At 38.7% G+C, this 60,948-nt stretch overlaps 1 long non-coding RNA gene across 1 annotated transcript; it reads left to right on the top strand.

Annotated features, from left to right (window-relative positions):
- The first annotated feature begins 1,286 nt into the window (after positions 1–1,286).
- Positions 1,287–33,664, top strand: LOC119507890. The gene is made up of 3 exons (XR_005211356.1): positions 1,287–1,324; positions 1,503–1,718; positions 33,611–33,664. It is a non-coding gene; the product is annotated as an uncharacterized LOC119507890 (long non-coding RNA).
- The last annotated feature ends 27,284 nt before the right edge of the window (positions 33,665–60,948 follow it).

The following is a 60,948-nucleotide window of genomic DNA, read 5'->3' as shown; positions in this document are numbered from 1 at the left end:
CTCCCTACCATGTGATTTGGCTCAGATAGAAGGCAGGGCGTTTAGGACTTTTGGCCCAGTGGCAAGAGGCAGTAGAAATGGCCTGTAAAGCCAAAGACTGAAAAGGCCTGTTCACAGTAGAATATAGGTGCCATGTCACTGGGTAGAATGCACTCTCAATTCAGTACTGGGGTGCTAGCAAGGGAAAAAAGGCATGCTTCTACAGAAATCTATGAAACTATGTCTGTCTAGACTAGCATACACTCTTTATGATTATCTGATTCTGAGTCTATGGTAGTTCTTTTACACCTCTGTAAGTTGAAACTGAGAGCAATGCAAAATAATTCTCATCCATAGACTTCCCGTTATAGATTTAATTGTGTCCCCAAAAAGTTACGTTCAAGTTCTAACCCCATGTCTTGCAAATGTGATCCTATTTGGAAATAGGATCTTTGAAGATGTGATTAGTATTAAGATGAGCCAAACTGGATTAGGGTGGGCCTTAATCCATTATGACTGGTGCCCTGTGAAGAGAGGAAATTTGGACACATTCCTTGTGACTGAGGCAAGGACTGAGTTATGCCACAAGTCAAAGAATGCTATGGATGCCAACAAGCCACTGCCAGAACCCTACAGACTTCAGCGGAAATATGACTCTGCTGACACTCTGATTTGAGCTTCTACCTTCCAGAATTGTGAGACAATAAGTTTCTGTTGTTTTTAAGTCACCCAGTTTGTTGTACTTCGTTACGGCAATCCTAGCAAACTACGACACATAAAAATGAATTTAATCCATTGAAGGGACAACCCTCATCCACCCTGTAGAAAAGTCAGTTTTGCTTCCATTTGCACATTCTTTTCAACATTGCTTACTCCACAAACTTTGTGCTTCTCTGACTTCTCCTTTGAACCAGTTGCCTCATTCTCTCATTTCATTTGAGTTAAATAAAATCTTTACTCTATATTTATTTTATATTATGATTTTACTTCTTTTGAAAATACCCTTTAACAGGTGACTCAAGGGGGAAATGTAAATTTAGAGGTTTTGAATATACTTGCTGGGAAAAAAAAGGCCCCTCAAATAAGACTGGAGTCCATCATGTCACATTTCTGCTTTACTAAAAGCCAGAATATCTTAAATGCCCATCTCTGAGAGGAGACAGTATGCATAGCTGGATTTCTCTCCTAATCTGGAAAATTCGTAGCTCCTAAAAATAATCTCTTTCCAAGAGATATTTCCCAATTGATTTTGAATTCACAGGTCATGGACTCTGGACAACCGGCACGGACTCTGGCATACTGGTTCACCTCATACCCAGAAGGCATCCTCCTTTTCTCAGTACCTGTGAGTTTCTGCTATGGTCTTTGCCAACTCTTTTTGGTTTAGACTAAGTACTGTGTTCTGGGAATATATTTTTTTCCTGGGTTAACTGCTCTAGGGATTGGGGATGGAGTTATTTTCTAAATTCCAAATATGTGAGCTAATACTACTCATTTGTATGTCTTATTAATTAATTCTTTAGATATTTTCCAAGGGCAGTTTCTGAAAGACTTGGCATTAAATAATACCACTTCTTAAGAACTACACTAATTTCAGTAAAACACCACCTGATCTATAACTGCTGAAAGAATCACAACTTTATTAAAAATGGAGGATCTTTCTACCAAAACGGAACAAGATAAGAAACTGGGAAGGGTGAATTTTGGACTTTAATGTCTTCAAAATTTAACACTGAAAGGTAAGGAAAATTCATTCTGGACTTTTAATTTGTGCATCTCAGCTGCTCTTCATGAACTGTATAATGGATGGGAGTTTATATTTCTATGTTGACAATTTTCTGTTGAACTATCTTAATGTCATTTATTTGCATTTTGAACCTCTAATAAGCTATGCTGTACAATAAGGCTGCCCAAAATTTGTGATGGGAAACAGAATAGGAAGTAAATTTTTGGAATTGGTTACAGAGTGGCCCAAGACTTATATTTATCTACTGTACTTTTCTGCCCTTTTTAAGAGCCTTCTGGGGGCAAAATCAAACTGCTCATCAGTATTTCCAGGATGATATTCAAGGAGAAGAGGTTGATAACAGGAAGTATCCATGAAGGGGGAGCACAGTACTATATTGACAAACTGCTGGTATTTTCCCCCAAGGGAAAGGCCAATTCTCTGGGTTAAAGGTTAAGAGAATAAAAAACTAGATAAAACTTTTGGTAAATCTCCTGATATTTCATGTGGAGGACATTTATTGGGTAACACTTCTGGAATTCCTCTCCCTCAATTAGCAATCCCATGAGTCTGGAAGGAGAATATGAGCATGCAGAGCATGGATTCTTCATTTTCCCTTCCTTTTGAGAATAAGCTGTCCCTCCTCCCTTGGAGAGGACACCCTTGCCCAGCACAGCTTGCGGAGGGGTCTCTCTAATTCTGGTTCTAATATCAGGAAGCTTCTTTTCCACAGATATAAGTCCCATTTTCCCAAGTCAGTTTTATCAGCAATAAAGGTGAAATGTGGTCTCCTGTGTGTCCTTTTGTTTGACATTATTTCACAACACAAGGAGAAGAGGAGTTTCATTTTTGGGCTTTCCTGATATCCCAACATTGTACCCTACCAATTTTACTGGTAAAAAATATTTTATTTGAAATTATTTCTTGGTTGTTCAAAATAAATCAATCACATTCCAAATCAGTTTCATTTATCTATAATTAATCCCAGAAACAGCATTTTTACATGTACACACACACACACACACACACACACACACACAATACACAACACTACATTTTAAATATGTGAATGAGAGCTAATTTACCTAGGGAGACATCTTAATAATTTATTCAAGAAAGATAAGAGCTTTGTAGACAAATAAACTCAGTCTCCCCAGCATAAAGTTTAAACAAGATAGTGATTTAAACAAAATTAATCTAAATTATAACAATTTTTTTTTTAGCTTCTCAGTCTCCAGAGACATCATTTACCAAATAATTTCCCCAATAAGTGGAATACGAAAATTGAACATGGACATACAATCACACAAGCACATTATGAAAAAATTCACAGTGACAGATTCAGAACATTCTAACCAGTTTTTCAGACCATGTTATTTTGATAATTTCTGCTTCTTTCAACTATTTGCTCTACCTTTTATCTTCCTATCTTTCCCCACATCCCTAAAGGGAATATACATTTTATATATGTATATATAATGTATATGTTTATATGTACAATTTGTCTGTTTATTTTTGCATAATTAATACTCTGATTATGCTTTTATAATAGGAAGCTATAGATCTATTCCTTTTATTATTGGGAAAAAATTTATGTGTAAAGCCCCCAAATGTTACCCATGTATAAAACAGTAGCATAAAAGTAGGATCCACTTAATAATGCACAATAAAAGTGGCCTCATTGCATCTCAGGTCTCATCAGTCTGGGGCCACCATGAAGGTACCACATGATTTCACAGACCCTGGCTTCTACTCATGATTGTGGGATTTCTAGCCCTTCCGAAGTCCCTGAGGTGCCTATAGTGGCTACCATCTAATGTATGTTCATGAGAACTCTACTCTCTAGGGCTCTGGCAGAGATTTACTGATAGGACTGTGATGTGGAAGAGTGTAGGAAGAGAGAGAGGAAATATTAAGAACTACAGTTCTCAGAAATGACTCCTTTCTCATTCAGTCATCACTGTCCTGGGCCCTTCTCTTGTAATTGTAAGTGCTCCTTTTCCTTATGTGGAGTTCCTTCCCAAGGAGCCCCATTGCCCCTCTCCATTGGCCTTCTGGTTATGCTTACATAATTCTGAGTCCTAGGGTAGGTCCATCTTGGATTCAAGCAAGGGCTCCCATTTCATTTCCTGAGCGGCTGAGTTTCAAATAGTTAAACATTTATCTGTTGAAAATCAAAGCAAAAAATCATTTTGGATAGAAATGCAACATACCCTGAAACTGAATTTAACTTTCCTTAATGGCTCAGAGTCAACATTATGAACATGATTGCTGGCACTGTTCTATATTAGAACTATTTCTTGTCTATTGAGGAGTGAAACTATTTGCCCCCACTCAACTGCTATAACTTTGGGGGTTCTATATCTTCTATCCAAGGTTATAGTGCCTCTCCAGCTGCTTCTATCAATTGTCATGTCTTCTTTGTCAACATCCTTGTGAGTTAGAGAACATAAAAACAATCTTGTTAGATTTGTCTAAAATAAGAGCTAATAGGTTCTTCTAAAACAGTAGGAGTTTTTCCCATAAATAAATTGCATGACTTGAGTGAACAGATTTTTCCATTTTCATTTTGACTGCTTTGATGCCCCAGTGATTTAGGTCTTGGGTCACAGCTGAATCCCCTATCTGTGACAAAGCATCCTGACTTATCCATGACAGTCTTGATTTTACACCTGATGTCTGGAATAATATATTAATGGTGCCCTCTTTCTCTTGCAAAAGTGTTCCAGATTGGATATTAGATTATATGGTCACAGTACAGATGAATGATGGCATCAGGATGATTAAAACTGTACTAATTTCTTCTCCAAGTGGAGATCATTATACTCACATTTAGAAAAAATTAAAGAGAAAACATTAAAATGTGTAGCAAAATTCCATTCTAAAGATTTCCAGATTTGTCTTCCAAACAGAAAACTGAGACAAAAGGAGGAAAACTAATATTAAGTACCTACTGTTTATTTTGTTCTATGATAGACAACATTCACATTTATGAAACTTGTTTAATTCTCAGGGTAGGCATAACCCATTTCATGTATAAAAGGAAGCTGAGTCTCCAGAATTAGGTCACAAACCTCAGGGATGACATAGAGAATAGAGATGGTTTTGTACCACATCTATCTATGTCAGAGTCTTTCTCCCCATTTCCAACGACAATGTATGTTGGTATCACACAGCCAGCTGGATAACTTTTTCTTGTTGAGATTATAATATTGTCCTTACACTTGGTTAAGGGACAGGGTAAGGTGAAAAGAAGTGCCTACTTTAGTTCTGAAATACTTGTATAGTCTTAATTTGGAGGAAGGAAGTGCCGAATATTATATTATAACTTTAGTTGATTGTGACCTTACCTGACCAACTACTGCTCCAGTTTCTAAGGTCTGTGGCTTTGAAGGATGATTTCAAGCATATAATGAGTCAAGGGAATGGAAAACCATGGGGAGAAATGTAGCTAACCATTTTGGGTGTGTTACATACATTGAGAGCCTTATTAGACAGTGTCATTATTTTGCTTTAATTGTAAAAATAATTTAGAAAACTCAAGAGGAGAAGAAAAGTCTATTGTATTTACCCATATTTTTTCCTCTTACTGTATTATTTCATTCTTCTTGATGTTCCAAGATTCTTAATTTTCTCATTTTCTTTCTGTTTAGAGAACTTCATTTAGCCATTCTTGTTGGGTAGTTCTGCTGGTGACAAATTCTCTTAGTTTTCCTTCATCTGAGAAAGTCTTGATTTCCCTTTCATTCCTGAAGGATATTATCATTAGATACAGAAAGGTACATTGAAAGTTCTCTCTTTCAACACTTGAAAAAATTGTGCCACTGATTTCTTTCCTCCTTGGTTTCTCATTGTTTTCATTCAAATTTTTTTGCTCTTATTGGTAAGGTGTCATTTCTCTCTGGCTATTTTCAAAATGCTTTTTTTGTCTTTAGTTTTCAGAAGTTTGATTATAATGCGTCTTGATGTAGATTTCTTTGGATTTATCTTGTTTGGAGTTTTTTCACCTTCTTAAATCTATAGTTTTATGTCTCTTGCCAAATTTGGGGATTTTCAGTCATTCAAATAGTTTTTCAGCCTCACCTTCTTTCTCGTTTCTTGGGACTCTGATGATATGCATGTGTTATGGTTTCACAGGTCCCTAAGGTGCCATTCATTTTTTTTTTCCAGTCTGTTTTCTCTCTGTATCTCAGATTGGGTAATTCCTATTTTGCTGTTTTCAAGTTCGCTGATTCTTTCCTCTATCCTCTCCTTTCTGCTGTTAATTTGAGTTTTTATTTGGTTATTATATTTTTCAGTTGCAAAATTTTCATTTGGTTCTTCTTTATAGCTCCTTTTTCTTCTCTGAGTCTTTCTATTTTTTCATTTGTTTCAGGTCTGTTTGTAATTGCTTATTGAAGCATTTTTAATAATGGCTGTTTTAAAATTCAAGGAATTTACCAATATATCATTCCTTAGGACCTAAAGTCCCTAATCTCCTCTCTACGTTTCAGAGTCTCCTTATGTAAGTTTTATGTATAATGTCCAGGGGTTTTAAATATACCAACTGGAAAGAATAAGGAGAAGTATGTCTATTCCCTCTTTTGTCATAATCTTTTAAACCTTTTGATATACCCTCAGTGTCCAAATATTTTGATTTAACCCTCAGCTATATATGGCTCTATATCCAAGATGGATATATGGATTCCTGTGTCAAGTAGTTCCAACAATCATTCACATAAATTTGAATTTTCATCCTTGGTGGAGATATTAATTTAGGAGAAAATTTATACTGACTGACTTACCTTGGTCTAATTTGCTTTTATTAAAATTGTGTTTTGTCAGATTAGCTTTGATCAAATTTATTTCTTTCTCCCAATCATATGCAACACTTCAGGTTAAGTCCCTAGACCTTAAGCCTCCTTAATGAGTGTTCACCTTTTTCCTATTTGGTGAAACAGTTTCAGAAAATTTGCTTTGGTTTTAGAAGTGAAAATGCTTCTGCTAATCTCAAAAGTCATTTCATGTACGGACTTCACTCATGGAGTTTACCGGTGAGGTGCAGCTGATGAGTAAATTTTCGGGGTATCATAAGTTCCTTTTGAAGGGATCATAAGTCTTACTATCACTTATCACTGTGGTGGGTCCTGGGATAAGGAAGCTCCAATGAGAACCTAGAATGTGTTTTCTGGATGGGACCTCCAGTTGTGGCATTGGTGAAGAGAGGGGAAAACTCCAGGTAATGAGGTAGCTAAGGGATACCAATGCAAGGACACAATGGAGTTGGGATGTGCTATAAGGGGTGGGAGAGATGAGTGATGTGGCTGAAGTCCCAAAGACTATCTAAAGGAGGTCATCAAAGAAGGCATACTGATAAACCAGCCAAAATGACTGACTCAGCCAACCAGGGTTATGTGTCATTACATCCATATAAACTGTGACAGGAATTGCAAACTCAGATGCCTACAGGGGTTAGGATCATGACATAGTTCCAAAAATCATTTCCCTTTCTTCTTAGCCTGACTATAAGAAAATCAATAACTCTGGCATGATTTAATTAACAAAACCCTTCAGTAGCTTCTGTGTATAATGAAAAATTGGCTGGTCTCTGTGCCAAGTTCCTGGGAGGTAACCTCTACATCTTTGGAGTTTCTGTGGATAGGAGCATCTTTTGTTATTCAGGGTACATCTGGGACCATGCCAGACAGGTCATATGCTAATGCCGTGATGGAGTGAGGATAGCCACACCTGTAGTCTTAGGGTGAGGGCTGGCCACCCTGGAAAGACCAAACATGGATTAGCTGGTTGAAGCTTTGAGTCACAGCATGTCAGTCTGATCTGATTGGGGCTGCAGATTGAGTTCAACAACGTGGGTATACATTCCACCAATCATGGCTATGTAATGAGAGCCCATATAAACTTGGGACACTCAAAGTTCCAGTGAGCATCTATGATTGAAACAAATCCATCACTATGCTGGGAGGTGATTCATTCTAAGCCCATGTGGAGAGGACATGGAAGCTTACATTTGAGAACCTTCAAGACCTCACCCTATGTGCCTCTTCTTTTTACATCTTTTTATTTATATCCTTCTACTATAATAAATCTACAGTCTTAAGCATAGCATTTTCTGTGAGTTCTGGAGTTATTCTAGGGAATTATGGAAACCAGGGAACCCCTGAATTAGTAGTAGATCGGTCAGAAGTGCAGGTGGCCTGGACCCCTGAACTTGTGACTGGTTTCTGAAGGGCAATCTTATAGAGGATTATCCTAAACATATGGAGTCTGTCCTAACTCCAGGTAGTTAGAATCAGAATTGAATTGAAGTGAGTTAATGCAATCTTTGCAGATGCTGATCAAACTTTTATACTTTTATACTGGTGTCAGAAGCTATTGTGTAAGTTGATTGAGTTTTTGATACCCACATAGCTTTCCATTTCATTCAGTAAATGGCAAACTCCTTTCAGTAGTCTACAATCGTCTACACCATCTCTACCCTGTTCTCTCCCTTATCTCATCTCTTATTACTCTGCTCCAAGCCTTACTAGCTTGGAATCTTTGCATGAGTTGTTGCCTCTGTCAGAATGCTTGTCCCTGGGGTATGTGCATGGCTCACTCCCTTACCTCCTTCAGGTTTTTGCTCAAAAGTCACCTCTCAGTAAGGACTTTTCTGGCCCTATAACTGACATTTTAGCCTTGACACAGTCTATACTCCTTGCTGACTTAATTTTTTCCCTTAGCACTTGTCTCCACCTAACATACTATATATTTTACTTATTAACTTGGTTAATGTTTATCTTTCTTCCCAGGCTCCACTAAAATGGAAACTTTACAAGGTTTGGCATTTTTGGCTCTTTATTCACTGCTGTATCTTTAAGGCCTAGAATGAGACATGTCATTTATTAGGTTCTCAATAAATATGTTTTAAATGAAAAACAACAAACATGTGATGAGTGTTGGGTTAACAATAAGGAGTGCAACCCTCACCCCTATGTGGGACATGACTCCTAGAGGTGAAAGTCTCTTTGGCAATGTGGGACATGACTCCCAGAGATGAACCTGGCCCTGGCATTGTAGGATTGAGAATGTCTTCTTGACCAAAGGGTGGAAAGGAAATGAAACAAAATAAAGTTTCAGTGGCTAGGCGATTTCAATTAGAGCCAAGAGGTCATTCTGGAGGTTGAACTGCCAACCTCTATTTGATTTCAGATAGAGTCAAGAGATCATCTTGAAGCTGTTGTAAGACTAAGAAGGATGACAAAAATGAGTATGGTGATAGAATATAATGTCAGATAGATAGAGAGATATGTCAGTAGAGAGATGGATAGGATTATATAGATATTGTTCAATAAATGGATGTTTTTGGAGAGAAATAAAAGGAAGATCAAAAAATATATATGCTTTAAATCTAACCAAGGATGTAAAAGACTTGTACACAGAAAACTACAAAATATTGCTGAAAGACATCAAAGAAGACCTACATAAATGGAAGGACATTCCATGCTCATAGATTGTGAGACTAAATATTAAGATGTCAATTCTACCCAAAGCAATTTACAGATTTAATGCAATCCCAATCAAAATTCAAACAGCCTACTATGCAGAAAAAGAAAAGCCTATCACCAGTTTATATGGAAGAGTAAGGGGCCCTGAGTAGTCAAAGCCATTTTGAAAAAAAGAATGAAATTGGAGGATTCATACTTCCTGATCTTGAAACTTCTTACAAAGCCACAGTAATCAAAACAGCATGGTACTGGCACAAAGACAGACATACAGACCAACAGAATTGAACTGAGAGTTCAGGAAACAGCACTCATATCTGTGGGCAACTGATTTTTGACAAAGTGGCAAAGACCACTCAGTTGGAAAGAATAGTCTCCTAAATAAGTGATTCTGGGAAAACTGAACCTCCACAAGCAAAGTAATGAAGGTGGACCCCTACCTCACACCATATACAAAAATCAACTCAAAATTGCTCAAAGACCTAAATTTAAGAGCCAGAACTATAAAACTCCTAGAAGAAAATATAGGGAGGCATTTTTTGACCTTGTGTTAGGCAATAGTTTCTTAGATTTTACATCCAAAACAAGAGCAACAAAAGAAAAAAATAGATAAATGGAAAGTCATCAAAAAGTAAAACCTTGTGTGCATGAAAGGACTTTATAATGAAAGTATAAAGACAACCTACAAAATTGGAGAAAATATTTGGAAACCACATATCTGATATGGATTTAATATCAAGAATATAAAAAGAAATCCTACAACTGAATACCAAAAGACAAACAACCCAATTAAAAACTGGGCAAAAGACTTGAATAGATATTTCTCCAAAGAAGATATATAAATGGCCAAAAGGCACATGAAAAGATGCTCAAAATCCTTAGCCATAGTGAAATGCAAATCAAAACCACACTCCATTTCACACTCACTAGAATGGCTATTAAAAAAAACAACAGAAAATTACAAGTGTTGGAGAGGATATGGAGAAATAGGAACACTCCTTCATTGCTGTTAGGAATGTAAAATGGGACAGCCACTTTGGAATACAGTTTGGCAGTTCCTTAGAAAGCTAAATATAGAATTACCATATGATTTGGCAATCCCTCTACTAGGTATATACCCAAAAGAATTGAAAACAGGGACTCAAACAGATATTTTCATACCAACGTTCATAGCAGCATTAGTCACAATTGCCAGAAGACGGAAACAACCCAAGTGTCAATCAACCAGTGAATGGGTAAACAAAATGTAGTATATACCCACACTGGAATACTATTCAGCTATAAAAAAGAATTTAATTCTGATACGTGCAACAGCGTGGATGAAACTTTAAGACATCATGTTGAGTGAAATAAGCAAGACCCCAAAGGTAAATATTTTATGATCTCATGGATATGAAATAAGCATAATCAACCTCATAGAGTGAGGATCTAGAATATAGGTGGGGGTAGGGAATAGGGAGTTAAGGCTTAAAATGTACAGAGTTTCTTTTTGGGATTGTGGAAAAGTTTTAGTAATAGATGGTGGTGATAGTAGCACAACATTGTGAATGTAATTAATAGGATTGAATTATATATTTGAATATTAGGTTAAAGGGGAAATTTTAGATTGTATATACATTACTAGAATAAAAATTAAAACCAACAACAACATAGGAATGCATAACAAAAACAGGGAATCCTAATATAAATGATGGGCTATGGTTAATAGTACAATTATAATGATATTCTTTCATCAGTTATAATACATATACCATATAATGCAAAGTGTTAATAATAGGAGGGGTATATGGGAACTCTTTATATATTTAGATGCTAGGGTATTAGAATAGCTAGAAGGAAATAACTGAACTGGTGGAACTGTAACCCATAACATTCTTTGAAGTTTACTCTATAGCTACTCATTAAATTGTACTTTGAAAGTTATCACCTTTCTGTATATATCACATATTTCACAATAAGGAAATAATTGAAACTATGAAACTATAACCTATAACATTCTTTGCAATCACCTGTATAACTACTTGTTAAATTGTACTTTGCAAGTTGTCACTTTTCTGTATATATGTTATATATCACAATAAGGAAATAACTGAAATTGTGGAACTGTAACCCATGACATTCTTTGAAATTTGCTCTCTAACTACTTGTTAAATTGTACTTTGAAAGTTATCACTGTTCTGTACATATGTTAAATTTCACAATAAAATGTATTAAAAATAATTTGCAGAAGGAAAACAGGTAAGTAGCCTCAGAAAAAGTAGAATAATTCATTGTCCATTGTTATAATTTCAGGGGAACTGGAAAGACACTCTTACTCAAAGATATTTCCCCAGTGATTAATTTTTTTTCATGTCAGCTTGCTTTATTGCATCTTAAATAACAATTTTAAATGATATGTCTCTCACATGTGGCTTCCTTAGAGTGGAAGTTTAAAAATGAATGAAAAAGGATACAAGGTACAGAGGACTCAGAAGAGTTGCCTTAAGAGAAACTAATGCTGAGTTCAGGTCTAGTACATAGTTAGAACATATGTCTATTCAGGATAACATAAGAAAACGATTTAAAGGCACCCCTACCATTGCAATTGAGTTGCACCTTGGACGTGACAAGAAGGGATGAAAGTTAGTACAATTTTCAGGCCAGATGCTGTTGCTTAATGTTTGGTCCTCAAAAGAAAACCACAAAAACTTTTATTACAAAAATGATTGACGTCCTTTGCAAAATTTGCTTAAGAGGAGAAACACATCATAAGAATTTATAAAGGGGACACATTCTTTCTTCCCTTTGCCTTCTTTACCTTCCACTCTTAAAAATCAAAGCAATCTTTTTTACCAGGGCCTGTTTTTAAAAAGATGAAAAAGTTTCTTTTTTTCTTCTTATTATTCCATATTTTGATAGAGTGGAGGCTGAAGTGTGGGAGAGAAAGATTATGGGAACTGTGTCTTGAGCAGTAGATGGGAGACACTACAAAAAGTGTAGGAAAAGCAAAGAAAAGAAAGATTTTGCACGCCAAGGAAAAATTTCTCCTGTCTCACTAATTTTCTTAAGGTCAGCCCAAAGTAAAGTAAAGTTTCACGATAAATATGAATTTAGTATTCAAGCTATGTGAATGAGACAAACTTGTTTTAAAAATTATTCTAACTTTTTATCCATAGTTTAAATTTTTACTAACATGAAAGTTCAATATCCCGTTTGGTGTTAAGATTGAAAATATACTTGTCCCTCCTATTTTTTTCCCCTGAAAATGTTGTGAAATAAAACAGAGACATATATACTTTGAGGATTTGGCAGGTTTGGAGGATTTTTAATCAAGTGCAAATGTAGTAAATTAAGGGAAATACACTCAGAATTTTACATGGGAACTTTTCAAACACTCAGGCCACCTTTGCTTCAAAGTCACAGCATTCCCAGCTATTTTTATTTTACAACAAAACCAGTTTGATGCAATTTCAATCATGAGATTTTTACATAAGTTGAAATTGAGAAATCTTAACTTTGTCTCACCTTCTTGACTTGAGTTTAAAATATTTTCATATTTTAGGCAAATAGTTGCAGAAACTAGAATCCAAAGCATGGACTGTATGTGATCGGTGCTATGGCAACCCACCTTTCTGTCTTTGTTGGGAATGCTGCTTCTGTCACCACTTTACAGAAACCTCTTTGCTGGTGCTCTGTGTGTCACCACAGACCTCTCCCTTAGAGGAGTTTCAGTGAACGATATGGGTATCTCATCCAAGTGGAAAATTCTTGTCCTTGACATGTGCCAGCAGGTGGAGGTTTTTTTTTGTTTGTTTGTTTGTTTGTTTTTAGGTAGGTGGGTTTTCAGATGCTTGTACTGAAATTCTGCTGAGACAGAAAACCATGCCTTGCTTACCTCAGGAAAGATTTTTACATGTGTGGACTAGGATAGCAGGTTTTTAACAAAGTTCTGGTAATTGCCATCACTGCACAGGAGAACAGCTCACTGGTATCTGTCTCCCCTCAAGTAACTAAGTAAACACCACTCATCTCTGGAGTCCAGAATCAAAGTCACTGGATTAAAGTGCTACTGTTATTTAAAAATTTGTAACTCAGATAAATCACTCATATACTCATCAAAAAGCACAGATGATACTGACCAACAATGTTGCAGTAACTTTTGGTTGCAATTAGAGAATTGCAAACCTTCTGGGGATCAGAAATTTAGTTTATGCTCTTTTCCATTTTTATATAGAAACAAGGTAAAACATGAAGAGCTTACGTGAAAATCCTTCATCAGCAAAGAAAAACAGAATTGATTTCAATTCTAGGCATGCATGATCAAAGTTGAGAGTACCTACTTATTGAAAGCCACCAAAATATGGAACAAATTGAAAAAAGAATTAATATCTGTGGAAGAGGTACTATACCTCTTTTCAAAATGAAGTCAAGATAAAACGTTGCATGAAAAGTAATAATCATAAGAAAAATTCTCAGGCACTGTAACAAGGACCAGCCAGCATTTTTATGTATCGTTTTACTTGCTGAAAGGAACATCATTTGACACTCATATCCACCAAAGTGACAATGTTCCATAATAAATAGGTTTAATGGATTGGCAAATGTAATCAGTTGCTAAGTGGGAAATTTTGACTGTGCCTCTGAGATATGATAGCTATCAGATACAAAAGAGTGTAGTGAGGCAGATCAAAATGTAATTTGGTAAAGGAACTGTTGGAGAACTGGCTTCACAAGCAGAGTTGAAGTGGGAGGGGCCCATCAAGGGAACCTCTGAAGAACCCACAGTAGTTCTCTGTGGGACAGTCAGCTTTAAACATCTGCCAAGTAGAAAGTCCAAAGCCCGTTAGGATGATGTCAGTCAAGGAAGAGCTTTCTGTACTCCTTTTCCCTTTCCCCTCCAATCCCAGGGGACTAGGAGCCTTACTTAGCAGGAGGAGACACTGAGAGAGAGAGAAGAAAAGGCCCACTACCACTTTTCCTTGAAGCCAGCCCTTGTTAGGAGAGGAAAAACTATTTAATACTAACTCAAAGAAAACATTTTTCATATTACATGGAACTGGGTATTACAATTACTGGAAGGAGGGTGTGTTTTATGGCACAAAGTGACCTAGGACTGTTTATTTCCTAAGAGTGAACGGAAAAGTTATGAAGTATGTTGCTCTTTCAGAGGGAGGGTAAACAAACTCATTTTAAAGGCACAGTGGGAGGCAAAACTCAAGTTTCCTTTTGATCATGTCCTATGAGTTGTTCTTGCTCAATCTACCAATCATTCAGGGTTAAAGCTGACCCTAAAGTAATCCTATGGCTAATCTCTGCAATTATTCTGAAATTATCTAGGAAATTCACTTTTACAAAGAATAGCTATTTGTTTAATAAGTTTGAAAAGAAAAGAAAGGAAAGAAAAAGAAAAGGAAAAAAAAAAGGATGAAGATCAGGTATGGTCTTAGGTGCATTTGTATGGCTGTGTAGTGAATGGTAAGTAAAGACGTGAAGGAGCTCAGAGCAAGGGTCTTGGAAGGAAGAACGGAGCCATCTAGCCCCAAGGAGCGCCATCCCCTCCTCAAGGATCTACCTCTCATCAGTTACAAAAGACAAGATTCTCCCTTACAAAATTAGAATCCATAGCTCTTAATTCATACATTTCAATCCAGAAGTCATAAAATTAGATACTGAAACACAATTAACAAACCTAAGTGAGATGATTAGTGATACACTGTTGAATAAGTTAAGGAAGTGGAAGGAATGTACTCTTGGAAGACAGAAGTCAAAATTTGTCACTTACGGTTCTGAAAGGGATCATACACTGTGTATCTCAGTTTCCTTATCTATAAAAAATATGGATATTTATACTGCTTTTAGGATTTTGGGGAGAATTAAATGAGATCATGCATATAAATAAAGTGTCTTATGCAATGCTTGGCCCACAGCAGGAATTAAATAAATGGGAGCTATTATTATTAAAGAAAATGCTAGAAGATTGACCATCTAAATTAGGAAAAGATAATTTGTATCCTTGAATTGCTTATCTCTATCATCATTATTATTAATGTGATGAGAGGCTTGTGAACATAACATGAATAATACAAGGAAGCACATGCAGAAGACTTGTATAATAGTCAAGGAAAGACACCACATACACCCTCCTACAACATTACTTCTTTTACATTTTATTTTGCTCTATAAACATGTTTGTAGGGTTCCAAAATGTCCTAAGTAGTTCAGAGAGCTGTTAAAGGTGAATGATTTTTCCTAGTTTTTCTTTCTTTAAAAGGAAAGTGGCTAGCTTAGAGTGGTAGGGACTCAACTTAATGCAGCTGAAGTAACAACTCCAAAAGCATACAGTTTTGTGACTTTCATTTGTCTTGTGCCATCTTAGTAAATATTTATGGAACCTAACAAGCCAAATTGGGCTGAATTCCCAGAGAGAAAAAGGAGACCTCTTTTCATTTTTTTAAAAAATGAATGTCTGTAGTTTTCAGGAGTTTCAACAAGGTATAGCTCAACCTGTGGCTAATATAAAATGGGTATCATCAGTGCACATGTAGACTTGGTTAGCTGTACCCCATGCCATTAGCCACAAGAATGGATGATCAAATTCCAGCTCTCTCTCAGCCAGTGAAAAGTTGTGTTTGATGATAGTTACATAAATTATTACATAGGTTGACACTGAAGACTCTGATATTAGGCTGTTCATATATGTATCTTGTCTATACTTAAGTCCCTGCTTTTCAATATGCCATCCTTTTGTACACCTGAACTGCTTTAGGTATTGCTTTCCCTCTCTCGGGCTCAAATCCTGGGTCCCTCAGTGAAGGAAGGCTGGTGCTGGCACATGTGAGCTGGGGTGAGGGATCCCTTCAGGGTGGAAGAATAGGATGTATAATTTCTGAATTTTCCTTTTGGCTACACAAACTGTCTAGCTCTGTCTAGATTGATACATGAATGTAAATATTTATAAAAACTCATTGAATTGTACACTTAAAATGGGTGTAATTTTTACATGTAATTATACCTCAGTGAAGTTGATTAATAGTAATTTTGCTCTAATAAAAGTAATACATGAAACATAAACCACTCCCTCTTAATCCCCTGCTCAAAAAAACTTTCAGTGGTTCCTATTTGCCTTTAAGATAAAATTCACAGTTAAATAAAGAAGATATTTAAGGCATAAAGCAAGACTCAATAAATTTATAAAGACTGAAATTATTCAAAGCACATTCTCTGACCAGAATGTAATACAACTAAAAGTCAATAACCATCAAAGATCTAGAACATTCACAAATATTTGGAGATTAAACCACACACTTCTAAACAAACAATAGGTCAAAGAAGAAATTGCAAGAGAAATTGCTAAATATTTAGAGAAAAATGAAAATGAGAACACAACATATCAAATCTTATGGGATGCAGTAAAGGCAGTATTGAGGGGGAAAATTATAGCTATAAATGCATACATTGAAAAGGAAGAAAGAACTAAAATCAGAGAACTAATGGAACAACTGAAGAAGCTAGAAAATGATCAGCAAACTAATCCTAAAGCAGGTAGAAGAAAAGAAATAACAAGGATTAAAGCAGAAATAAATGATATGGAGAACCAAAAACAGTAGAAAGAATAAATAAAACTAAAAGTTGGTTCTTTGAGAAGATCAACAAGATTGACAAACATTTAGCTTGACTGACAAAGTCAAAAAGAGAGAAGACCCAAATAAAACAAAATAATAAATGAGAGGGGGGATATTACTATGGATCCTGAAGAAATTTTTTAAAAAATCATAAGAGGAAGCTATGAACAACTGTATGCCAACAAACTAGAGAATTTAGAGGAAATGGATAATTTCCTGGAAGCAAATGAACAACCTAGACTGACTGCAGAAGAAATAGAAGACCTTAACAAACCAATTACAAGCAAGAGATCCAATCAGTCATCAAAAAGCTTTTGAGAAATAAAAGCCTAGGGCTAGATGGCTTCACAGGGCAATTGTACCAAACTTTCCAAAAAGAACTGACACCATTCCTACTTAAACACTTACAAATAATTGAAGAAAATGGAACATTACCTAACTCATTTTATGAAGCCAACATCACTCTAATACCAAAACCAGATAAAGATGCTACAAGAAAGGAAAACTACAGGCTAATCTCCCTAATGAATATAATGCAAAAATTCTCAACAAAATACTTGCAAATCAAATAGAAAGACACATTAAAAAAATCATACACCATGACCAAGTGGGGTTCAGCCCAGGCATGCAAGGGTGGTTCAACATAAGAAAATCGGTCAACATAATACAACACATTAACAAATCAAAAGGGAAAAAATCAAATAATCAACTCAATGGATGCTGAAAAAGCATTCGGCAAAATTCAGTATCCTTTTTTGATAAGAACACTTCAAAAGGTAGGAGATGAAGGAAACTTTCTCAATATGATAAAGGGCATATATGAAAAACCCATAGCCAGCATAGTACTCAAAGGTGAGAGACTGAAAACCTTCCCTCTAAGATTAGGAATGAGACAAGGATGCCCGCTGTCATCACTATCATTCAACATTGTGCTAGAAGTTCTAGCCAGAGCAATCTGGCAAGATAAAGAAATAAAGGCATCCAAATTGGAAAGGAAGAAGTAAGACTGTCATTCTTTGCAGATGATATGGTCTTATGTTTGGAAAACCCTGAGAAATCGATGACACAGCTACTTGAGCTAATAAACAAATTCAGCAAAGTGGCAGAATACAAGATTAATGCACATAAATCAGTAATGTTCCTATACACTAGAAATCACCTAACTGAAGAGACACTCAAGAAAAAAAATTCCATTCTCAGCAGCAACAAAAAAAAAAAATCAAGTACTTAGGAATGTACATAACCAAGGATGAAAAAGACCTCTACACAGAAAATTACATAACTTTACTAAAAGAAATAAAAGGGGGGCCTAAAGAGATGGAAAGATATTCTATGTTCATGGATAGGAAGGTTAAATGTCATTAAGATTTCAATCCTACCCAAACTGATCTACAGATTCAATGCAATTCCAATCAAAATTCCAACAACCTACTTTGCAGATTTGGAAAAGCTAGTTATCAAATTTATTTGAAAGGGAACGATGCCTCGAATTGCTAAAAACATTGTAAAAAAGAAAAACAAAGTGGGAGGACTCCCACTTTCTGACTTTGAAGCTTACTATAAAGCCACACTAGTCAAAAGAGCATGGTATTGGCACAAAGACATATTGATCAATGGAACTGAATTGAGAATTCAGAAATAGAACCCCAGATCCATGATCAACTGATTTTTGATAAGGCTCCCAAATCCACTGAACTGGGACAAGACAGTCTCTACAACAAATAGGGCTGGGAGAAATGGATATCCATATCCAAAAAATGAAAGAGGACCCCTACCTCACACATTATAAAAAAATTAACTCAAAGTGGATCAAAGACCTCAATATAAGAGACAGTACTGTAAAACTCCTAGAAGATAATATAGGGAAACATCTTTAAGACCTTGTATTAGGAGGTTCCTTCTTAGACCTTACACCCAAAGTGCAAGCAATGTAAGACAAAATAGGTAAATGGGAATTCCTCAAAATCAAAAGCTTCTGTACCCAAAGGAATTTGTCAAAAAGGTAATGAGGCAGCCAATGCAGTGGGAGAAAATATTTGGAAACCACATATCTGATAGGAGACTGATATCTTGTACATATAAAGAAATCCTATGACTCAACATCTATAGTACAAATAGCCCAATTATAAAATGGGCAAAAGATATGAAAAGACTTTTCTCTGAAGTGAAAATACAAATGGCTATAAAACTCATGAAAAAAAAAAAGTTCATCTTCACTAGCTATTAGGGAGGTGCAAATCAAATCCACAACAAGATATCATTTCACACCAACAAGAATGGCTGCCATTAAACAAACAGGAAACTACAAATGCTGGAGAGGATGTGGGGAAATTGGAACTCATTCATTGCTGGTGGGACTGTACAGTGGTACAGCCACTCTGGGAGACAATTTGGCGTATCCTCAGAAAACTATATATCGAGTTACCCTACAATCCAGCCATTTCACGTCTCAGTATATACCCAGAAGATCTGAAAGCAGTGACATGAACAGATATTTGCACACCAATGTTCATAGCAGTATTGTTCACAATTGCCAAGAGTTGGAAATAATAAATGTCCTTCAACAGATGAGTAGATAAACAAAATGTGGTATATACACATGATGGAATACTAAGCAGCAGTAAGAAGGAATGAGGTTATGAAACATGACAACATGGATGAACCTTATAGACATAATGCTGAGTGAAATAAGCCAGACACAAAAGGAGAGATATTGTATTTTACCACTAATGTGAACTCTGTGGAAAATGTAAAATAAGTGTCTTATAATGTAGAATATAGGGGACCTAGAGATAGACAGATGTTACTGAGAGGGGATCGATAACCTAATATGTACAGAAATGATAATGAGTGTGATCTTAATGATATGGGAATGGACAGGTGTGACTATGGTTCATTAATGGGATTATATGTATCAGCGATGCATTGAAATTGAACATATTTGTAAGTGGTTGTTTAAAGGCATGTAATCCACAGAGTAGCACCACAAACCTAAATAAGTATTAGCATGATATACTTATATGGTATGACACTGGTACAGAGGGTTAACAACAGAATGGTATGGAAAAACTATCCATAACATATTAAAGATTACATATATTAAAAAGTAATGAAAAATCAGTGGCTTTGGAGTCATAGTGTATAAATCTATAATTTGTGACAAGGACTACATAAAGTTGGGGAAATGGGATCATAGAAACTGATTATGTATAGTTTTGAAGTTAAGTTGGTATCAAAGCAAACAAGATTGTTACAGATTTAGAATTTTAAACTTAAGCCCCATGGTAACTATAAGGAAAATATCAAAGGATATGCAAACTCAGAAAGACAGAAATTAGACTACAGGTTGCCAGGGGCTGGAGGCAGTGTAAACAGGGAGTTAATGCAAAATGGGCATTGGCTTCTGTAAAGGGAGATGGAAAAGTTTTAGTAATGGAAGGTGGTGAGGGAACTGCAACCTAGTGAATGTGATGTCCATACCCACTGAATGGCATGCTTGGGAGTGGTTGAGATGGAAAGTTTATGCTGTATAAATGTTACCACAATTTTAAAAAAGGACAAAAAAAAGAGACAATGACAAATAAAGGCAATACATGATCCCGACAGGATCCAACAAGGGAAGAGAGAAGGTTCTAAAGGAAATTATTGAGACATCTGGAAAAAATGGAATACAGACTGTAAGCTTTCTATTGATGTTAAATTTCTTGAACTTAATAGCTGCAATTAAGGTAGCTATATAAGTGAATATTCTTGTTCTTAAGAAATGTACATGGCAATATTAAGTGCTCAAGGAGCATGATGTATATGACCTATAATAAAGTGTTCAGCAAATGGATTCATAAATAGATACACAGATAGATAGACTGATTGATTGACAGAATGATGGACAGATAGCTAGAATGATATAGCAAATGTGGCAAAGTTAAAAATGGTGGTTCTTGTTATCTGGGGGAATAAGGGTATGTTGGGGTACTCTGTATGGGGTTTGTGTTATTTTTTTAACTGTCCTGTGTGTTTGAAAGTATTTCAAAATAAAATGTTTAAAATTTAAAAAAAAAGAAGGTATTTAAGGCTCTCTGCTATATGTTCCCAAACGAGGTTTTCAGGGTTCATAACCTATTTTGTGTCATGGACCCCTTTGGAAGCCTGGCAAAATTTATGGGCTCTTTCTCAGAATAATGTTTTTAAACAAATAAAATAAAATACATAGGAGTATAAAGAAATCTAGTTATATGGAAATTATATGAAAATACTTTTTAAATTTTTAATAGAGTAATATATGTACTTTTTAATTAAATCATACAATAAGATCTAGCAGTAAGTCCCTTAACTATTATAATTTCAAAGTACTGATGAACATAAACAGTAGTCTGAGGTATCTGCAACAATTGTCATGTGACATGAAACAATTTGTGATTTTTACTGCTGAAAGTTACAGCTATGGCTAATAATACAACTGTGATTTTTTCCTCAACATTCAAAATAGAAGGAAATGCTAAAGGTGAAAACAAAATGCAATTTTTTTCCCCATGCAAGTTCAGCCCTCTCTTTCCCCCTTCCCCACTTTAATTGCTGATTAAGAACTCCTGCCTATTCCCTGGCTCCCTACTAAGCCCCCAAGATACTCTGTTTTAGTGCAGAGTCACCCATTCTAACACTTGCAGAGACAGCAGGTAATACGAATGTGTGAATGGACAGGTAAATCAGACAGTGGAGCATGTCACACATAGCCTATGTCCTGCTTCAGGGAATTCAAATTCAACATCGTTTTAAAAAACAAATAAAATAATGTACTAGATAAATATTCAGCCCAGAGCTAGTGGGTACGCAACTGCTTTTTCAACATTGAGAATGAACTTCTAGTTCTCTCCAATACTTTTGGTTCTCCACGGAGTTTCACCTATTTAGAAAGACTTTCCCTCTCATCTATATTAATCAAATTCCAGCGAGTTCAAAGGTTGGTGTTTCTTTCTTCCACTAGCTGGAAGCCATCTGGCTCCTCTCTGTGACTCCAGGCCACTTGGTTCAAAAATTCCTATTTTATAGTATGGGTTACATTTTGTCTTGTATTATGTTTATTGATGTACATGTTTCACATTTTCTAACAGGCCATAAGCTCCTCGAAGGCAAGAAATTCTACCATGTTTCTCTTTGCATCTCCCATCGTACCTGTGCTGTGGCAGACACTGTGCTGCAGGGACTTAGCAGCCAGACTGATCATGTTAGATGAGCCTATGCTTCCCTTTCTCTTTCTGCCTCATTTCTTTGACTCATTTTTGGATTGCTTTTAATACTTTAACCCCTAGAACTAAAGCCCTGACATAAATTTTCTTGCATTGAAGGCCCTATGCTGTAGCCAAAAACCTCCTAGCCAAAAAGATATTGATGTCATTTAGTCTTCCTTTAGGAATGGACACTTATTCACTCACTCACTCAATCATTCATTCATGAATTCTTTCATTCTCTCAGAAAGCATGTGAGAGCTCAGTGTATGAAATTCACCAGGTTAGGACTGGTGGGAAATACAAACGGTTATACATTTGAGGAACTGTTTCTTAGTAGCCTAAAGACAGGAAGATTAACACCTCTTCATGAAGGGCATTTGTTCCTCATCCTATGGGATAGAGTTGTCCAAGTAGCACCCTATAATCGGAAAGCAGTGCCCAAGCCCCAGTGAACACTCACAGCTGTGGACCCTCTACCTGCCAGGCAGTTACATTTAAAGAAAGTAAATAAAATCTTCCTGGCTTTTCCAATTTCTTGCAGTGTAATCTTGAGTTAGTTACTATGATCTCTGAGCCTCAGTTATGTCTTCTGTAAAATGTGGGTGATAATATTGTCTACCTTTGTTTGATGATTGAATGAGTTAATATAGGCACAGCACTTAGAATAGTGCATAGCTCATGATAAATGTTCCATGTGTTATAAGTGTTAGCTAAAGCAATACCAACAAACTGAAAATTCTCCAAAATACCTATTTTTAAAATTAAGCACCTGCTATGTGCCAGGCACTGTGTTAGGCATTAGGAATATAAAGCTGAATAAAACATAGCCCCTCCCTCAAGAAGCTCATATTATAATATAATATTTTACAATCAGTGGACCAGCTTGGGAAGTTTTTCTCAAGAATCTGTTGGTTAGACTGAATAATCTGCCTCAAACATATATCCATTATTTTTAAAATGTATGTAGTTACTTTGGGATTAATCAATGTCAAAATCACTTAAAAGGCTCCAGATTTCATACTTTTTATAATTACGTATTACCTCAACCAATATTAAAGGAACACATGTATTCATATGCTGGTCCCCAACTGTTTTATCTTCCTATTTGCTAAAACAAATATCATGCAATGAATTGGCTTAAGCCAGTTTATTGGCTCACAATTTTGAGGCTAGAAGAAGTCCAAAATTAAAGTGTCAGCAAGGCAATGTCTCCCTGAAGACTGTGGCATTCTGGGGCTGGCTGCTAGTGAACTTTGGTCTTTGGCTTTTCCATCACATGGCAATGCACATGGCAGTGTCTTTTCCTTTATTTTCTGGGTTCCATTGACATCTAGTTCCTTGTACTACCTGTGGCCTCTCTCTCTGTGTCCAATTTCCTCTGTTTATAAGGACTTCAGCCCTATTGGCTTAAGACCCATCCTCATTTAGCTTGGTCACACCTGAACTAATAACCTCCAAAGGTCCTATTTACAAATGGGTGCACACCCACAGGACCAGGGGTTGGCACCACCTGAACATGCCTTTTGTGGGGGACATGATTCAATCCCCAACAGCAGTACTTTTCGATGGTGTTAAAAATAACCTCTTATGGTCAAATTGGCTAGATCCATTGGTTGAGTGGACAGTACAGTTTTACAGAAACACAACTAGTTCTTTCTGATTAGGCATAGCAGAAATTCTGCCCCTGAAGAGTGGCAGTTGATACAAAGGTACTGAAGGATGGAGATAAACTATCAGGAGATGTTTGACCAGGAGAATTTCTAGATGCTCCAAAACATTTTTGGGAATCCTTCACAAAGACACAAAGAAAGAGGTAGAGGAACACTCCCAAATTGACCCAGTAGAAAGGACTTATGTTAGTAGCAAAATCCATTGCTGTTCCTCTGATCTACCTGAAAAGGGAGGAATTCTCCAAGATTCCCAAGATCACAGGTGGCTCCTGTGGTTGTTAATGCAGTCTAGACTTCTGTGGATGTCTCAGGTGTGGCTATAGATGGAGATCCAACTAAAGAGGCAGGTTGCAGAGAAGCATTTGATTCCCTTCTCCCTGCCATTTTCTTGTTTTACTGCAGAAATTATGGAATTGCTATCCACAAATACGGTCAGTTGCCAAGCACTAGGTATAAGTTCTTAAATCACCTCTTCTTATAAGAGATAGTAGCATATTGAGAGAAAGCGTGAGTGTGTTCTATGGTGAGTCCATTGGCCGGATTCGGGTCCATGTCACAGTCTGCATTTTCTGGGTTACTAATCCTCTTAGATCAAGTCTTTAAAAGACTGCAATTACTTTTTCGGCAAACCCTCTGGGCACTATTGCCAATACTAAGAAACTCATACTAGCAGAGATTGGATATGAGAGAACCTCCTACCTTTTACTTAAAAGTTCCATGCTTTAAAACAGTTATGATGCAATTTTCCTGTAAGAGATCATTAATATTTACTTTCTGGTCCAGAGCAAAAGGTCAGTAGACTTTGCTGTAGACAAAGCTTGCTGAACTTTTGGTAGTTATGTCATTTCCAAGCAACTTGGTGATCTCCATGGAAAATGAAATCTGCCTGTTTTGTGTTTTCTTTCTAATTTGTCTGCTATTTGTTTTTCTTCTCTGAAAACTAGTGTCTTTGGTTCTCCCCAGATAAACCATAATTCAGTGCCAGGCAAAGTTTATTTCCTTGTAGATAGCAGACAATCAGTACAAGTTGTTATTATTGTTTTTGAAGCTTTTAATTTTGAAATAATTTCAAATTTACTGTAAAGTTGAAAACATAACATAAAAATAATACAGAGAACTCCAATATACTCCTTATTCAGCAACCCAGATTTACCAACTTTTTTTGGTAATTTTGCCACATTTGTTACATTCTATGTATGTACGTATGTATGTATGTATGTATCTCTAATTTTCTAAACCTTTGAGACTAGGTTGCATATATCATTCTCCTTTACCATTTAATACTTTCATGTAAATTTCCTAAAAACAGGGTTATTCACTCATGTTATCACATTAAGTACAGGATCAAGAAATTTAGCATTGCTATAAAGCATACAGTCTATATTTCAATTTTTCAATTGTTTCAATAATATCCTTTTGGCCATTTTCTCCTCCAATTATTAGGTCCAGACCAGCCTGAAGTATTGCATTTAATTGTCATTGTCTCTTTTTTTTTTTTTTAAATCATCATTTTATTGAGATATATTCACATACCACACAGTCATACACAACAAATTATACTTTCGATTGTTTACAGTACCATTACATAGTTGTACATTCATCACCTAAATCAATCCCTGACACCTTCATTAGCACACACACAAAAATAACAAGAATAATAATTAGAGTGAAAAAGAGCAATTGAAGTAAAAAAGAACACTGGGTACCTTTGTCTGTTTGTTTCCTTCCCCTACTTTTCTACACATCCATCCATAAACTAGACAAAGTGGAGTTTGGTCCTTATGGCATTCCCAATCCCACTGTCACCCCTCATAAGCTACATTTTTATACAACTGTCTTCGAGATTCATGGGTTCTGGGTTGTAGTTTAATAGTTTCAGGTATCCACCACCAGCTACCCCAATTCTTTAGAACCTAAAAAAGGTTGTCTAAAGTGTGCGTAAGAGTGCCCACCAGAGTGATCTCTCGGCTCGTTTTGGAATCTCTCTGCCACTGAAGCTTATTTCATTTCCTTTCACATCCCCCTTTTGGTCAAGAAGATGTTCTCCATCCCATGATGCCGGGTCTACATTCCTCCCCGGGAGTCATATTCCATGTTGCCAGGGAGATTCACTTCCCTGGGTGTCTGATCCCACGTAGGGGGGAGGGCAGTGATTTCACCTTTCAAGTTGGCTTAGCCAGAGAGAGACAGGGCCACATCTGAGCAACAAAGAGGCATTCAGGAGGAGACTCTTAGGCACAAATACCGGGAGGCCTAGCCTCTCCTTTGCAGCAACCGTCTTCCCAAGGGTAAAACTTATGGTAGAGGGCTCAACCCATCAAACCACCAGTCCCCTATGTCTGTGGTCATGTTAGCAACCATGGAGGTGGGGTAGGCGAATACCCCTGCATTCTCCACAGGCTCCTCAAGGGGGCACTACATCTTTTTTTTTTTTTCCTTGTTTGTCTTTTTTCTTTTCTTTTTTTTTTTTTTTAACTTTCCCTTCTTTTTTAAATCAACTGTATGAAAAAAAAAGTTAAAAAGAAAACAAACATACAATAAAAGAACATTTCAAAGAGACCATAACAAGGGAGTAAGAAAAAGACAACTAACCTAAGATAACTGCTTAACTTCCAACATGTTCCTACTTTACCCCAAGAAAGTTACATAATATAGCAACATTTCAGTGAACTTGTTCCTACTACATCCATCAGAAATTAACAGACCATAGTCATTTCTGGGCATCCCCAGAACGTTAAATAGCTTATCTGTTCTTCTTGGATTATTGTTCCCCCTTCCTTAATTGCTCTCTACTGCTAGTTCCCCTACATTCTACATTATAAACCATTTGTTTTACATTTTTCAAAGTTCACATTAGTGGTAGCATATAATATTTCTCTTTTTGTGCCTGGCTTATTTCGCTCAGCATTATGTCTTCAAGGTTCATCCATGTTGTCTTATGTTTCACCAGATCGTTCCTTCTTACTGCCGCGTAGTATTCCATCGTGTGTATATACCACATTTCATTTATCCACTCATCTGTTGAAGGACATTTGGGTTGTTTCCATCTCTTGGCAATTGTGAATAATGCTGCTATGAACATTGGCGTGCAGATATCTGTTCGTGTCACTGCTTTCCGATCTTCCGGGTATATACCGAGAAGTGCAATCGCTGGATCGAATGGTAGCTCTATATCTAGTTTTCTAAGGAACTGCCAGACTGACTTCCAGAGTGGCTGAACCATTATACAGTCCCACCAACAATGAATAAGAGTTCCAATTTCTCCACATCCCCTCCAGCATTTGTAGTTTCCTGTTTGTTTAATGGCAGCCATTCTAACCGGTGTTAGATGGTATCTCATTGTGGTCTTAATTTGCATCTCTCTAATAGCTAGTGAAGCTGAACATTTTTTCATGTGTTTCTTGGCCATTTGTATTTCCTCTTCAGAGAACTGTCTTTTCATATCTTTTGCCCATTTTATAATTGGGCTGTCTGTACTATTGTCATTGAGTTGTAGGATTTCTTTGTATATGCAAGATATCAGTCTTTTGTCAGATACATGGTTTCCAAAAATTTTTTCCCATTGAGTTGGCTGCCTCTTTACCTTTTTGAGAAATTCCTTTGAGGTGCAGAAACTTCTAAGCTTGAGGAGTTCCCATTTATCTATTTTCTCTTTTGTTGCTTGTGCTTTGGGTGTAAAGTCTAGGAAGTGGCCTCCTAATACAAGGTCTTGAAGATGTTTTCCTACATTATCTTCTAGGAGTTTTATGGTACTTTCTTTTATATTGAGATCTTTGGTCCATTTTGAGTTAATTTTTGTGTAGGGGGTGAGGTAGGGGTCCTCTTTCATTCTTTTGGATATGGATATCCAACTCTCCCAGCCCCATTTGTTGAAAAGACCATTATGGCTCAGTTCGGTGACTTTGGGGGCCTTATCAAAGATCAGTCGGCCATAGATCTGAGGGTCTATCTCTGAATTCTCAATTCGATTCCATTGATCTATATGTCTATCTTTGTGCCAGTACCATGCTGTTTTGGCAACTGTGGCTTTATAATAAGCTTCAAAGTCAGGGAGTGTAAGTCCTCCCACTTCGTTTTTCTTTTTTAGAGTGTCTTTAGCAATTCGAGGCATCTTCCCTTTCCAAATAAATTTGATAACTAGCTTTTCCAAGTCTGCAAAGTAGGTTGTTGGAATTTTGATTGGGATTGCATTGAATCTGTAGATGAGTTTGGGTAGAATTGACATCTTAATGACATTTAGCCTTCCTATCCATGAACATGGAATATTTTTCCATCTTTTAAGGTCCCCTTCTATTTCTTTTAGTAGAGTTATGTAGTTTTCTTTGTATAGGTCTTTTACATCTTTGGTTAAGTTTATTCCTAGGTACTTGATTTTTTTAGTTGCTATTGAAAATGGTATCTTTTTCTTGAGTGTCTCTTCAGTTTGTTCATTTCTAGCATATAGAAACATTACTGACTTATGTGCATTAACCTTGTATCCCGCTACTTTGCTAAATTTGTTGATTAGCTCTAGTAGCTGTATCGTCGATTTCTCAGGGTTTTCTAGATATAAGATCATATCATCTGCAAACAATGACAGTTTTACTTCTTCTTTTCCAATTTGGATGCCTTTTATTTCTTTGTCTTGCCGGATTGCCCTGGCTAGCACTTCCAGCACAATGTTGAATAACAGTGGTGACAGCGGGCATCCTTGTCTTGTTCCTGATCTTAGAGGGAAGGCTTTCAGTCTCTCACCATTGAGTACTATGCTGGCTGTGGGTTTCTCATATATGCTCTTTATCATGTTGAGGAAGTTTCCTTCAATTCCTACCTTTTGAAGTGTTTTTATCAAAAAGGGATGTTGGATTTTGTCAAATGCTTTTTCAGCATCTATTGAGATGATCAATTGATTTTTCCCTTTTGACTTGTTAATGTGTTGTAATACATTGATTGTTTTTCTTATGTTGAACCATCCTTGCATGCCTGGAATGAACCCCACTTGGTCATGGTGTATGATTTTTTTAATGTGTCTTTGGATTCGATTTGCAGGTATTTTGTTGAGGATTTTTGCATCTATATTCATTAGGGAGATTGGCCGGTAGTTTTCCTTTTTTGTAGCATCTTTGCCTGGTTTTGGTATTAGATTGATGTTAGCTTCATAAAATGAGTTAGGTAGTGTTCCATTTTTTTCAATGTTTTGAAAGAGTTTGAGTAAGATTGGTGTTAGTTCTTTCTGGAAAGTTTGGTAGAATTCTCCTGTGAAGCCATCTGGCCCTGGGCATTTATTTGTGGGAAGATTTTTGATGACTGATTGGATCTCTTTGCTTGTGATGGGTTGGTTGAGTTCTTCTATTTCTTGTCTGGTCAGTCTAGGTTGTTCATATGTTTCCAGGAAATTGTCCATTTCTTCTACATTATCCAGTTTGCTGCCATACAGTTGTTCATAATATCCTCTTATAATTTTTTTAATTTCTTCAGGATCTGCAGTTATGTCACCTTTTTCATTCATTATTTTGTTTATATGGGTCTTCTCTCTTTTTGATTTTGTCAGTCTAGCTAGGGGCTTGTCAATCTTGTTGATCTTCTCAAAGAACCAACTTTTGGTGATATTTATCCTCTCTATTGTTTTTTTGTTCTCTATGTCATTTATTTCTGCTTTAATCCTTGTTATTTCTTTTCTTCTACTTGGTTTAGGATTGGTTTGCTGTTCATTTTCTAGTTTCTTCAGTTGATCCATTAGTTCTTTGATTTTGGCTCTTTCTTCCTTTTTAATATATGCGTTTAGTGCTATAAATTTCCCCCTTAGCACTGCTTTTGCTGCATCCCATAGGTTTTGGTATGTTGTGTTCTCATTTTCATTCGTCTCTATATATTTAGCAATTTCTCTTGCTATTTCTTCTTTAACCCACTGATTGTTTAGGAGTGTGTTGTTTAACCTCCAGGTATTTGTGAATTTTCTAAGTCTCTGATGGTTATTGACTTCTAATTGTATTCCATTGTGGTCAGAGAATGTGCTTTGAATAATTTCAATCTTTTTAAATTTATTGAGGCTTGTTTTATGTCCCAGCATATGATCTATTCTGGAGAAAGTTCCGTGAGCACTAGAAAAGTATGTGTATCCTGGTGATTTGGGATGTAATGTCCTGTAGATGTCTGTTAAATCTAATTCATTTATCAGATTGTTTAGGTTTTCAGTTTCCTTATTGGTCTTCTGTCTGGTTGATCTATCTATAGGAGAGAGTGATGTGTTGAAGTCTCCCACAATTATTGTGGAAACATCAATTGCTTCCTTTAGTTTTGCCAGTGTTTCTCTCATGTATTTTGTGGCATCTTGATTGGGTGCATAGACATTTACGATTGTTATTTCTTCTTGCTGAATTGCCCCTTTTATTAGTATGTAGTGGCCTTCTTTGTCTCTCAAAACATCCCTGCATTTGAAGTCTATTTTATCTGAGATTAATATTGCTACACTTGCTTTCTTTTGGCTGTAGCTTGCATGAAATATTTTTGTCCATCCTTTCACTTTCAGTTTCATTGTGTCCCTGTGTCTAAGATGAGTCTCTTGTATGCAACATATTGATGGTTCATTTTTTTTGATCCATTCTGCGAATCTATATCTTTTAATTGGGGAGTTTAATCCATTTACATTCAACGTTAAAACCGTGAAGGCATTTCTTGAATCGGCCATCTTATCCTTTGGTTTATGTTTGCCATATTTTTCCCTCTCTCTATTAATATCCTTTATTGTACCCATACCGAATCTCTTTAGTACTGAACCTTTCTCCAAGTCTCTCTGTCCTTCTTTGTTTCTCTGTCTGTAGGGCTCCCTTTAGTATCTCCAGTAGGGCAGGTCTCTTGTTAGCAAATTCTCTCAGCATTTGTTTGTCTGTGAAAAATTTAAGCTCTCCCTCAAATTTGAAGGAGAGCTTTGCTGGATAAAGTATTCTTGGCTGGAAATTCCTCTCACTCAGAATTTTAAATATATCGTGCCACTGCCTTCTTGCCTCCATGGTGGCTGCTGAGTAGTCACTACTTAGTCTTATGCTGTTTCCTTTGTATGTGTGAATTGCTTTTCTCTTGCTGCTTTCAGAACTTGCTCCTTCTCTTCTATGTTTGACAGTGTGATCAGTATATGTCTCGGAGTGGGTTTTTTTGGATTTATTCTATTTGGAGTTCGCTGAGCATTTATGATTTGTGTATTTATGTTGTTTAGAAGATTTGGGAAGTTTTCCCCAACAATTTCTTTGAATACTCTTCCTAGACCTTTACCTTTTTCTTCCCCTTCTGGGACACCAATGAGTCTTATATTCGGACGTTTCATATTATCTATCATATCCCTGAGGTCCATTTCAAGTTTTTCAATTTTTTCCCCATTCTTTCTTTTATGCTTTCATTTTCCATTCTGTCATCTTCCAGGTCACTGATTCGTTGTTCAACTTCCTCTAGTCTTGTACTATGAGTGTCCAGAATGTTTTTAATTTGGTCAACAGTTTCTTTAATTTCCATAAGATCATCCATTTTTTTATTTAGTCTTGCAATGTCTTCTTTATGCTCTTCTAGGGTCTTCTTGATTTCCTTCATATCCCGTACTATGGTCTCATTGTTCATCTTTAGTTCTTTGAGTAGCTGCTGTAGGTGCTGTGTCTCTTCTGGTCTTTTGATTTGGGTGCTTGGGCTTGGGTTATCCATATCGTCTGGTTTTTTCATATGCTTTATAATTTTCTGTTGTTTTTGGCCTCGTGGCATTTGCTGAACTTGATAGGGTTCTTTTAGGGTTTGTAGACCTATTGAAGTCCTTATCTCTAATTTATCAGATCTACAGCTTCGTGGAGTACACTTTCTCTAACTAACCAGCAGGTGGCGTCCACGAGCCACCTGTTCTCCACAAGCCAGTTCTCCCCTGCTTAGCCTTTTTGGTGAGTGGGGGAGTGAGTCTTGTGGGGCCCAATTGGTGTACCAAGCTTGCGTGTGTAGTTGGTGTTGCCTGCCCTGTATGTGGGGCGTGTTTCTGGGCAGTCGGGGAGGGGGGGTGGCCCTAACAATCAAATCTCCCTGATGATCCTAGAGTTTTAAAGCTGCTGCAATAGTCTAATCCTTCAGTTCAGTCCTGCCACAGTTTGTCTCTGCCACTGACCCACAAGTCTTTGGTATTGGCGTATGGCTCCTGAGACTTGCAAGTGGGCCCCTCTTCCAGGCTGTGCACCCCGGTTCCTCTGTTGAGGGATGACTGTGCTATGTCACAGGTGAGTGCCGTCCCCCCAGGGCAGTTCTGGGCTGGTGGGCTGTGTAGGGAGGCTCCCAGTCTGCTCAAATGATGGCTGAATGGGGCTTTGTTAATTCACACTGCTCCACCTTCCCAGCTCTGGGACATTCAGCTGAGGTTGCAGGGAAGGCTAATGTCCATGCCCAGTTTTGTGGTGTGTGCCTGTTATTTGAAGCACTTCCGTCACACTGGGTTGTCTGGGGCAGCTCTGGGCTATGGGGCTGGCGATGGGCAGGAGTGTTTCCTGTCCACCAGGATGGTGGCTGTGAGCGGACACCCCCCTTTTCTTGGGAAGTTGTGTTGTTTAGTGAATTTTCTCAGCCACTGGATTATTGCCTTTTGTCTCAGAGCTCTCTTAGTTTTGCTCTTGACTTGACGTGCCCAAATTGCAATTCTTTGAAGCTTTCTGTATTGGGCTTCTTAGAGTAATTGTTTTAGAAAAAGAAAAAAGGATTTAAAAAAAAAAAAAAAACAAAAAAAAACGGCCCTCCTCAGAGATCTAATGGGTTATTGTAATGCTAATAGACAAAGCAACCAGGGCCATTAAGGAAAGGTCCACAGGGCAGAGAGATCAGCTTTGCTTCGGGATTTGCATATGCGCCTCAAGGCCTGAGCTCCGCCCTTCCCCTTTCTGTGTTCACCAGAACTCCAAAAATCCTCTGCTTTTATTTTGGAGTTTTTCGTGTTGTTTTTTTTCTATGCCTGTCTCCTCTCTGCTGGGCTGGCTGTTCTCAGAGTCTCTGGTGTCTGGTCTCAGTCTATCTATGGTTGGAGTTGGATCAGTAGAATGAGTTTCCGAGAAGGGCTACCACTGCAGTTCTCCCTTCTCCTTCCCGGAGCTGACAACCCCTCCTCCCCCGGGACTGAGCCTGGCAGGGAGGGGCGCGGGTCCCCTGGCCGCAAAAACTTACAGATTTCGCTGATCTCAGCAGTTCCACGTTTTCATGAGTGTTGTATGAAGTATGCCCAAAGACAGATTGCTCTGTGGTGTCCAGTCCACGCAGTTCCTGGCTTTTTACCTACTTTCCTGGAGGAGTAACTAAAACTTACAGCTCACCAGTCTGCCATCTTGCCCCGCCTCCCTGTCATTGTCTCTTTATTCTTTCTCTTTTTAAAATTTTTTTGTGGTAACGTTTATGCAACATAAAATTTCCCATCTCAACCACTCTCAAGCATACAGTATAGTGGCATAAATCACATTCACAATGTGTATTACCATCACCACCATCCCTTGACAAAATCTTCCATCACCCCAAAGGGATCCTGTACCTGTCACACATTAACTCCCCAGTCTCCCTCCCTCCACCTTGGTAATCTGTACTCTACTTTCTATCTCTATGAATATGCATAGTCTAGTTACTTCATATAAGTGGAATCATACAGTCCAAGTTTATTGACTTACTAAATAGATGATTGTCACATGCCAGTCAAACTCTGAGTTGTGTTACCCCTCTTTAGTACATTTCCATACCTGAGGTGTTTTTAAGTGCTTACTGTCTCTTTCTCAAAAAAGTGCTGCAGGCCTGATGAAGAAGTTGTTATTTAGTAGTTGAGAGATAAGCTTTGCAAACACACCTGGGTGAAAATTCTCTTCTGAAAATAACTAGATGAGTGATCTTGAACAACAAACTCTTTGAGCCTCAGTCTCTGCTTCATTAAAAAATGTTTAATTAAACCTAACCTTAGCTGCTGCAGCCAAGAGGGACACTTTGAAGAAAGCATGGGAGCTACAGATGAGAGACAGTTTGAAGACGGCCGTTGAAAGCAGACTCTTGCTCCGGAGAAGCTAAGAGGGACAAATACCCCAAGTGCAACTAACAGTGACATTTTTGAGGAACTGTGGCCTAGAGAGGAACGTCCTGGGAGAAAGCCATTTTGAAACCAGAACTTTGGAGCAGACACCGGCCACATGCCTTCCCAGATAACAGAGGTTTTCCGGACACCATTGGCCATCCTCCAGTGAAGGTACCTGATTGCTGATGTGTTACCTTGGACACTTTATGGCCTGTGTATGGACTGTAACTGTGTAACCAAATAAACCCCCTTTTATAAAAGCCAAAAAAAAACCCCCCAAAAAAAAACAAAAAAAAAAACCCTAACCTTATAGAGTTGCTGTAAGAATTAAAGGAAATAAAGTAGCTTTTCCCAAATTTTAGTCGTTTGCAACTCACGTGTACAATTTTTCCATATTCAAATACCACCTGTGCTATTATTTTCTTAATGTGTTCTTTAACTCAGTTTTTAATATATATTAATATTAAAAGATAAAGGGTTCTCTGGTTATAGAATTTAAGTACAAAAATGACTAGAATGTAGACTAAACAATGTTATTAAATTCTAGCTGGATATTTTTGCCTGCTAAAGGCTTTAAACTAAGGTATGCTCTCTTTGTTGAAAAGAAAGATTAGATGTTAGATGTTAAAGATATATTAGCTCCAACCTGACACTTTCTTTTTTATTTAATTAAAAGAAGTGAAAAAATTTATTGAAATGGGAATAACTTCCTTATGAGCTGATCCATGTTATTTTTAATACCCTGTTCATATGCCACCTAATGTCTCAGATACCACTGATGACACGTGGGTCACATTTTAGAACACTGAGATAAATAAAGTTGGTGATGGTTTTATATTTTGTATTGAAATGGCATATACACCTCTAAGATAGAACTGTACTTGATTGTATGCGGGAGAAGATACAATGTCCATCTAGAAACTACAGTTTTGCCTGAGGAGGCAGGGAAGAAGAGACTGCTGTAGGTTTCCTCTGACTATTGCTTGAATTTCCATACAGGACCCTGAGGTCAAGTCCTAGACACAACAGCAAGTCCTCAAATTGAGAAATCATTGCTAGCCTATGGGGAAGTTGGGAAGTAAAGGACTCTGAGATCAGAATGGTGCTCTGCAGTGACAGGAGAAACTGGAGAGGGAGAACCCTTTGAAAACTCCTGCTGGTTTCCATCTCCTAGAGTCAGTGTTTCCCAACTGAATGAAGGCAGTAAGGGCTGAATAGTTCATTACCCCTCAGCAATGACACCCAACTTCATAGACAGGCTGGGGTGTTTGAGAAACAGGTCCATAATGATCCAATTTATATATATGTTTTCTCATTTACCATCCTCTCAATCAAGCCATCCAAATTCTTGAGGGAAAAAGAATAAAGGTCTAGAAAAGACTTGGTCATTTTGTCAGCTTAGAGGACAAATTTTTATATAATCTTCATAACAATTGAATTATCTCAAATGTCAAAATAGAATTCTGTTTCTTAGCCTCCTCAAGACACAGATTAACTTATTTTCTTCTTTTGACCTTTTCCTCAGTTTGATTCCTTAAGCACAAAAAGAGCATTTCAAGGCTACATCTTGGCCTTGAAGATCTGAGGTGCCACTTATCACTTACTATCCTCGTTTTTTTTTTCCTCCCTTCCCATTTTTTCTTCTCCTTTTTTATCATCATTGTATTTGCTCAAGGCTCGATCACTGACTACTCTATTTGTTAAAAAGAGAGATGGCTCCATCATCATCATTATCCCTGTCACCGTTGTACATTTCTGAATATCCTTGACATATGTGGCACTCTGCTATGTGTCAGTTAATGTTTAAGTTCATTAGGTGTTCTTTCTGCTCTTGGTGTACCCAAAGCATGCAGCACAGCCAGAATCTCAAATGTTTTGCTACCCTGGGTTAAGGGAAGACTCCTCCTCATGACTGCATATCTTTAAAGCTAGCTCCAGGTATCCTGACTGTCCCTAATTAGTTTGCAAAATGTTTGCCACTGTACATTCTGTCCCTTGAGTAAAGCTCTCCCAGCCTAGTGCATTCAAGCAAAGTTATAATATGTCTTCTTTGAATATTATTTATAAGCACATGCATTGGCCATATAGGCTAATGTCTACTTGGGTTGGTTGGGACAGGGAGATGGTTTGAGTGTTTTATGGAAGAAAAATAAGTGTTTAGAGGCCCTCTGTCCAACCAGCTCATCCAGAAGTAATAGGAGAGTGTTAAAGAAAAGTAATATGTCTCATCATTAGCCAAGGGACAGGTACAGGAGGAAAACAAGCATGGCAAAGAAAGCCCTCAAATCTCCAGATAAATGGTGGGTCCCTCAGTGTCTAGAGCCTCTGGTAAAGCAGCGTGGTCTGCCAATGACACAGAAGATGAGAATCACATGTTATAAGTCCCTAGTACAAATAGCAGCTCAGAGTGATAGGTGAAAAGATGACAGTGATTATGCAATAGGTTTTTCTGTGGCCAGTTTCTTCTTGGTAATATATTTCCCTTTTAGAGTTTTTCCTGGCTGGATTTCAGGGCCGACCTCTTAGTCATATAATATGGTACTGGTTCATAAATTTTTGTGAAGGCTCAGCCTGTGAATGGAGCTTTTATCCCATTTGGAAGTTTCTGTCAGATTTTAGAAAATCTGCTGAAGGGGAGACCAAAGACAGTCTCTGAGTTCTTATTCCTGTACTTCTGTTCTGGGAAAGCCTAATGTTTTCTCTCCCCTCTTAAAGAACTCCTTATTCCCCACCTACATAACTTCATGATTTATGGAAAGTGAGGCTGCGCATAAATTCCAAAATTTCTATAGTAGACCCCATACACACATACTCATACATTGACACAAGATAACCACTATTTTAAACATTAAATTTGTCTAACATGTGGCCAATTGCCAGCTAAGCTCTCTCCTGTTTTTATCTGTTAAGTTAATGGTGAAGTTTGCAACTAGAGTGTCCACTTGTGCTCCTGTCCTGTGTCCCTGCTTCTATGTTTCTGTATGCCCACAGCCCTGTCACCTGAAAAAATTTAGCACAGTGTGATAGGCATGTTCAAGAAATGCTGTATGAAGAATAGTCAATTACTCAAAGGCTCTAAGCAATATATGGTTTTGGTCTTTGGCTGACTCTTAGAAACTACTTTAATGTTAAAATCCTCCCTTTTTGTTTCAGTCCTTCTGCTTTTCCATTTTCTTTCTCTTTGAGTTCAGTATTAGAGATTGAAACTCAAAGGAAATTATTCCTGAGGGGTTTTACAAACCATAAAGTATTACTAAAATATACATATATATTAATTATACACACACACACACACACACACACACACTAGCACCCTTGTTAACATTTTTGTAGCTCTTCCAAATTTTGTCTGTGAGTGGCAGAGGCAACCAGAACCACATGGGAACCTGGGCACCAAGCCCTGTTGGGAGCAGGCTGGCTTTCTATCCACCACAAGAGGTGCTCTCATGAAAGTCTTTTTCTTCCTCTTTTATTTCCTGGCCCAGTTTTCTATAGTAGAACATCTTGGCTTATGACCTTCTATAGTAGAAAAGGGACAAGTTATAGGGGAATAAAGAGCAGTAAAGAGTCATTTTTTACCCATCAAGTAAATGGTAAATGTGTTTTCTAGTCTCAGTTCCTGCCTATAATGTCTATTCCTTTTCTGTACAGTGGGCATGATAAAGTCATTCACTCATTCACTCATGGACAGATATTTACTGAGCAGAAGACATTGTTCTAGACTCAAGACACCTCTATCAGCAAGTCAGAGAGGGTCCCTGATCTCATCATTCACATGCTAGGTGAATACAGAGCACGTAACAGTTCTGCCTAACCCCATGGAATTTCCTTTAAGAGGGCCCTAAGAGACTATGGCAGGTAGATTCTAAGGTGACTCTCAACAATCCCATCTTCCAGTACTCACATCCTGTATAATCTTCTCCCTTTGATTGTGGACAGGACGTGTGACTTGCTTCTAGTAAATAGAATATAGCAAGTGATGGATTGCCACATCTGTGATTACATTGTGATATATATGGTTCCATCTTGCAAGCAGACCCACTCTGGAAACTCCCTAACTGGCTTTGGAGAAGTAGGTGGCTAAGTTGGAAGGCCCGTGTGGCAAGGAGCTAAAAGCAGCTGCTAACCAACAATAAGCAAGAAGGCTGCTATAAGGAAGTAAATTCTCCTAACAACTTGGGTGAGTTTAGAGGCACATTTTTCCCCAGTCAAGCCTCCAGATGAGAACATAGGCTGTCTGACACTTTGATTGCAGCCTTTTGAGACACTGCTAAGTTGTAACCAGACTCCTGATCCACAGAAACTGTGAGATAATAAATGAGTGTTATTTTAAGCTGCTATGTCTGTGGTAATTTGTTAGATAGCATAGAAAAATAGTACAGAGACACCATGGACAAGATGAGTAATCTGGCCCAGCTCTGGCCCACAATCACAATAAAATGGGCAGGCTTACTTTATTAATTTCTAATACATCCATTAGAATCCTTGGATTTCAGAGTTCTAACTACTCCACAGAATACCTCTGACCTGGGCAAACATGTTTACAACCTCCATAACTCTTGGAACTCTTTAAAATCAGAAATTGATGGAACAAAGTTCTTTGACACACAGTCATGGACAAGAAGAGATCCTTTAAATACTTTACTACGTATTTGAAGGGATTTGAAAGACCTGTCCTCCCTCACCTCAGCACCAACCTGGACCCAAGTACCATTCCTTTAGATGGCCCACAGCCCCCCAAATGTGCACCCTTGGAATCACTCTTTTGAAGTAAGAAATTGTCCCAAGGCAATCCAATTGCATGTAACTTTTCATCCTTTCATTCATTAACTCAGCAAACATTTAATTTCCTCTTCTGTAAAATGGATATTATAATAATAGTACCTATCTCATGCATTTGTCATGAGATAAAATGAGTTAATATGTATAAATTATATAAATAATTACTTGGCATATTGAAAATACTATTATTACTAATATAGTTGGGGTATTGTTATTTATTATTATAGCACAGGCAGTGACTGAGACATTGGGAATACCGATATGTATAAGATTAGACCCTGCCCTCCAACTAGTTCCTTATTTATCTGTTTGTCAGAGAGCTAGGTTCTGAACTGATAGTTCAACAGGACAGGAAGTTTTATGGAGTGGGGCTTGACATCAGCAATCCCAATTCCAAGGCCACATAGTAGCATGCTAGGAAAGCACATTCTAGGTGAAGTCTGGAGGTGGGACTTATAAAAGATGGATCCAATAGCAGCCTAAGTCTTCTTGGTGTCTCAGGAGTTAAAATTAGTGCTGAAAGAGGAGATGTGTGAAGACAAATCGAAGTACATTATAATTGTCACAGGACCAGTCCTGCTAATGCAAAGAAATTAAACTACAAAAACAGACAAAATCCATAGGATTATAATTCAAGGTAGATTATTAACCATGGTAATCACATTAAGCATGGTAACCAATTATGGCTTCAATAAAAGTATAATTAATAGGAAAGTTGATTTGCTAGCTTTTCTTTTAGGAAAGCTAATGGGAAAATCTGGGAGGTAAAACAGTCTTCTGTGTGCTGGCACTACAGTTCTCCCTGTTTCTCCTGGAAACACAGTCTTTTTTTGTGAATGGAATGTTATGGAGGAAAGATTCCAGGGAGCAAGGGAGAAGTAGGCTAACTTGCCTTGTAAGGAACAGTTGTTCAAAATGAAATCTCTTAGGAGCAAGACTTGGCCTCCAAACAAACAAGCCATTCAGAATTAAATCCATGTTCTTTAGGGACTCTTTTTTAGGTATCAACTAGGATAAGGGCAAAAATGAGATGAGGGCATATCTCATGTCCTATTATAATTCACTGCTGGGGGTATGTCTCCATATGTGACTGAACTTTGTATTCCTCTTTTCACACCTCTGTCCCTAGCATGGTGTTTCTGGGTTTGCTAAATCAGCTGCTATGCAAAATACCAGAAATGGATGGCTTTTATAAGGAGATTTTTTGCTTAAAAAATTACAGTTCTAAGACATAAAACTGTCCAAACTAAGGCATCAGCAAGAAGATAACTTCACAGAAGAAAGGCCGATGGCATCCAGAACTCTGTCAGCTAGGAAGGCATGTGTTGGCATCTGCTGGTCATTGGCTCCTGGGTTCTGGTTTCAAAATGGCTATCTCCAAAATGTCTCTGGGCTTCTGTCTCTTTTAGCTTCTTTCTCTCAGCTTCTGGGGGTCCTCTCTTAGCTTCTCTGGGGCAAATTCTGGGCTTCATCTCTTAGCTTAGCATCTCCAAATGTCTTTTTGTCTGCATCTCCAAGCATCTGGGGCTGTGTTGGCTCCTGAGCTCCCTTAAGTACTCCAGTAAATTAATCAAAATCCACCTTGAATGGGCAGGGTCACACCTCCATGGAAATAATCTAATCAAAAGGTCTCATCCACAGTTTAGTGGGTCACATATCCATGGAAACAACCTAATCAAAAGATCCTACCCATAATAAGTCTGCCACACAAGATGGCATTAAAGAACATTGTCTTTCCTGGGGTACATAATAGTTTCAAACTGGCACAGATTGTGGTCTGTAAAATAAAAGATATTCAATATATATTTACTAAATAGTCATTGAATGATGTTTGTTAAATATTCAAAAGAGGGGCCAAATAACTCATTATTACTCAATAATTCTTATTCCTATTTGTGGGTTTCCACATTGAGGGAATATTTTTGGCCTATTTTGTTATAATTCCAGTAAGAATAGAATTTAAATCTAGAAGTAGAGACGTGTTCAAATATTGAATTTTAACAATGTCCAATTTCTTGTGAGCTCCTATATACCTTCCTCCTAAATATTCCTTACAACTAGCCCTTTGTTTTCTTGGTGTAAAAAGGAGGAAAAAATAATTCTCTAGTGCTCTTCTCTTAAACTACTCACTTGCCAGGCTTTATAAATGTTTATGTGCCAAGCGAAACCAGATGTTTACGTGCTTCAAGTCATGATGGTGGTACTAATTTCTGCAATCCCTCTAGGAATCCAGTATTGCTTTTGATTTACTATTTTGCTAGGTAGGGGCAGTTCTAGTAGCTTCTATTGACCTTTCCTATCATAATAGCCCTTACTCCAGAAGTCATGGAACCATTATGGGGATTCTGCCAGTTGCTGAGGATGTCTATTTCAATTATGCATTCCAGAACTGGGGTAATAACCACTGAACCCACTGTGAGACAGACCTGAGCTAAAACTCCACAAGCCCTTACTTTGACTGGTGGAACACAGTTGTGTTTTGGGTCTCCTAGAATTAATGTCATTTCCAAGCCAGTGCCAAGGAGGTGGGAGTCTTATAAAGGTTTGTGACAACTAAGGGGATAAACTCTGCCAACCTCCTTCTGCCTTCTGGACGTTCTGCTGGTCCTGCCCATTGATGAATCCCAGCTGGAAGCCAGAGGGAAGGGAGCCTACAGATGCAGTCCACAGAGATGAGTCTCCTGATGCACAGAACAGGGTAGAGAAGGCGGAGAGTGGAGCTGGAAGGGGCAAAAGGAAGAGTCTAGCACAAATGAGAACTCCCTCAAGATGCTCAGTGTAACAGTAGAGGACTGATGTGTGAGAAGATGAATTTTGACACCCCTATAGTAATTAACATTATACTGATATTTATAAAATAATACGGGAGCCCAGATGATAAAGCCACTAACTCTGGTGTTAGGGAACATTATTATTCTCAATTATGAGTACGAGTTTGTTAAGGGCTGGGGGGAGGAAGAGTAGCATAAAAGGCAGAGGAAAAGGCAGGATATAAATTACACAAATATAAAAAGCTGGTTCGAAATCATCAGCGTAACTGGAGCATAAGGACACAGGAAATGGATTTGGGATTTTGTGAGGTTTTATTTTGGTTTTTGGAGAATATTATCCAGAATCACTGCAATGTCTTTAGGAACCAGGGATAAGATACTTCTAGCCTGCAAGCTTTGCAAGAGGCCCTGTCTATTTTGTTCTCCACTGTGCACCCAGCATCTTGAACAGTATTAAACACATGTTGGATGCTCAATAGCTATTTGGAAAATGAATGAACGAGTGAACAAAAGAACTGCTGTACCTGAACCTGAGCCCCAAGTCTTTGTAATTTTTTAAAATTAAATTTGATGTATAGTAGGAAAAAAAAAAAAAAAAAGGTTTGTGACAACAGAGTTTCTTGTGAGATTTGGTTCCTAGTGGTAATTAGGGGATAGACATTTTACTGCTTTCCCCCTGAGGGACAGGGGCCAGTTGCCTGCTCATGTAGGCAGCTGCATGTATCTCAGTAATGGAGGAGGGGGCAGGGCCCCAGGCCCTGGGTCCTCACAGTCCACTCCCATGCAGCAGGCTACATTGACCATAGGATAGACATTGCAGGATAAGAGACAACAGGACACTAGGAGTCCCCCCCACATACACACACACAGAAATAACAACCCCACAAAGAGATGCTACTGACAGTTGATAAAATCTGTACTTATTTTCTGATACGTTGAATTCTGCCAGGCAGGCAGGGTGTACCACACAATCTAATTTGCAGGGCTTACAGTCTAAGAAAGGCCAGTAGCACCTAAATGTGGCAAGTCCATGCAAACACAATATTGGGTTCAATTGTGGGCATCAGTTACCACTGAGGCCCCTAGGGTGCTATGGGCAAGAAGAAAGATGCTTATGGAGAACAATAAGAGGCAATTCCTGCTGATATACAAACTAAATTTTTATTAGTGGACAGAAGAGTTCCTGGGGAAGGAGTACTATGAGGGGGGTTTAGATATCACGCTTTTCTCCCCTGCAATTGCAGGGAGTCTTCTCAACTTAAATCTATGATTAGCTTAGGCATAAGTGCCTACTAAGTCAAACATACAGTACCTTGAGTTGGGGGTATCCCTAGTTGGGTATACATATTAAATATATTAAATCTTAGGTGACCCCAATACCCCATCGGCTTAGGATTCCCATCCAGTGTGGCTGCATCAGCCAGGACCATGGCCAATTGACCTTATTTTCCCCAATTTTTAATGCTTGTGGTGCAGGCAAGAACAAATTATTTTCATTACCTCCTCATAGTTGTAACATTGCCGGTCCTTTCACCTGAATTCACAGGGCTTGCATGGGTCCAGCAATTACCAATTCAACAGGAGTGGGAGTGGCTGCTCAAGGTGGTGAATTGAGGCTAGTAGGGATGGATATAACTGATGGGTCCCCTGCTGCAGGTATTGTTTGTCATCTTTTAGCTTCTCTTTTAAAAGTCCATTCATTCTTTCAATTAACCCTGCTGCTGTGGGGTTGTATGGTTGTTCTAGTTTGCTAATGCTGCCGGAATGCAAAACACCAGAAATGGATTGGCTTTTATGAAGGAGGTTTATTTGGTTACACAGTTACAGTCTTAAGGCCATAAAGTATCCAAGGCAATGCAGCAACAATTGAGTACCTTCACTGGAGGATGGCCAATGGTGTCCAGAAAACCTCTGTTAGCTAGGAAGGCACGTGGCTCGCGTCTGCTCCATAGTTCTGGTTTCAAAATGGCTTTCTCCCAGGATGTTCCTCTCTAGGCTTCAGTTTCTCAAAAATGTCACTGTTAGTTGCACTTGGGGTATTTGTCGTCTCTTAGCTTCTCCGGAGCAAGAGTCTGCTTTCAATGGCCATCTCCAAACTGTGTCTCATCTGCAGCTCCTGTGCTTTCTTCAAAGTGTCCCTCTTGGCTGTAGCTCCTCTTCAAAATGTCACTCTCAGCTGCACCTGCACTGAGTTCCTTCTGCCTGTCAGCTCATTTATATGGCTCCACTGATCAAGGCCCACCCTCAATGGGTGGGGCCATGCCTCCATGGAAATTATCTCATCAGAGTTATCACCTACAGTTGGGTGGGGTGCATTTCCATGCAAACACTCAAAGAATTTCAATCTAATTAACACTGATAGGTCTGCCCACACAAGATTACATCAAAGATAATGGCGTTTGGAGAGGGAGAAAAGATGGCGGCATAGAGAGAAGTGGAAGACTGTTAGTCCCCCCGGGAACAATTCATAAATGACCAAAAAACTAGTAAATAACCAGGAATAACTGCGGGGAACAAACGTGACTGTCTACCCATCATCCACCAACCTGAATCAGGAGGAATGCCTGAGATCACAGCATAAGATCTGTAAGTAAAACCGTGGACCCGCGCTGAGAGCCAAGAGGCGAGAGCCCCTGCCTCACAGAAGCCGCGCGGTGCTAGAGAACAGCACTCTCCGAACAAGCTAGTGTACCGCAGCCCAGCTCCATCTGGGATATTAATGTTAACTGCTAAATACAGACAGTGAATCCTCAACAAGCAGACAGAGGCTTTTGGGGACAACTGACCTTGGGAGAGTTGGGGGACATATTTGTCTCAGGACGAGAAGCCCAGAGGCTGACGGGTGACCGGGAGCTTTTCTGTCCCTTTTGCTCTCTGTGGAGAAAACTGCAGCCACTTTCAGCCCACAGCGCTTTGCAGTAAAGACAGACTCAACTATTTTAAAATCAAAACACTTTGATCAGCAAAGTCAGAGAAACAAAGAACTTCCTGATATGCAGTGACCTCTTTGGAGGGGGCATAGCTTCCCAAAGGAAAGGGAGGGTCCCAGCTTTACCGCCTGCCTTTCTGGAACCAGACCCCAAAGCCTGGGGGAGAAGAGCCACAGGCCACACCCCCTTACACAGGCAGTGACAGACTGCACCTGCCAAACAGAAAAGCACAGGTGTATTAATCCTCTAAGAAAAACCATCAGGGGAACCAGATACTGAATATTTCCTCCTTCTGTGACCTGAACCTGTTCTCATCTGGGAAAACCTGATTGGGGTGGCCTAGGAGGTCAGATGCCTAGACAATAGAAAACTACAACATACACTTACAAAAACGAAGCTATGACCCAGTCAAAGGAACAAACATACACTTCAACTGAGACACAGGAATTTAAACAACTAATGCTAAATCAATTCAAAAACTTTAGAGAATATTTCACAAAAGAGATAGAGGCTGTAAAGAAAACACTGGGCGTATATACGGCAGAAATTGAAAGTTCAAAAAAACAACTAGTAGAATCTATGGAAATGAAAGGCACAACACAAGAGATGAAAGACACAATGGAAACATACAACAGCAGACACTAAGAGGCAGAAGAAAATACTCAAGAACTGGAAAACAAAACACCTGAAAGCCTACACGCAAAGGAGCAGATGGAGAAAAGAATGAAAAAATATGAGCAAAATCTCTGGGAACTTAAAGATGAAACAAAGTACAAGAATCTACATATCTTTGGTATCCCAGAAGGAGAAGAGAAGGGAAAAGGGGTTGAGGCAATAATAGAGGAAATAATCAATGAAAATTTCCCATCTCTTATGAAAGACATAAAATTACAGATCCAAGAAGCGCAACGTACTCCAAGCAGAAGAGATCTGAATAGGCCTATGACAAGACACTTTATAATCAGATTATCAAATGTCAAAGACAAAAAGAGAATCCTGAAAGCAGCAAGAGAAAAGCAATCCATCACATACAAAGGAAGCTTAATAAGACTATGTGCAGATCACTCAGCAGAAACCATGAAGGCAAGAAGGAAGTGGTATGATATATTTAAGACACTGAAAGAGAAAAACCTCCAACCAAGAATCCTATATCCAGCAAAGCTGTCCTTCAAATATGAGGGAGAGCTCAAAATATTTTCTGACAAACAGACAATGAGAGAGTTTGAGAACAAGACACCTGCCCTACAGGAATTACTAAAGGGAGCAATGCAGAGTGATAGGAGAAGATGGGAGTGTACAGTTCAGAATACAGTTTTGGGAGATGATAGCACAGCAATGTAAGTACACTGAACAAAGATAGCTATGTATACAGTTGAGAGAGGATGGTTGGGAGCATGTGAGACACCAGAAGAAAGGAGGAAAGATAAACACTGGGGCTGTGTAACTTGGTGAAATCTAGAGTGTTCAACAATTGTGATTAAATGTACAAATATGTTCTTTTACAAGGGAGAACAAGCAAATGTCAACCTTGCAAGGTGTTAAAAATGGGGAGGCATTGGGGGAGGGATGCAATCAATGTAAACTAGAGACTGTAACTAACTGAATCATTGTATTATGCTTCCTTTAATGTAACAATGGTAGATATACCAAGGTAAATGCAGATAAGAGGAGGGGATAGGGGAGGCATGTTAGACACTTGACATTGGTGGTGTTGTCTGACTCTTTACCCTACTTTGATTTAAGATTACTTTTCCTTTTGCTACTTCCTAGCTGTCATTTTTTTCCTCTTTCTTTTCCCTCTCTACCTTCTTTGATGCTCCCTCCTGCCTTGTGGAAGAAATGTAGATGTCCTTATATAGATAGTGGTGAAGGTGGTGAACACATAAATATGTGACTATACAGAGAACCATCGATTGTTTACTTAGGATGGAATGTATGGGGTGTGAACAAAACCATCTTAAAAAAAAACTAGGCTGATGTCAAAACCTCAAGGGCAATATACTGAGTGAAATAAGCCAGGCACATATAGACAAATATTGCAGGGTCTCACTGGTAAGAACTAATTATAATATGTAAACTCATAGACATGAAATATAAGTTACCAAGATAATAGGATGAGGCTTAAGAATGGGGAGTGGTTGCTAAGTATGAGCAGAAAGTTCAACTAGGATGAACTTTAATGTTTGAAAATAAACAGAGGTGTAGGTAGCAAGATGTGAGAATAACTAACAGTGCCAAATGGCATATGAATGAGGTGGAAACGGGAAGCTCAGAGTCATATATATCACCAGAAGGAAAGTTGGAGGTCAGAAGATGGGAATGTATAACACTGAATCCTATGATGGGCAATATCCATGATTAACTGTACAAATATTAGAAAGCTCTTCCGTGAACCAGAATAAATGTATGACAATACAACTAGAAGTTAACGATAGAGGGACATATATGGAAGAAATATATACCTATTGCAAACTATATACTACAGTCTGTAGTATTTCAACCTTCTTTCATAAACAGTAACAAATATACTATACCGACACTACGAGTCAGTAATTGAGGGGGGCTGGTTAGGGATACGGGAGGATTTGAGTTTCCTTTTCTTTTCCTTTTTTTTTTTTTCCCCATCTTTCACTTTATTTCTTGCCTGGAGTAATGAAAAGTTTCTAAAAATTGAACAAAAATTAAGTGTGCTGATGGATGCACAGCTGTAAGGGGGTACCAGGGGCAACTGATTGTACACTTTGGATCTTTGGATAATTGTATGGTATCTGAACAATCCCAATAAAAATTAAAAAAAAAAATAATGGCGTTTGGAGGACATAATACATTCAAACTGGCAAATGGTAAATGAAATTCTGTAAGGTCATGTTCAGTAGCCCAGGCTTGGGTTAATTGGCTGGTAAAGGGGGTCCTTGCATCACTGTCTACATGTGTGGGGACCCCAAAGGAAATACTTGATTTCTCTAGGCTATGTATTGCAGCCCTCTGATTGGCTTTTCCTATTGGGAAGATCAGAAATAGCCCAGTAGCCATGTCTATGGCTGTAAAGGCATATTTTCCACCTTCAGTTAAGGGAAGGAGCCCAATGTAGTATACTTGCCATCTGTGACTGGGATCTGCTTATAGCTGATGTGACTGAGTTGGTGAGGAAGTGTTCTTGGCCAGCACAATGAGTAAGAGGGGCAGGCATCCACAACATCTTTCAGCTTTTGCCTCAGGATGGGCAACTGGAATTGCTGTGCCAGTCTCTGCAGAGTCTGATTTCCTTGGTGTCCTTTTCCTGTGTAGCCATTCAGCAGCCTCGTGCAATGTTGGCTCCAAACTATGAATTTTTTTTAATTCAGTTTATTGAGATATATTCACATACCATACAATCATCCATGGTACACAATCAACTGTTCACAATACCATCATATAGTTGTGCATTCATCACCCCAATCTATTTTTTATTCATTTTATTGAGATATATTCACATACATGCAGTCATACAAAACAAACCATACATTCAATTGTTCACAGTACCATTATATAGTTGTGTATTCATCACCAAAATCAATCCCTGACACCTTCATTACCACACACACAAAAACAACAAGAATAATAATTAAAGTGAAAAAGAGCAATTAAAGTAAAAAAGAACACTGGGTGCCTTTGTTCATTTGTTTGTTTCCTTCCTCCATTTTTCTACTCATCCATCCATAAACTAGGCAAAGGGGAGTGTGGTCCATGTGGCTTTCCCAATCCCATTGTCACCCCTCATAAGCTACATTTTTATACAATCATCTTCAAGATTCGTGGGTTCTGGGTTGTAGTTTAATAGTTTCAGGTATCCACTGCCAGCTACCCCAATTCATTAGAAACTAAAAAGGGTTGTCTATATTGTGCATAAGAGTGCCCATCAGAGTGGCCTCCTGGCTCCCTTTGGAATCTCTCTGCCACTGTAGCTTATTTCATTTCCTTTCACATCCCCCTTTTGGTCAAGAAGATGTTCTCCATCCCATGATGCTGGGTCTGCATTCCTCCCCGGGAGTCATACTCCACATTGCCAGGGAGATTCACTCCCCTGGGTGTCTGATCCCACATAGCGGGGAGGGCAGTGATTTCACCTGCCAAGTTGGCTTAGCCAGAGAGAGAGGGCCACATCTGAGCAACAAAGAGGCATTCGGGAGGAGGCTCTTAGGCACAATTATAGGGAGGCCTCGCCTCTCCTTTGCAGCAACAGTCTTCCCAAGGGCAAGTCCTGTGGTACAGGGCTCAACCCATCAAACCACCAGTCCCCTATGTCTGTGAGCACACCAGCAACCATTGAGGTGGGCAAGCCCTGTACCCCTGTATTCTCCACCAGCTCCTCAAGGGGGCTCTGCATATTTTTTTCATTCTTTTTTTAATTAACTCTTTTTTTAATCAACTATATAAAAAAATTTTTAAAAAACATACAATAAAAAAACATTTCCAAGAAACCATAACAAGGGAGTAAGAAAAAGACAACTAACCTAAGATAACTACTTTACTTCCATGTTCCTCCTCTACCCCAAGAAAGTAACCTAATATAGCAACATTTATGTCAACTTGTTCCTACTATACCCATCAGAAATTAACAGACCATAGTCATTCCTGTGCATTCCCAGAACATTAAATTTACCCACGATAGCTTACCTGTTCTTATTGGGTTATCATTCCCACTTCCTTAATTGCTCTCTATCACTAGTTCCCCTACATTCTACATTATAAATCATTTGTTTTAGATTTTTCAATGTTCACATTAGTGGTAGCATGTAATATTTCTCTTTTTGTGCCTGGCTTATTTCACTCAGCATTATGTCTTCAAGGTTCATCCGTGTTGTCATATGTTTCACGACATTGTTCCTTCTTACTGCCGGGTAGTATTCCATTGTGTGTACATACTACATTTTATTTACCCACTCATCTGCTGAAGGACATTTGGGTTGTTTCCATCTCTTGGCAATTGTGAATAATGCTGCTATGAACACTGGCATGCAGATACCTGTTCGTGTCACTGCTTTCCGATCTTCTGGGTATACACCGAGAAGTGCAATCGCTGGATCGAAGGGTAACCATATATCTAGTTTTCTAAGGACTTGACAGGCTGACTTCCAGAGTGGCTGAACCATTATACAGTCCCACCAACAATGAATAAGAGTTGTAATTTCTCCACATCCTCTCCAGCATTTGTAGTTTCCTGTTTGTTTAATGGCAGCCATTCTAATTGGTGTGAGACGGTGTCTCATTGTGGTCTTAATTTGCATCTCTCTAATAGCTAGTGAAGCTGAATGTTTTTTCATGTGTTTCTTGGCTATCTGTATTTTGTCTTCAGAGAACTGTCTTTTCATGTCTTTTGCCCATATTATAATTGGGCTGTCTGTACTCTTGTCATTGAGTTGTAGGATTTCTTTATATATGCAACATATCAGTCTTTTGTCAGATACATGGTTTCCAAAATTTTTTTCCCATTGAGTTGGCTGCCTCTTTAACTTTTTGACAAATTCCTTTGAAGTACAGAAACTTCTAAGCTTGAGGAGTTCCCATTTATCTATTTTTTTCTTTTGTTGCTTGTGCTTTAGGTGTAAAGTCTAGGAAGTGGCCTCCTAATACAATGTCTTAAAGATGTTTCCCTACATTATCTTCTAGGAGTTTTATGGTACTGTCTTTTATATTGAGATCTTTGATCCACTTTGAATTAGTTTTTGTGTAGGGTGTGAAGTAGGGGTCCTATTTCATTCTTTTGGATATGGATATCCAACACTCTCAGCCCCATTTGTTGAAAAGACTGTTATGTCCCAGTTCAGTGGCTTTGGGGGCCTTATCAAAGATTGGTCTACCATAGATCTGGGGGTCTATCTCCAAATTCTCAATTTGATTCCATTGATCAATATGTCTATCTTTGTGCCAGTATCATGTTGTTTTGACAACTGTGACTTTATAGTAAACTTCAAAGTCAGGGAGTTAAGTCCTCCCACTTCGTTTTTCTTTTTTAGAGTGTCTTTAGCAATTCGAGGCATCTTTCCTTTCCAAATAAATTTGATTACTAGCTTTTCCAAGTCTACAAAGTAGGTTGTTGGAATTTTGATTGGGATTGCATTGAATCTGTAGATGAGTTTGGGTAGAATTGACATCTTAATGACATTTAGCCTTCCTATCCACGAACATGGAATATTTTTCCATCTGTTAAGGTTCCCTTCTATTTCTTTTAGTAGAGTTATGTAGTTTTCTTTGTATAGCTCTTTTACATCTTTGGTTAAGTTTATTCCTAGGTGCTTGATTTTTTTAGTTGCTATTGAAAATGGTATCTTTTTCTTGAGTGTCTCTTCAGTTTGTTCATTTCTAGCATATAGAAACATTACTGACTTATGAACATTAATCTTGTATCCCGTTACTTGTTTATTAGCTCTAGTAGATGTATCATCAATTTCTCAGGGTTTTCCAGATATAAGATCATATCATCTGCAAATAATGACAGTTTTACTTTTTCCTTCCCAATTTGGATGCCTTTTATTTCTTTGTCTTGCCGGATTGCCCTGGCTAGCACTTCCAGCACAATGTTGAATAACAGTGGTGACAGCGGGCATCCTTGTCTTGTTCCTGATCTTAGAGGGAAGGCTTTCAGTCTCTCACCATTGATTACTGTGCTGGCTGTGGGTTTTTCATGTATTCTCTTTATCATATTGAGGAAGTTTCCTTCAATTTCTACCTTTTGAAGTGTTTGTATCAAAAATGGATGTTGGATTTTGTCAAATGCTTTTTCAGCATCTATTGAGATGATCATTTGATTTTTCCCTTTTGACTTGTTAATGTGTTGTAATACATTGATTGATTTTCTTATGTTGAACCATCCTTGCATGCCTGGAATGAACCCCACTTGGTCATGGTGTATGATTTTTTTAATGTGTCTTTGGCTTCAATTTGCAAGTATTTTGTTGAGAATTTTTGCATCTATAATTATTAGGGAGATAGGCCTGTAGTTTTCCTTTTTTTTGTAGCATCTTTGCCTGGTTTTGGTATTAGATTGATGTTAGCTTCATAAAATGAGTCAGGTAGTGTTCCATTTTCTTCGATGTTTTAAAAGAGTTTAAGTAAGATTGGTGTCAGTTCTTTTTGGAAAGTTTGGTAGACTGTGAAGCCATCTGACCCTTGGCATTTATTTGTAGGAAGCTTTTTGATGACTGATTGGTTTGCTTTGCTTGTGATTGGTTGGTTGAGGTCTTCTGTTTATTCTCTGGTCAGTCTATGCTGTTCTTACGTTTCCAGGAAATTGTCCATTTCCTCTACATTTTCCAGTTTGTTGGCATGCAGTTGTTTATAGTATCCTTTTATAATTTTTTAAATTTCTTTGGGATCTGCAGTAATGTCACCTTTCTCATTCATTATTTTGTTTATATCAGTCATCTCTCTTTTTTATTTTGTCAGTCTAGCTAGCGGCTTGTCAATATTGTTGATCTTCTCAGAGAACCAACTTTTGGTGTTATTTATCCTCTCTATTGTTTTTTGTTCTCTGTGTCATTTATTTCTGCTTTAATCCTTGTTATTTCTTTTCTTCTACTTGCTTTAGGATTGGTTTGCTGTTCATTTTCTAGCTTCTTCAGTTGATCCATTAGTTCTTAGATTTTGGCTCTTTCTTACTTTTTAATATATGCATTTACTGCTATAAATTTTCCCCTCAGTACTGCTTTTGATGCATCCCATAGGTTTTAGTATGTTGTGTTCTCATTTTCATTTGTCTCTATATATTAAGCAATTTCTCTTGCTATTTCTTCTTTAACCCACTGATTGTATAGAAGCGTGTTGTTTAGCCTCCAGGTATTTGTGAATTTTCTAAGTCTCTGATGTTTATTGACTTGTAATTGTATTCCATTGTGGTCAGAGGATGTGCTTTGAATAAATTCAATTTTTTTTTTTTAAATTTATTGAGGCTTGTTTTATGTCCCAGCATATGATCTGTTCTGGAAAAAGTTCCATGAGCACTAGAGAAGAATGTGTATCCTGGTGATTGGGGATGTAATGTTCTATATATGTCTGTTAAATCCAATTCATTTATCAGATTGTTTAGGTTTTCAATTTCCTTATTGGTCTTCTGTCTGGTTGATCTACCTATAGGAGAGAGTGATGTGTTGAAGCCTCCCACAATTATTGTGGAAACATTAATTGCTTCCTTTAGTTTTGCCAGCATTTCTCTCATGTATTTTGTGGCACCTTGATTGGGTGCATAAACATTTATGATTGTTATTTCTTCTTGTTGAATTGTCCCTTTTATTAGTATGTAGTGGCCTTCTTTGTCTCTCATAACATCCTCACATTTAAGTTTATTTTATCTGAGATCAATGTTGCTACTCCTGCTTTCTTTTGGCTGTAGCTTGCAAGAAATATTTTTTTCCATCCTTTCACTTTCAATTTCTTTGTGTCCCTGTGTCTAAGATAAGTCTCTTGTATGCAATATATTGATGGTTTTTTTTTTTTCTTTGATCCATTCTGTGAATCTATATCTTTTAATTGGGGAGTTTAATCCATTTACATTCAACGTTATTACTGTGAAGGCATTTCTTGAATCAGCCATCTTATCCTTTGGTTTATGTTTGCCATATATATTTTTTTCCTCTCTCTATTAATGTCCTTTAATGTACCCATACTGAGTCTCTTTAGTACTGAACCTTTCTCCATATCGCTCTCTCCTTTCTTTGTTTCTCTGTCGGTAGGGCTCCCTTTAGTATCTCAAGTAGGGCAGGTCTCTTGTTAGCATATTCTCTCAGCATTTGTTTGTCTGTAAAAAATTTAAGCTTTCCCTCAAATTGGAAGGAGAGCTTTACTGAATAAAGAATTCTTGGTCGGCAATTTTTCTTGCTCAGAATTTTAAATATGTCATGTCTTGCCTTCTCACCTCCATGGTGGCTGCTGAGTAGTCACTACTTAGTCTTATGCTGTTTCCTTTGTATGTGGTGAATTGCTTTTCTCTTGCTGCTTTCAGAACTTGCTCCTTCTCTTCCATATTTGACAGTGTGATCAGAATATGTCTCAGAGTGGGTTTATTTGGATTTATTCTATTTGGAGTTCGCTGGGCATTTATGAGTTGCATATTTATGGTGTTTAGAAGATTTGGGAAGTTTTCGCCAACAATTTCTTTGAATACTCTTCCTAGACATTTACCCTTCTCTTCCCCTTCTGGAACACCAATGAGTCTTATATTTGGACATTTTATATTATCTATCATATCCTTGAGGTCCATTTCAATTTTTTTCCCCATTCTTTCTTTTGTTCTTTCATTTTCTGTTCTGTCATCTTCCAGGTCACTGATTCATTGTTCAACTTCCTCTAGTATTGAACTACGAGTATCCAGAATCTTTTAAATTTGGTCAACAGCTTCTTTTATTTCCATAAGATCATCTATTTTTTTATTTACTCTTGCAACTTCTTCTTTATGCTCTTCTGGGGTCTTTTTCATGTCCTTTATATTCTGTGCCATGCTCTTCTTCATATCCTTTATATCCTGTGCCATAGTCTCATTGTTCATCTTTAGTTCTTTGATTAATTGCTCCAAGTATTGTGTCTTCTTTGATCTTTTGATTTGGGTGCTTGGGCTTGTGTTACCCATATCATCTGGTTTTTTCATATGCTTTAAAATTTTCTGTTGTTTTTCACCTCTTGGCATTTGCTTAACATGATAGGGTTCTTTTAGGATTTGTAGACTGATTAAAACCCTTATCTCTAGTTTGTCAGATCTACAGCTTCATGGAGTACACTTTAACTAACTAGCAGGTGGCATCCATGAGCCACCTATTCCCCTCAAGCCAGTTCTCCCCCCCTTTGTCTTTGTGGTGAGTGGGGTTGCCAGTCTTCTGGGGTCCAATTGGTGTACCAAGCTTGCATGTGTAGTTGGTGTTGCCCACCCTGTGTATGGGGTATGCGTCTGGGCAGTCAGGGAGTGGGGTTTGGCTGTAACAGACAAATCTCCCTGGTGTTCCTGGAGATTTACAGCTGCTGCAATAGTCTGATCCTTCAGTTCAGTCTTGCCCCAGTTTGTCTCTACCTTGGTATTGGCGTATGGCCCTTGGGACTTGTAAGTGTGTCCTTCTTCCAGGCCGTGCACCCCCAGATCCTCTGTTGAGTTATGACTGTGCTATGTCACAGGTGATCCCCATCCCCCCAGGGCAGTTCTGGCCTGCAGGACTGTGTAGGGACATTCCCAGTCTGCTGAAAGAATGGCTGAATGGGGCATGTTAATTCACACAGCTCCACCTTCCCAACTCTGGGACAACCAGCTGAGGGTGTGGGAAAGGCTAATGTCCATGCCTGATTTTGTGGTGTGTGCATGTGTTGTTGGAAACACTTCCTGTCACACTGGGTTTTCTGGGGCAGCTCTGGGCTGTGGAGCTGGCACCTGGTAGGAGTGTTCCCTGCCCACTGGGAAGATGGCTGTGAGGGGATGCCCCCCTTTTCTTGGGAAGTTGTGGTGTTTAGTGAATTTTCTCAGCCACTGGACTTATTGCCTTGTGTCTCAGAGCTCTCTTAGTTCTGCTCTTGTCTTGACTTGCCCAAGTTGCAAGTCTTTGAGGCTTTCTATATTGGGCTTCTTGGGTAATTGTTTTAGAAAAAGATTTAAAAAAAAAAAAAGAAGAAAGAAAGAAAAGAAAAGAAAAGGGCCCTCCTTGCAGATCTAATAGGCTCTTGAAATGCTAAGAGACAAGGAGATTAGAGCCATTAAGAAAAGATCCAGGGAGCAGAGAAACTGGTTTTTCAGACAAAGAAACTCACCTTCTGGATTTGCATATGAACCTGACTCTGCCTGAGCTCTGCCCTTCCCTGTTCTATGTTCACCAGAACTCCAAAGAGTCTCCACTTTTATTTTTGGGTTTTTCTTGCTGTTTTTGCTATCCCTATCTCCTCTCCACTGGGCTGGCTGCTCCTGGATTCTCCAGTGTCTGGTCTCTATCTATGCTTGGAGTTTGGATCAGTAGAATGAGTTTCTGATAAGGGCCACAACTGCAGTTCTCCCTCCTTGTTCCCAGCACTGATGGCCCCTCCTCCCACAGGACTGAGCCTGGCAGGGAGAGGCACAGGTCCCCTGGTCACAAAAACTTATAGATTTCACTGATCTCTGCTGTTCCACATGTTCATGAGTATTGTATGAAGTATGCCCAAAGTCAAATTGCTCTGCAGTGTCCAGTTCATGCAGTTCCTGGCTTTCTACCTACTGCCCTGGAGGAGTAACTAAAATGTACACCTCACCACTTCACCATCTTGCCCCACCTCCCCCAATCTATTTTTGAACATTTTCCTTATACCAGAAAGAATCAGAATAAGAATAAAAAATAAAAATAATAAAGAACACCCAAATCATCCCCCCATCCCACCCTATTTTTCATTTAGTTTTTGTCCCCATTTTTCTACTCAAACATCCATACACTGGATAAAGGGAGTGTAATTCACAGGGTTTTCACAATCACACTGTCACTCCTTGTAAGCTACATTGTTATACAGTCTTCTTCAAGAATCAAGGCTACTGGGTTGGAGTTTGGTAGTTTCAGGTATTCACTTCTAGCTATTCCAATACATCAAAACCTAAGAAATGTTATCTATATAGTGCATAAGAATGTCCACCAGAGTGACCTCTTGACTCTATTTGAAATCTCTCAGCCACTGAAGCTTTATTATGTTTCATTTCATGTCCCCCACTTGATCAAGAAGAAGTTCTCAATCCCACGATGCCAGGTCCAGATTCATCCCCTGGGAGTCAGGTCCCACGTAGTGGGAGGGCAGTGGGAGCACCTGCCAAGGTGGCTTAGTTAGAGAGAGAGGGCCACATCTGAGCAACAAAGAGGCACTCAGGGAGACTCTTAGGCACAGTTATAAGCAGGTGTAGCCTCTCCTTTGCAGTAACAAGCTTCATAAGGGCAAGCCCCAAGACAGAAGGCTCAGCCTGTCAAGCTGTCAGTCACCAGTGTTTGTGAGAACATCAGCAACAATGAGTTGAGGAAGTCCAACACCTCCACATCCTCCCCCAGCTCCTCAGGTGGGCCCCGAATATATATTTTTATTCTCCACCCAAATTACTTTGGGATGTGTTGTCCAAGCTATGAACTTTTGCTAAAGCATCTGCTTTGATATTGCCAGGTAAAGAGCCAATTCAAATAGTTAGTGCATCTCCTGGTTCATGAACAATGACCATCCATACAGCCCTTAATTCAGCCCATTGGCTGCTTTGCATAGTCCCAGTTTCCCACCATATAGTGTCCATCATGGCTACTGCCATCCAGGTTGTGGGCTGCCCACATGCTGATCCATCAGTATATCAGGCAGGCTCTGGTATAGTGCCACATCTTCAATGGTGGGCACAGAGATAGCCACCTTGGGAGGATCAGCAGGGAGGAGCAAGTGTTTTTCTTCCACGTAGGAAACTGGTCCTAGAATATCATGCATTTCTGCACTTAAGGGGCTGATTTTAAAGACACTGTGTTGCAGCAGATAGGCTTTCCATTTTATCAGAGTGCTCAGCTGGGCACTCCCTGAATGCAGTTTATTTGCTGTGTTTTTTTTATCCACCCCTGTATGGGGATGGTAGTATGCAATGACACAGGTTGTTTTTGGGTTAGTCCTTCAACTTGCAGCAGGGTATTATAGGCAGCACACAGTTGTTTTTCTAAGGGACAGTGCTGCAGATCAGCTCCCTTCCAGAGCTGAGACCAAAAGCCAGTGGGAACTCACTTTGTCTATTGACTTTGCCACAAGCCCAACCCAAAACCAATATTGGTACTGACCATGTCTAATTTGCAAAGCATATCTGGGTCCACCCCTGTAAAGCCTGAGCCTGTGCAATAGCCCATTTGGCTTTTTCAAAAGTACTCTGTTTTGGAACCTCCCATTCTCATGTTTTTCCTTTCCTAACTACATACAATGATTTTAGAATCTGCACTAAATGGGGTATAAACAGTCTCCAATAACCCAACAAACCATGGAAAGCCAGGAGCTGTTTAGGAGTATGTGGAGTGGGATAATTTTTCACTTTATCAACAACAGCAGAGGGAATAGTCTTAGTGACATTTTCCAATTCTGCAAGAGAGTTACCTATCAACATAATATCATCAATATAATGAAAGAGAATGATCCCTGCCAGAGGTTTCCACATTTTTAAATCTTGAGCTACCAAACCATGACAAACAGTGGGACCATGAAGCTATCCTTGTGGTATCACAGCAAATGTCCATTGTTGTCTTTCCCATATGAGGGTGAACACAGGCTGGCTGGAGGGGTCTAAGGAGATAATAAAAATAGCATTAGTAAGGTCTAACACAGAATGAAACTGGCCTAATTGCATACTTTTTCCCTGTAACAAAGTAGTTATATTTGGTACAGCTGCAAACAAAGAAGGAGTTACTTTGTTAAGCTCTCTATAATCTCTATAATCAATAGTCATTTGCTAGGTTCATCAGCTTTTCTTTCCTAGACTGGACTATCAAGTGGGCTGTGGCTGGGATTATAATGTCCACTCTCTAATTCCTTGATGGTAGCAGTAATTTCTTGATGTCTCCCTGGCAACTTATATTGATGCACCACTACTGTGTATCTGGGGGAGGGTACCTTTACCAGTGACCACTTAGCGTGTCCTCTTTGGATGGTTTTGGACACTTGGCACTGGAGACAGAATTTACCTACAGTAGTTTGCAAAGTGACATCCTGAAAAATATCAATTCCTAATATATATTCTGGAATAGGAGAAATGTACACTGGGTAGCTTTGAGGTGGTAGCTGGCCAATTTGCATTAGTAATTGCTGTTCATTGCCTTAATACTTTGGCCTCTATACCTGGAGATGGCTAATGTAGGCCCTCCAGGCCATGGCCATTTTCCATATATTGGGGTGCATTTTGCTCCAGTACTCACTAGTGCTGAAACTTTATGCTCATTAGTGGGGGACCAGAAAATATTTAACTCAGTATGTGACCTCTGATCCCCAATGTCCCCATATATAGCTTTTATTTGGGGATCTTGGCCCATCCCTTATGTGAGGGAAGAGAGGCTTGCCATGCCTCCTTGGCAGGGGGAGTGGGGGGCTCTTTAAACTGTAAACGCAGAGATTTTTGGCCAGGGACCATTTCTTCTTCTGATTATCTGGTTTCAGATTTTGGTGTATCTCAGCCCTTTTGGTAAGTTACTCAATAACCTTACTAGCACAGAGTTCAGCTGTCTATTGATATCTTCAATTTTAATGCTGGCAGCTATTAGGTCAGTTCACATCTCTCTGTATGACAAACAGTTTGGACTGTCATATCTTTTGGGGGAACAGCCCATAGCCCAGACTACAGCCTCTTTTCACTGTAGGCATTCAGATTCTTCCAGATCTGCTACAAATTGGGCAGCTCTGGAGATGGGTTTCCCCACCAGCATGCTAAGAATGGACGCTAGTGTCGCATACTATCAAGTCAGTGCACTTTGTAAGATTGCATTTTTTATTCTCTTGGTGAAAGTTTCATTACCTGGTCCCACAAAGTTAGCATAAACTGCATGTTTCATTCCTAGCCCCCTTAGTTATTTTGTAATTCATCAAGTGTGGTCCAGTGAGTGGTGATCTGGGGCATGTCCCCGACATTGAGCCAAGTTTCTTTACACTGAGTTACTAACCAATTTAATAGTGAGCTGGACTCAGGTCAGGTGGCTAAGGAATATGTACCTTGGTGGAGGGAAGGGTGAATGGTAATAGAGGCCAATCTGCTTATTTCATGTCCTGAAAGCAGTATTCTCTCTGTGCCAGTGTCCCACCAGCACAGCAGTCAATTTGGTAGAATTTCTTTAGGTTTTTTCTTTATTGATTCCTAATTTTCCATAACTCAGTGACAGTATAATCCTGCATTGTAACCAGCACCTTTTGATCAGGAGGTGCAACTAGGGCAGTGGCAGCTGCAGCACCATCCCTGCCCCCACCCACCTGCCTGGGGATCAGGGTGTTGTATGTCCTCCGTTTTGATCTTTTGTAGGAGCAGAGGACAAACATGCTTTCCTCAATTTCAGGTTCCCAGTCAGAAAGGGGCTCATCCTCATCTGAGAAAAATCAACGGGTTCCCACATTTTGGGATCCCAGCCAGGAGAACTCATGATATGCCTAACTTGTCCTTTGGGAAGCTTGCCCCCTCTCGCTCTAGCATACCAGCATGCTAATGTCTCTAAACTTTTATCTAAGTGTCACAGCCTCTTGTTTGATGCATCCTACAGATCTGTTTGGGCTGTTTGCATGTCTCTTTCTAACTTAAGTTCCCCTTCTAGGTGATGAACCTCAGCTTTGGCTACCAGAGCCTCTTCTGCAGCTGAGTGCACAGCTCCTAATAGAGGCCATGCAATAGCTGCAGTGGCCTGACAGTTCTCCCTTTTCTTATTAAATCCTAACTGTCCTGTGACCTCCTGCAGAAGAACCAGCAATCCAGCTGGGGAGTTCTGGTTGTCACCATACTCCCTCATCAGCCCTCTCTCATCCAGGAGGGCTGCCACCCCTCTCCACATGGATGTTTCAGGCCATCCTGGTATTCCCCCTGGACTCATCATGCCCATTCCAGTTGGCAGTTCCTTGGTCTCCCAGCTGGCAAGCCAGATGTTCCAACCCAGATTAGCTCTAAGACCAAAAACATGCCTGGCATGGAGTTACCTATGAGCTTAATTAGGGACTTACAAAACAGAAGACATCCTGATGGTGGTGGGTCAAGAGAGTGAAGTCAGTGTTCCACCATTTTGCAGAGAGAGAGGAGAGCTGGGGGGGGAGGCTTACAAAGGTTTGTGACAGCAGAGTTTCTTGTGAGATTTGGTTACAAGATCTCCCAAGATTTGGTTACTACCAGTGATTAGGGGAGGGAAGTTTTAATGCTTTCCCCCCTGAGGGGAGTTGACTGGTCATGTTGGTGGCTGAGTGTATCTCAGTAATGGAGGAGGGGGTGGGGCCCCGGGGCCCTGGATCCTCACAGGTAGCCATGCTTACTTTGTCTTTGTTGATTAAATTATCCCATTTGGCCTCTGCTAACCCAGGATCCAATCACTCCCATTGTGTTTAAGGATCCAAGTTCAGTGATAGTAGTTCCCAAAGAAATATCTGACATACAAAGAAGAGCAACCACAGAGCTCTTCACAGATGATTTAGTCTCACAAATTCATTCCCCACTGTCCTTGTGAAAGGTGTGTCTTCTGGACATTCCTGGGGTGGGTGGGCAGGTCTTACATGATAAATCCACTCTAACATTCCAATCTCTCTAAGCTTTTGGATCCCTTCATCTATATTATACCAGGACAAGTCTGGTACTTCCATTTCAGACAATGTAGGTCATGCTTATTGGTTATGCTTTAGCCAACCACCCAAACAAACTGTCAAAGCCCTTTCTAACCCCTCAAGCTTCAACCTTGAACCCAGAATCTCTGCTTAGTAGCCTCATATAAATATATTCAGCCTGATCCAATTTTATGTTCCTTCCACCCTTAATATCCATTCCCACACATATTCCCCTGATTTCTGTCTATATAAATTGGAAAAATCATGCAGTTCTTTTGGAGTGTAGTATACCTCCTTGTGGGTCATATGCTGTATCTCACTTTTGGGGGCCTTTTGGGACTTGTGTAGTTATAGAATTGGAAGAAAAGAGGGGTGGTGGGGTGGGTGATGAGAAGAATTAGAAATGTTTTACAGGTCAACTCCCTCAGGGCATTCCATTGAAGTTTTATCTGGTGAAACATGATTAATCTCTTTATATGGAGGAGTATGGGCTATT

Source organism: Choloepus didactylus, chromosome 13 (assembly GCF_015220235.1).
Source record: "Choloepus didactylus isolate mChoDid1 chromosome 13, mChoDid1.pri, whole genome shotgun sequence".
NCBI classification, from domain to species: Eukaryota; Metazoa; Chordata; class Mammalia; order Pilosa; family Megalonychidae; genus Choloepus; species Choloepus didactylus.
Note: the sequence above shows the minus strand (reverse complement) of the source record. Positions and strands in the feature narration are given on the sequence as shown.